The sequence below is a fragment of the Xenopus laevis genome, chromosome 1L (genome assembly GCF_017654675.1).
Source record: "Xenopus laevis strain J_2021 chromosome 1L, Xenopus_laevis_v10.1, whole genome shotgun sequence".
Lineage (NCBI taxonomy): Eukaryota > Metazoa > Chordata > Amphibia > Anura > Pipidae > Xenopus > Xenopus laevis.
Genome location: NC_054371.1, coordinates 124,057,790 through 124,125,599, shown reverse-complemented (window position 1 = coordinate 124,125,599; position 67,810 = coordinate 124,057,790). Strand labels below are relative to the sequence as shown.

At 38.4% G+C, this 67,810-nt stretch overlaps 2 protein-coding genes across 2 annotated transcripts; one reads left to right on the top strand and one right to left on the bottom strand.

Moving 5' to 3' along the window:
- The first annotated feature begins 9,594 nt into the window (after positions 1-9,594).
- igfbpl1.L (insulin like growth factor binding protein-like 1 L homeolog) lies at positions 9,595-27,637 on the top strand. Its single transcript, XM_018257038.2, has 5 exons — positions 9,595-10,379; positions 22,419-22,528; positions 22,882-22,998; positions 24,221-24,380; positions 25,517-27,637. Exons 1-4 carry the CDS (start codon positions 9,929-9,931, stop codon positions 24,374-24,376), a joined length of 834 nt encoding a protein of 277 aa, XP_018112527.1. The 5' UTR covers positions 9,595-9,928; the 3' UTR covers positions 24,377-24,380; positions 25,517-27,637.
- Positions 27,638-30,686: 3,049 nt separating this feature from the next.
- On the bottom strand, positions 30,687-37,086 carry aldh1b1.L (aldehyde dehydrogenase 1 family member B1 L homeolog). The gene is made up of 2 exons (XM_018257027.2): positions 36,962-37,086; positions 30,687-32,919 (listed from the first exon to the last, which is right to left on the bottom strand). The coding sequence occupies exon 2, from the start codon at positions 32,910-32,912 to the stop codon at positions 31,359-31,361; it is 1,554 nt and encodes a 517-aa protein (XP_018112516.1). The 5' UTR covers positions 32,913-32,919; positions 36,962-37,086; the 3' UTR covers positions 30,687-31,358.
- Positions 37,087-67,810: the final 30,724 nt, after the last annotated feature.

Genomic DNA, 67,810 nt, shown 5'->3' with positions numbered 1-67,810 from the left:
CAACATCACCAGAGTAACACCAATCAAACATGTCTGCATCATATAAACTCTTCTGCCAATAGAATCATAGGAAATGATACCAGTCAATCTCTTTGCTTCATAGAAATGTACAGTTTAATGTAGCCAATCCCAATGAAACCAAAAAGTGTACAGGCTGACGAATCCTTGGACTGTGATGCCACTGCCAATAATACGCCTCTGAGCTGAAACTGCTGCTGTTGCACCAGATAGAAACAGAAGCCAAACATTCTGTCAGCAATAGCTACAGATCTGTCTCCTGTCAGCAAAGAATGATGGGTAAAAAAAAAACATTATTATGGGATATTTCCTGCCCCTTGAGAATTTTCTGGCAGAAAAAATACTTTTACGCCACTTCATATGTGGCGGTAAAAGTTTGCGAATATTCTGGCGTTAATTTTGTCTTTAGCACATTTCGCTGTTTAGTAAACCATGCGTTAATGTGTACGTAGCGTTATTTTCAGCAAATGCGATAACTGGCGAACAATTATTCTTGCGCAAGAAAATTCGCAAATTTATATTTACCGCAGGTTAGTAAACTGGCGATAACATATTTGGCGAAAATTCTGTCTATATATTGTGCGAATATTTTTAACGCACTTTAGTAAACGGACCCCTCAGGGTGGATATGGGGCTTTAAATTGTCCATTTGGATTGCAGGTAGTAACAGGCAGGCACTGCTCAGGGAGTGCTACATGCTATTTGCTAGCATCTAATATAGGCAAAGCTTTTCTCATTTTTTTTATTATCATTCTGGAAGATAAACTGAGAATCTCTATCATACAATATATACAATGTACAAGTCAGTAACTACAGACATTAATTTGAAACATCACCAGAAAATGAAATAGAGGATATTGTATAACTAGACATGGAGGTACCTCTGAAGCCTTCTAAAATTTCTAAAACACTTCTAAAATTTGTGTGAATGCGTCCTATACGATATGTACTGCTGGCTGTAACCTGTTAGTAATAAATCCTATTCAGAACTACTAGGATGACTTTCCTTCCTCTAACATCTCCACCCACCGATAAAATCTCTCTTTTTGCCTCTCGGTATCCGCTGCATGATTTACAATATCCTCTAATCTTTGCAGAACTGCACCCAATTGTCCCTCCTGGGTCGGCTTCCTTTGTAATGGGACCCATGATCCATGTGATAGTGTACGTCACCCACAAGATTTATTTTTGGTTGTCTTGGTCACCCGAGATTTTTTTTCCGTGTCATAGGTCATCCGAGATTTCTACTGGGAAAAAAATTTGCAGGGGGGGGGGTCCGAGCCCCCTTATTTACACCACTGCATATTTTCTCAATATATTCCCAGATGTCTGCTTTACAGCTTTCTCTCTGAACTTTCTCTTATACGGGAACCATTTCCCCATATATGGTGAAAATCTTACAGGTAAAAAATAAATCCAGTTATTAACTGAGTGCACTGTATGAATTAGGCCAGTGCTGTCCAACTTCTGTGGTACCGAGGGCCGAAATTTTTCCGGCCTACATAGTGGAGGGCCGATAATGGAAGCCAGTGTTTACCACTCCATGTTTTTAAACCACACCCACTTTAAATCACACCCATGTTACCACAAGACCATGTCCACATTAATTGTGGTAGCACACCAAAAAACCAAATGGTTGGTTCTCACTGCAGGGCTATCACTTCACTCATATGTGAAAAAAGTTGTCATATTAAGACATACCTTTAATTCAGTATTCCTCCTCATCCCCTGTGGATAACACAGCACCCCCAGCACACGATTAAACACCTTAGGGCAAACAAATACCAGGCGTAGGTTCCACAGGCAGAGTAGGGCACACACAGGCAGAGCAGGAAACACACAGGCAGAGCAGGAAACACACAGGCAGAGCAGGGCACACACAGGCAGAGGAGGGCACACGACACACACAGGCAGAGTATGGTACACACAGGCAGAGCAGGGCACAAATGGGCAGAGTATGTCCCACACAGGCAGAGTATGGCACACACAGGCAGAGTAGGGCACACGCAGGCAGATTAGGACACACGGCACACATAGGCAGAGTATGGCACACACAGACAGAGCAGGCCACACACAGACAGAGCAGGGCACATACAGGCAGAGTATATCACACACAGGGAGCATAGGGCAGGCAGAACAGAGCAGAAGACAAGGAAACCCACCAGGACCACTCTTAAGATGTACTACATACAGTGATACAGTGCTGGTGCCCTATTAGCATTTTGAATAAGGTGTGAACAGTTTCAGTCTGGGTCTCCGGTGTAAACAGTACAGGGCTTTAGGGTGTGAACAATAGAGGTGTCTCAAGTGTGAACAATGCAGGGGGATCACAGGTGTGAACAATACAGGGGATTATCTGAATTTGTGGTTTAACCAATGCGAGGCCAGTTAATCTCTGTAGTGATGCCATTTAAAGTTTACATATGGTAAGCAAACACAGCAGGTAGGTGGGGGCCACACAAGGGGGGATTGCGGGCCGCACATTGAACAGCCATAAATTAGGCCATTGATGAAGCACATGTTCCATAGTCCCCTGTGGTTAAAGGAAAACTTTACCCCCAAAATGAATATTTAAGCAATATATAGTTTATATCAAATTAAGTGGCATATTAAAGAATTTTACCAAACTGAAATTTATATTTAAGTAAATATTGTCCCTTTTACATCTCTTACCTTCAGCCACCATTTTGTGATGGTCTGTGTGCTGCCTCAGAGATCACCTGACCAGAAATACTGCAACTCTAACTGTAACAGGAAGAAGTGTGGAAGCAAAAGACAGAACTCTTTTAATTGTCTTATGTGACCTAACATGTATGGTTTGTTTGGTTTGTGTGCACCATGAATTCTACAATCCTAGGGGGCGGCCCTTATTATTTAAAATGGTAATTTTCTATTCGTGATTACACAATGGAACATACTACTAAAAAAAGTATATTATTATGAAAATTGTTTATTTACATGAAGCAGGGTTTTACATATAAGTTGTTTTATGCAATATTTTTTATAGAGAACTACATTGTACGGGGGGGTATAGTTTTCCTTTAATAAATAGTCAAGCAATTTCAAATTGTAACATATTTGCCCCTAAGTCATAGAAATGTGCAGGTGCTGCTGTAACTGTTTGGTGTGCGCAGAGAATTGCCCATTTATCTGTATATGAGATGGTGGCATGAAGTTAGAGGTGTTTTGACCACCACTCTTTTCTATCTTAGAAAATACCTCTAGTTCCATTATCTTAAATACCAATAAGTAAAATAAACAGGAGTTTAGCATTTCAGTGGTATTTGCCAAAAAATGAAACTGGAAAGGTTTTAGCCTCCCATGATTCAACAAACACCAGAATTGTTTTGCATTCTCAAGTTGGGATGGAAAGCCAAAAGATAAAGCAAAATCTATTGCTCATTATGGATTCTTGTAAATAAATCCTAAAGAATGTCTGCAGTTGGGATTTTTGCAAAGTGTTTTTTGTTTTTTTTATATTTGACCTTATTTATCAAGGCAAAATTATGTCATTTCAGCAGAATGTAGTTTACTGCTTTGGGCAGTTAAACACTGTTCAGTCTTTTGGGCTGTTAATCATTTATTGCAGATGCAAACAAACTGCAAGTAGGGGGTTAAGGATTCAGACACTGGAGGGTGTAAACAAGAATGTTTATAACATGATGTCCATATTAACAGTTGCATATGACTAAGGGGCACAAAGGTTGTACATATACTGACAAAATCCATGCATTTGGCAGTGGGCACAATGATGCTGGATAATGGAAATCTGTTCATAAAGGTAATTGTTCCTATACACATTCTTTTACACTTCTGCTTTGCTGAATAATGTTCAATAATGCAAAGAAGCTTAATTTGCATGCCACTACTATACTTGTCTTGCACCCAATGAATAGCCCACTAACAATTTCTGGTGCAGCAAACATCAGAGAAATGACAGGATTTGACACGAGAAAAGCTCAACTTACATGCAATTTTTCAATGTAGTTGTAAATAGGCACCTGCATTTGGAAATTGCAAGGAAGTCGTGGCCCATACATATTTGCAGTAGATAATAACGTAATATGTGTGTAAAGATACATGGCAAATGTTGTGCATTGCATTTGATATGATTACGATGTTATATATATTGTCAAAAGTCTATATTAGGTCTTTGAAACCATTTCACTTGTGAAGATGAGTTTCCCATATCAAGCTTTGCACCAGTTATATATAAGAACTCACACATTTCAGGGGTTATTTATCATGTTGGTGAGCTTTGTAAGGTTTTATATACCTCAAATAAACTCACAACGTGGATGTTTTCTAATTTATGAAAAAAACTCAAATGTAAAATGCTCAAATTAGTGAATTCAGGCTTAAAAACCGAAATACACAAGTTAAATGAGCTTTCCAAGGAAAAAAAATAGAATCGCTGAAATGAATACAGTTTTGGAGTGAAACCCACCAGAAAAACCCCAAAATATCATGAAGGCTACAAACATCTTCAAATGGTTCAAGGGACCTCTGCAGTTGACTTCTACGTGACCTCGACAGGTTTTAGCTGGAGTATTTTTAGATTCAAGCTATTTCCAGCTTCAGGGTATAAGAAATCTCGCAAAATTCCTCACCTTTTTGTACCTGTATTGATTGTGATGTTTTTTACTCCATATATTCTATGTATGTAATTCATGTGATGTAGTTGTATAATCACATTTACTTTACAGTGCTACGCAATATGTTGGCGCTATATAAATACATGTTAATAATAATAATAATAAAATTCAAGTTTTTTTTTTTTTTTTTTTAAACCTGAAAATTTTTAGGGTTTTTAACCCCAAAAATTTGAGCTTTGACTGAAAACTACCCTCGAACTTTTTGAACAAAACGCAACTGAATACAACTCGTATGTACCGAACATGGTTAATCTTAATTCTGAAAACATTATATTAATGATCTGCCCAGATGCCAGTTATCCACCTTTCGCTGGAGGAATTCTTTTTGAAATCTATGATTTACATTAAAGGGATCCTGTCATCGGAAAACATGTTTTTTTCAAAACGCATCAGTTAATAGTGCTACTCCATCAGAATTCTGCACTGAAATCCATTTCTCAAAAGAGCAAACAGATTTTTTTATATTCAATTTTAAAATCTGACATGGGGCTAGACATATTGTCAATTTCCCAGCTGCCCCTGGTCATGTGACTTGTGCCTGCACTTTAGGAGAGAAATACTTTCTGGCAGGCTGCTGTTTTTCCTTCTCAATGTAACTGAATGTGTCTCAGTGGGACATGGGTTTTTACTATTGAGTGTTGTTCTTAGATCTACCAGGCAGCTGTTATCTTGTGTTAGGGAGCTGCTATCTGGTTACCTTCCCATTGTTCTTTTGTTTGGCTGCTGGGGGGGGAAAAGGGAGGGGGGTGATATCACTCCAACTTGCAGTACAGCAGTAAAGAATGATTGAAGTTTATCAGAGCACAAGTCACATGACTTGGGGCAGCTGGGAAATTGACAAGATGTCTAGCCCCATGTCAGATTGCAAAATTGAATATATAAAAATCTGTTTGCTCTTTTGAGAAATGGATTTCAGTGCAGAATTCTGCTGGAGCAGCACTATTAACTGATTCATTTTGGGAAAAAAATGTTTTCCCATGACAGTATCCCTTTAATCATGTTACCCCTAGGGGTTCAGTGCAGAATGATGGCAGAATTTCTTACCTAACCCCAGCTTTATGGAATAATATTTACTGTTTATATAAAATATTTATAATGCTTCACAGAGGAAAAAAAATATGGAAATAGGATTAGTCTGACATTTGTGTCTGAGACCGAGCTGATAAAAGGCTGAATTCTACAGGAGCCATTAATTATGTACTGACAGAAGGTTGCTGGCCTATGTCGTTTTCCTGTGGTGAGAGCCCATGTAGAAGGTTCTAATCATTCTTTATTTATGACTGCCTGTCCCTGAACATTCCGTGTTTCATTTACAGCCATAGACATATATTCCATATAAGATACATGTGAATAGCAAGTCAATCACTTCTGTTTCCTCTTTCTAAAAGCTTTTAAGTGCTTGATCAAATCTATTCATCATGCTGAAATAATAGAAGCTTTCCATTTAGGTTTCAATAAAATGGTGCAATCAGTTCCAGAATTTTTAAATAATAAATGCAAATTCATATACCATTAGCCTGTACAAAACATACATGGCTGTCTTTCTAGAGTTTATAACTGACAAATTACAATCCCAATGCAGTTGAAGAGCCCAAGGATAAAATAGATATTTTCCTTTTATCTCAGGGGCAAAGTTGTGGATAGAAGAGCTGGGCCACCTGTGAGTGACTGGCAGGTGGAAGCCAAAATGCATGGTAACTTGGTGACACCATGTTTGGTTTTAGAAGAGCCAGAATACGGGAAATGTGATCAGAACGATGTCTAATAAGTAACTTGAAACAGCTGGTGCTAGTGAGACAGAAGACAAATGAGAAAAAAGATGTCTGTATAACAAACTAGAGGTAGGGGGTTAGAACTCAGATGTTGGCAGCTTCGGACTGGGCCAGCCCTTGTGGGCCCCGCTGACCCAGACCCGGCGCTCCTGACCTCCCCTACCCAGTCCGATCGGGCTTTACCTCTGGCAAACAGTAACTGCAGATGCGCTCTCTCTCTCTCTCTCTCTCTCTCTCTCTCTCTCTCTCTCTCTCTCTCTCTCTCTCTCTCTCTCTCTCTCTCTCTCTCTCTCTCTCTCTATACTGGAAACGCTGCTGCTTTTGAACCAGGGATTCTCACTTGGAGTAGATAGGGGTAGCAGGTATGCGCCGGCAGGGGGGTGAGAGGGATAGAGGGAGTACTGCGACTGGGGCAGCAGGGGGACCTGCCACTGGGGGGTGGATTGGCAGGGGGCCCTGCTGCTGGGGGGCGGGGCCCTGATGTGTCAGCCCAGGTGGGCCCTGACCCCCCCAGTCCGACCCTGGACATTGGCCAATAATCCAGCAGTAGCTGGCAGGAAAGTTCTGGCGTATACGTATAGGGCCTTGATGATAATATTACCTGGCCTTAATGAGATTAGGGGTGGAGACAAGGGAAATAGCAGTAGTCTATATATACAGTCCGAAGTGTGAGCTCTAAATGATTCCAGTGGCTCAGCAAGAAATTAGTAAGTAAATTACATAACATGCAGGACAGGGTTTGAGTCCCAGATAGTCCAGACAATGGGAATGAGACCAGTCAGTTGATTAATAGTTGGAGGCCATTTTTATTTTGAATTACATTCTGGCCAATGTTTCACCCCCTCAGTGTTTCACCCCCTACTCTATGTCCATCAAACACCATAATAGAAAATTCCTAAAAAATGTAATGTTGTTTGTTTTGGCTCCAGTCCTCTTACATATACATTGGAGTTTTCTGTTTACTACAGTACACACAACGAGAGTTTATTCAGCGTCTTGTACAGATATGGGAAACCCATTATCCTTAAATCTACAAAAAAGTAATGCAATTATCCTTATTGTCCCATTAAAACAAATAATTTTAAATTTTTTGATTGATTTGCATTATCTCTTTACTAAAAGACTATACTTTGTTCTTGGTGTTCAGTAGGCTAGTATACATCTAGCACAGTGGTGCAGTGGTTGATATTGTTGCCTTGCAGAGCTGGGGTCCTGGGTTTGAATCCAGCATCTGCAAGAAGTTTGTGTATTCTCCTCATATTTGCATGGGTTTCCTCCCACATTCTAAAAAGATACAGGCAGGTTAACTGACTCTATATAAAACTGACCATAGTTTGTGAGACAGGGACCGTAGAAGCTCCACTGGGGCAGGGACTGATGTAAATGGCTTTGAGATATTTTGGCACTAAATAAAATAAATAAAAGATAATAATAATTATAGACAAAAAAACTTTGGGTTCAATAACCTTAATATCTGGTCCACATTATAGATAGAGCCCTAATAAGAAACATATTGGATCCTAGATATTCTAACTAAAAGATCCATGACCTGTACAGGTATGGGACCTGTTATTCAAAATGCTCTAGACGTGAAGTTCTCAATATATATTTCTGTAATTTGGATCTCCATACCTTCTCTACTAAAAGATTATTGAAACATGAAATAAACCTAATAGGATTGTTTTTCCCCCAGTAAAGATTGATTATATGTTGAGATGGGATCAATTACAAAGGCAGACAATATTTTTTTTTTTTTTCCAAAGTGTTTTTATTAAATTTTCAAAGCATGTCATACATATTTTGGACATTTAACACATCCAAGCATGGATGTACAATAAGTTTTGGTGTCAAAAGGACATGCATATAAAGAGGAAAAAGAAAGAGAAAACAATAAAAGAAGGAAAAGGAAATGAATTCAAAGTTAACATAACAATATATTCCTATGCATAATAGGCAGACAATATTTAAAAAAAAAAAAAAATTATTTGATTTAAATTGAGTCTATGGAAGATGGCCTTTGGAACTTTTCTAGGTTCAAATCCCATACCTGTATCTCTACTGCCTGCCATTAGTTCTCCTACTGGGCAATATTCCCCCCCAAAAAAACCTTCAATAATACAGAAACTTTATATTTCACAAATAAAGATTAAACACAATATGAAATAGCCTTCTTAGCATTAGGGTACTACTTGATCAAAATCTTTACTTCTGTCTACTATCACATTCCATGCTTTCTTTTCCTGTTCAGTATGAAGGATGAAACAAAGAATCTTTTTGGGTGTTACTTATGCAATGATATAAAAAAATTGCAGAAAATGAAACATATATAGGATCTGTTTCATTTTGGCAAAAAAAATGTATAAATGGCCGATGAGTTATAGACAGTGTTAACAACTAATGGAAACCATAGCCTCTATAACTGCCTCAATACTGCACTGAGTCTTTGTGCACTTCTGTTGGTTTGCATTGCTTCCATTGGAACAGTTGCAAAACAACAAGTAACACAATTGTTTCCAAAAAATGTCCTTGACTATCTGAGCTAGTTGAATTCCATGCTTTTGTATACGATGCAAATTCTCAGGCAGGCGTTTCATTGTTACGAAGCTTCTGTCATGTATGAAAAGTCACCAGGAATGATGAATACATTGGAAGCTTAGCACAATCTAATGCCATAACTTCACATTCTCTTGCATCCTTACTATTAATCTGCACTGCTGAGGTGGTTAAGGCAAGATCTCAGTGCAAATGTTTTAAGTGCTGCTGTACATATTTACATTACATTTAATTATACTTCAAGCTAAATTAAAAAAAAAGGAAATTGTGTTGACATAGCAACTATTTCTTCCTTTCTTGGAAAATACACATATAAATAATAAGAATTAGTAGCTTCTAAATAGACTTTGTGTTCTAATTGATTGTGTGCATACAGAACAGGGCTTAAGTTTTGTTTGGGCATTTCACTTTGTGAGCGCTTTTGTCTGTGCTGAGCTTTCCTCCATTCAAGCCTGTCTCCTGGGGAGTGTTTTCACACACAAAGAGATCCAAGGGAAAGCCTGATATTCACTCTGTTCCAAGACCAGTAAGATAGCATTACTGACAAGCTTCCTTAATAAAGAGGTTTTTTTTCTCCTTTAACATCCTCTGATGAAATTTGGCAGGCATCTCTTAATGGTAGATTCTGTTAGAATGTTCTGAATTTTTTTTGTTTTAAATTTCACAAACTGCACAAATTCAAATTAGAGAGGGTTCTTTTCATACCCTGAAAACCAGGGAGGCTGCAGGCACCAGCTAAATGGAAGATGTTGAGAGCCTTCAAAGAACTTTGGCACTTTGCTGTTGGGAGGTGGGGTCATGATGCTCCAGCTGTCCATGTCTTTACTGTCAGAGAGCATTAACACCCACAGTGTGTCTGGGTAACAAGTCAGAGTCGGTTGTTGCTAAACAGTAACTGAGCAGAGACTTCACAAGGAAAGGGATAGGAAAATGCAGCAGTTTGTGGCTTTGCTACCTTTGTTTTTATGTTTGCAGAAGACTCCTGAAGTTGGTGCTTATGCTTCTCTTTCTGCCTGTGGACATTGCAATGAAGAATTTTGTGACTCCGTCACTTGTGCTGCCCCAGAGTTACTCACCAAGGATGACTGTGGGTGCTGTGACAGATGTCTTAGTGTGGAAGGAGAAGTGTGTGGGGGACGGGATGAAAGAAGGGCTCGCTGTGCACCTGGTATGGTATGTGTAAGCAGACCCAGCTTTGGCACAGGGGCATCTTCATTCTCTGATGGTACAGGATTCTGCTTGTGTGAAGAGGATGGTGCAGTGTGTGGCTCTGATGGGAAGACCTACTCCAGTGCATGTGTTCTGCGTTTGCAAAGCTGGAAGTCCCAACATGAAGGCAAGGGTTCCATCCACAAGACCCATGATGGGGAATGCAAGTTTGGTAAGTGGTATTATTTTTACATTTTGCTTTCTCCCATGCTTTTCTTCAGTCTGTTAAAGGAGAATTTTCATTGAGATAAATATTCACCCAAACTGTAGTAAAGGGAATGTCCACCCAAAGAAAACTTTATTTTTCATAATGAAAATGCCAATCTAGCCAAGTTTTAGTATACATTAATAAAAAATAAATTGCAGATGGTTTAGACTCCTGAATGTGACAGAAGCCAGCTGAATAACAGACCTGAAGAATGGACTCTATGGGAGACCGCCTTTCTGTAATTTGGAGCTTTCTGGATAACGGGTTTCCAGATAATGGTTTTATAGCTCTTGGAATTTTATATAATACAGATGGTTCCTCTTTAATTATTATTTAATTCTCGCAGTTCCCTAACCCTCAATTGCTTCTATAGCATGGGCCTGTGGCTACCATGGTAGATGGGAGTCTCAGTATGTTCTATCTAATTCCCAAAAGTGAAGACTAGCAGAACCCTTTGTCAAATGTTATGAGTAAATGTTGTGAGAAAGTCATCCCTCAGGCTCTGACCTTGTGGCCTCCCCAGACTGCACAGTTGTAAGCTTAAAGGATAGAATTTCAAACAATAGATATTTGGTTTGGTGAAGGCTATTCTAAATTGATAGCACCCTGATTAATATTTATTTGACAGATGTATGGAAAACTGGAAATACTGTACATCTTCTAAGCACAAAAATCAAGTGTTCCAGAAAGACCAAAATGTTTTACACGTTTAGGTAAAACTGCAAAACATTTTTTTACAAACATCCATATAGGCCTGCAGCAAATCGTATTCTAATGTACAAATTGCTTTACACAATTAGGTAGGGACGTCGGTGTATGCTTCTTGTTTTTATACTTTTGAATGATTTCTGCAATGTTTTATCCATCTATACACAGTACATTGCTACTTAAATCTATATACAGTGCTTCTTCTTTGGAAATTCCAAGGTTCTACTCTTTCTCGAGAACAGTAGTTGTGTTTTAAATATTTGCAACCCATAGCTAATTGCTTCCCATTGCCATGAAAAAAGTATCACAGATTAATGCCCAGAATCAAGTACGTCAATATTTTTGGAAGAGAAACTTTTAGCACTTCCCATTAATGGAAAGCTGGGGACCCCCGTATTCACGTTGATTTTCATGTGGACTGTTGTTATCATAAAAATGTATTAGCTGTAACTGACGTTTAATAAATCTGTTTCACAAATAAACTTTATTATTTTTTTCCTTATAGTTCTATATATATTTAAAGATTGATCTGTGAGTTCCTCAACCTAGCATTATTCTAATAGCTATAGCACACTCATGCTGTTAGCCACTGACAGATTTCCTCTGCTCTAACTGGATGATTACTGCATGAGTCAGCAATTTGCAGTTCACTACTGTCTTTAGCCTGGTTTAGTTGTTTGCAATAGAGAAACATTGTTAGAATAAGGAATCTTACTCATAATGCATTTACTGTATATCATAAGTGATGAATAGTACGGTAACTTTGTGAAATAGAATTATTTAGAAGCCAATAAAGTTTTCACTCATGTAGATATCAATGACAAGTCCCCCTTTATCATTAAAAGGGTGGTTCACCTTTAAGTTAACTTTTAGTATGTCATAGAATGGCAAATTCTAAGTAACTTTTCAATTGGTGGTCATTATTTTTTTTTAGTTTTTTTTAATTATTTGCCCTTTTCTTCTGACTCTTTTTCAGCTTTCTAATGGGGGGGTCACTGACCCCATCTATAAAAACAAGACATGGTTGCTAGGGTAATTTGGACACTAGCAACCAGATTGCTAAAATTGCAAACCGGAGAGCTGCTGAATAAAAAGCTAAATAACTCAAAAATATATAGAAATAATAAAGAATGAAAACCAATTGCAAATTGTTTCACAATATCATCATCGACATCCATCCATACATACTTAACTGGCATAAAAACACTGGCAGCTTTTCTGTTTTTCAGGGTGATAGGCTGCAAAAGAGTGTAACTTTATTTAAGGGAACCTGGCTTCCCCCTACATTTCCTAACAAATGGCAGATAAACTATACACTGGGAAAAAGAATTGTGTAGGGGTAATAATACCAAGAAGCACAGAAAATCTGCTGCTCAAGTGTCCTTTAATCACCACACGACATGTTTCGAGCTTCAAGGCTCTTTTTCAAGTGTAACCTATACACTGGGCTCATGTGTAGGGCAATATAACAACTTTATTTTATTAATTAAGGTTCCCTGGGCATGTGTAGTGTAATGTATTTGCTGCAACATATACGTCCATTGTACTTTAACTTCCCGCCATATGTAAATCAGCCAACACTAGCGCAACTTCGCTTTGCTTGGTGCAGTAATGCTAGCGCAACTTCACCAGCGTTCGACACCCTGGACGCAACTTCGGATTTTAGGGAATTAGCATTGTCTGGGCGAATTAACGCCTGGCGAAGTGTTGCGATGTGAGCGAATCGGATACTTTATTTCATTAAGATCTATTGATAAGATATGAACAGTGTAGAAATGTGGCCATACATGGACCAATCTATTTTATTTACATATTTTTTTCTATCTATTCTATCTAGGATTTTGTTACAAGTTCTAAAGAGTTGATAAGCTGTCAAAGATCCTGTATTTTGCCATAACATTTCTAATAAACAAAAAACATTTCTAATAAAAAAAATACACATGGCATGAAAAGTGTAGTAGCCACAGAAGTTGCTGGTTTATAGTGAGGATGGAATCCATTCCAGCCTTGCAAGATTTACAACCATGAAGTAAAGCATCAACTGTTGCAATGAAGCAAACTCATTTGACATAGTTACTCCAATGCAAAACCTTTACATTTCTTGTTTGCCACGGTCTAGCTGTGTTTGTTACTAAACTACAGCTCCCATCTACCTTGGACAAACTAAGGATGGATAAAGTTAATTGGTATAATGGTTTAACTAAAGCTTTTATAGATGCTTATTGGTTTCTCTGGATTACAAAATCTCCATTTGTCTAAATGTAGACTTCACTGTGCCAGAAAAAATTGTGTCATTAATGTGTCTAACATCAATAAAGTCATGTTTGCGTACGTACGCTCATCAGCATATCTAGGGCAATAATGGCAAGCATGGCTTAATTTATTCTAATTTAAAGTGTTTAATAATGTCCCTTTGGTGATGTGAGCAGATACAAGTTAGCACATGGTTAATTAGTTTGCCATCTGCCATGTTATTAGTGTTTGCAATAACAATGACCTCCTCACCTCCCACTCCCATGTGATTTAGGTTTAAAGGGGTCCTCTACCCAAAAGCTATTACTCCATTAGCTAAAGAAAATGTAATTCTAAGCCATTTTCCAATATATATTTATTGCACATTTTCAAGTTATTTGTCGATGTTATGTACATTTACTAATAACTCAAAATACACTAAAATGTATACTGGAAAGTTGCTTAGAATGATATTTTCTTCAGTATTTAAAAAATATTTCTTGCTTTAATAAGCAAATCCATCTCAAGACTGATTTTGTACTATTTATTTTATTTTTATTTACGTCATTTACAGATATTGGCCAGGTAAAAACACTTAATTATGTCTGTCATTAACAGACATAGAAGGCCAACATATAAACATTTTACAATTTCTATGCTCCGGTTACTTCAGTTAAGGACATACAATTGAGGGCACAAAGCTCACTTACAAACGCAGCATACAGTATAGTGCAACAATAATGAATTGTTTTTCTAATGTCATTACTGCCATGCATCTGGCAAAATTGCAGCTAACATTTTCAGAGTGGGGATGCCCTCACTTCTGTTGTGCCAATGTACATGGCATTAATAATGACACTAGTGCGTGTGCGATTTACTCCGGCAGTAGTGGCTATTGATGGCATTGGTCATAGTAGAACTCTGGAATCACCAAAGTTCCCTAGCATGAATGTGTGGACTTGTGTACAATTCATCAGAGCAGGCTGAGCAGAAATATTGGTGCTTACTATAAATATTCACAAGGGCAGGGAGTGAGTATGGGTGCAAATAACTTGTGAATTTTTGAATACTGACAACGTGAGTTAAATTTTGCATCCATTTTAATCTTTTACACTCAAGGTTGCGTTTGTAAATAAGCCCTCACATTTACGAAGCAAGTGCGCACAATTTTTTCAACTTTTATTCTTACAATAAGCATGTACTTGGTTACGTTTGGAAGTACCCACTTTGAGATTTTATATTATGGGTTTTATGCATTCATAGATCAAAATGCCCCTACATAATGGCTTCATTATTCAGTATACAGCCATCTTCATCCCTTCCTTGCATTTCTCACACTTTATTCATAAAGCTGACTCAGCTCATTAAGGGATTAAGAAAGCCTATGGTTCAGCCCATAGTGCTCGGCATACAAACATCTTCTATTATTCAGGAGATCATCCACTTTTATCCAGCAAGGGGCTATGTCTTTCATGGGCAGTTCAGCCTGAATTAGAATCTGCTTTTCTGCAAACACACTTTGCACCTGCCCTTGCACTTGTACCCATTGTGCTTTCCTCTTATTAGTTTTACCAGAATAAATTATAGGATAATGTAGATATAAAATAAAAATCTGTCGGGTGGTATTGCAACACAAATAAGATCTTGAAATAAAAAGCATTGAGTTATTTCTGAGTCTGCTAACCAATAGCAGCCAATACTATGTTTGATACAGATGACCAGCTACACACTGATTGCTTGCTATGAGTTGCTAGAACATTGCTGCAGGTACATTAACAATAGACAGAACAGACCAAACAATTAATAGGGGGTCTGTGCGTATAGAGGTCCTAGTGAGGGTCATATGCAGTTCTAGTATACATCTGTGAAACTGACCATGTTCTCTAACTTCTGGGAGAGGGGACCCTAGACTATTTTGCTATGAGGATTAATAATCTCTCATTAGTACCATGCCTGCTTGTGCATTTCTTCCCCAAATAATTAAAAAAAATAATAATAATAGATATGACTGAAAATGTTGCTGCCTTTCGTTATACTGTATTACTCTGTATACTATATTATACTATTTTATGATTTGACTAGGTGTTCATATGATGTATTGCCAAGTTTGTCTGGCATATGTTTTATTCATTTTAAGATGAGAGCAAAACAAAAACAGTTGTCACTTTCTACCACACTGATCTGACACATCCAAACCAGACAGTTTTTCTATAGTTTGCCATTGATTGACCCAGAGTAATCATAAAATCAATAATAAAAGTGACCATGGTCTAAATATGACGGATTTCCTATAGTATATTATTGGCAGGTTTTATTTATATTACCAGTTTTACAAATCTGAGCACTAGAAACAGCAATGACAACATTTCTTTCAAAAGACCTCAGTGTTAGTGTTTTGGAGTATGATTTTTATTTTTGTATAAAGCAGGAAGTCGGAAGCTGACAGTGCAAGGTGACCCAAACTCGCTCGACCCGTGAGTATCATGCTGGCCCGCACATCACTAGCGCCCTGTTGGCTTGGTCTGGCCCCGCTTCTGATCAGTGTAGGAAGAGGGGCCCCCCACCCCGTTGTTTCTGAATCAGTGCCACCCAGTCTTGCCTTCCATTCTGAATCAGTGCCACCAGTCCTTCCTTACAGTCAGAGTCAGTGCCACCCAGTCTTGCCTTCCGTTCTGAATCAGTGCCACCCAGTCCTGCCTTCCGTTCTGAATCAGTGCCACCCAGTCCTGCCTTCGTTTTGGAATCAGTACCAACCAGTTCTGCCTTCATTTTTCTGAATCAGTGCCACCCAGTTCTACCTTCTGTTCTGAATCAGTGCCACCCAGTTCTGCCTTCATTTTTCTGAATCAGTGCCAATCAGTTCTACCTTTTGTTCTGAATCAGTGCCACCCAGTTCTGCCTTCAGTTTTGATTCAGCCATGCTGAGCCAATTGATGCAGGATGCTCAGAGAACCCTGGAGCCACAGCTGGGTAGGAGATTTTGGAAGATCTAGGGTTCCCTTAGCACCCTGCATCAATCGCCATAGCACAGTTGCACCTGAAGTAATTTGTCTCATTCATTGTGGGAAAAAAAATATGGTGAATGTGCCCTATGCTGTGAAAATACCCATCAGATTCTTTTAGGAATCATTAGGACTTTTTTTGCATCTAGCTAGGACCAGCTGGCTTTTCTGAATCATAACTAAGCAATTTCTAGACGTCTGTGATGTTCATGCCTCGAAAAGAAAGGGTTCATAAGAATCCAGAAAAAGTTAATGAACTGTACTTTATGAAGGTAGTGTCCCCTGATCATATTCCTTGAATACAATGCAAAGGAATTCTATTAAGTTTTGCACTTAGACACCATTTTTTATTTTGTGTGTTTTTTTCTTAATTTATTTCAAATGTTTGTTTTGGAGCTCAGTTTATGGGCAGCACAGTGGCGCAATGGTTAACACTCCTGCAGTGCTGGGGTCCTAGGTTCATTTTCATGACAATATCTGAAAGGAATTTGCTCTCCTTGTGTCTGTGTGAGTTTGCTCTCTGGGTCCTTTCACACTCCAAAAACATTCCTGATTAAAAAAACAATTATTAGGGACATGGAGTGTAAGCTTCAATGGGGCAGGGTATGATGTATAATCTTTGTTAAAACAAATAGGCACAATATAAATAAACAAGTCTTATATTTCATGTGAGAGAACTCAAACATAATAATAAATAATGCCTAATGTTATCAGTTTAATGCCCATCTCTTTTAGTTTTTGTTTATATTTTTATATTAGATTGGCCAGAAAAGGCAGCGATTATCCTCTCTCCTTAAAAGTGTTTTTTTAACTAACTTTTTTGTATGATGTAGAGTGATATTGTGAGACAATTTGCAATTGGTTTTCATTTTTTATTATTTGTGGTTTTTGAGTTATTTATCTTTTTATCAGCAGCTCTCCAGTTTGTAATTTTAGCAATGTGGTTGATAGGGTCCAAATTACCCTAGCAACCATTCTTTGTTTTGAATGAGAAACTGAGGTAAGAATAGGAGAGGGCCTGAATAGAAAGATGAATAAAGTAGCAACAACAATACATTAGTAGCCTTACAGAGCATTTGTTTTTTAAATGGGGTCAGTGACCCCATTTGAAAGCTGGAAAGAGTCAGAAGAAGGCAAATAATTCAAAAATGCCAATTAAAAAAGAAGTAGACATTCTATGAGATACTAAAAGTTAACTTAAAGATGAACTACCCCTTTAATCTAGATGCCCCTTTAAACCTCATGTAACCATAGGTTATGTGCCAGCATGGTTTTATGTGCAATAGATCTTGCCAGACTAACTTAATTTCTTTTTATGAGAAGTTGAGCAGGCACCTCGATTCTGGGATGGCAGTGGATGTGATTTACTTAGACTTTGCTAAAGCATTTGATACAGTGCCACACAAAAGGTTACTGGTTAAATGAAGGAATGTTGGCCTGGAACATAGTATTTGTACCTGGATAGAGAACTGGCTAAAAGATAGACTACAAAGAGTGGTGGTAAATGGAACATTTTCTAATTAGACCAGTGTTGTTAGTGGAGTACCGCAGGGCTCTGTACTTGGCCCTTTGATTTTCAACTTGTTTATTAATGACCTGGAGGTGGGCATTGAAACTACTGTTTCTATTTTTGCAGATGATACTAAATTGTGCAGAACTATAGGTTCCATGCAGGATGCTGCCACTTTGCAAAGTGATTTGTCTAAACTGGAAAACTGGGCAGCAAACTGGAAAATGAGGTTCAATGTTGATAAATGCAAGGTTATGCACTTTGGCAAAAATAATATAAATGCAAGTTGGGCATTTCCTTAACTGAGAAGGGTCTAGGGATCTTTGTAGATAACAAGTTGTCTAATTCTGCGCAGTGTCATTCTGTGGCCACTAAAGCAAATAAAGTTCTGTCTTGCATAAAAAGGACATTAACTCAAAAACATAATTATGCCTCTTTATAGGTCCCTGGTGAGGCCTCATCTGGAGTATGCAGTGCAGTTTTGGACTCCAGTCTTTAAGAGGGATATAAATGAGCAGGAGAGAGTGCAGAGACTAAGTCCAACTAAACTGGTTAGAGGGATGGAAGACTTAAATTATGAGGGTAGACTGTCAAGGTTGGGGTTGTTTTCTCTGGAAAAAAGACGATTGCGAGGGGATATGATTACACTTTACAAGTACATTAGAGGACATTATAGACAAATAGCAGGGGACCTTTTTACCCATAAAGTGGATCACTGTACCAGAGGCCACCCCTTTAGACTAGAAGAAAAGAACTTTCATTTGAAGCAACGTAGAGGGTTCTTCACAGTCAGGACAGTGAGGTTGTGGAATGCACTGCCGGGTGATGTTGTGATGGCTGATTCAGTTAATGCCTTTAAGAATGGTTTGGATGATTTCTTGGACAGACATAATATCAAAGGCTATTCTGATACTAAACTCTATAGTTAGTATAGGTATGAGTATATATATAATTTATGTGAAAGTAGGGAGGGGTGTGTGTATGGTGCTGGGTTTTCATTTGGAGGGTTGAACTTGATGGACTTTGGGGCAAATTCACTAAGATTCGTAGTTGCGCCAGCACTTCGTCGCACTTCGCCAGGCGTAGTTTCGACAGCGCTCCGCAAATTCACTAAAATCCGAAGTTGCGCTCAGGGGTAGCGTAAGGTTGCGAAGTTGCACTAGCGTTGATTCGCTAAGCAAAGCGAAGTTACGCTAGCGATGGTTAATTTGCATACGGCGCCAAATTCAAATTTCAATGGAGGAATACGTACAATCACTACAAATGCCTGGGAAACCTTCAAAACATCAAATAAAATGTTTTTGCCCTACACATGTGCCCACTGTATAGTTAAGTTGCCATGAGTTAGGAAATGTAGGTGGGAAGGAGGGGAGCCCCAAAAAATTTTTCGATCTTTTTCAGCCTATCACCCATAATATAGAAAAAACGTGTTTTTTGGGACTTAGAAAAAATTTGAACTTTTTTTGAAGCAATCCCTACTCTATTGCGCTTCGCCTGGTCTGAGGTGGCGAAGGAAGTCTAGCGTAAAAGGTAGCGGTCAGTACAATGCGCGTGTTAGTGAATTTGCGTAGTTATGTCTGTTGCGCAAATTCGCCAGGCGTAAGGGTGCGAAGTAACACTATCGAATTAACGCCAGCACGTTCGTTAGTGAATTTGCAAAGTAACGAAAATGACCAACGCTAGCGAATTGACGCTAGCGTTAGGCGCTTCAGCGCATAGTTAATTTGCCCCTTTGTCTTTTTTCAAATGGGATAAGTTAATTTCAGGATCCTTCATGGGTAGTCCAAAGCATATTCAGCAAGCACGAAACTGATTTCAGTATCACCACCTCCCAGGAGAAGCTCTCTCTTTGTACAGGGGTTTCAACTGAGGCCCTGTATGTTCTACCAATAGCATTTGTTCTCTTAGGAAACAAATCCTACTCATTTCTGGTTTGAGCTGTGGATATTTACCATCATGAACATTTTGCTCCTACAGCTATTCAAATGCTATACCAGTTATTACCCTCATTTGTTGATGATACCTTGTTCAGGCCGTTAACCCCTCAACCATGAGATGTAAAGAACACAACAGCTATATATAAAATAATATTATAAAACAGTCTAACCCCCAATCTCCTGTTAACTACACAATGTAAACTCACATGTTTATAAATAACATATTCTGTTCTCTGCTCCTTTGTTGTAAGGGCTGGTAACTTCCATTTATTCATATATTACCACTGACTATGGCAGCAGTTTGTTTAAAACTGCAGACTTCTGCATTCATTTATATTATCTCATTTAAATTAGAACAGGGTTGGCATATATGCTCTGTACCAATTTAATAACATTTGAAAGCACTTTGCATTGATACTTCACTATTTAGCTGTTTGTAGGGAGCTTAGATTTACCGGCAGAAGAAACCACGTTAAAACCATCAAAGAGACAACAATGGGTACAGAAGGCACTTGGCAGGTATTAATGCTGGGCCCAAAGGGAACAATTTGAGGATTTTCTGTGAGCCACATTCTCTCTCAACACAGTCAATTAGGCACTTACAGTTTCAGATAGACTTGTTTTAATGGTAAATTTACAGAGAGCGTGTCTTAGAGCAGATGGCACTTCTTTGGCTTTGATGCAATTTGGAGACTTGATGTGACCACTGGCAGCTGCCAAAGTGTCTGCAGGGGTCTGAGCTCCCGCGTGGGATGTTCATTATTCACTGACAGAATAAACCTTTCATTCAGACTTCATTTTCTAATGTAATGGATGGACACAGTGGGTCACCAGTGTGTACATTATAATGATCTTTCCCAGTGCTTTGTTTAAAAAAGAAAATTACCTTTCTGTCAGTGAGTGCATCCATTTTGTTCTAATCAAGAAACCTCTTTCAAAACTATTACCGTGAAAACAAAACTTGTTAAACAGTTTGCTCACTAGTCTGTTTTTAGTTTAACAGTCTTTATTGAGTGTTCTCAAAAGGTTAGTATGCATTGCTTAAAGCATTTTATTTCTTTTAACTAAATTCTACAGTCACATATGAAGACAATCTTGTTTTTTTCACAGAACAGCACTTGCATAACACCTGAACTGAGAACTAGCACTTATATGGCAGGGTCACCTACTGTAACCTAATAACCTACTATTTGTGTCTGTACGTTACCCTCCAATTTAGATTGTAAGCTCTATGGGGCAGGGGCCTCTGCCTTCTTGTCTCCTTGATACTAAGCTCTTAATTATTATAGTAACTGTGTTGTATTGTATTTTGTACTTATTTGTATATCGTATTGTTATGGCCTAAAGTAGCGCTATTTAAATATAATTATAAATAACATCCCATGCCTGTATTTAGATGGATTGCACAAAAAGGTATTAGCATTTTCTGCTCAAAAGAGATTCCATTTTAAACACTGTTTTCCTAAATCAATTCTTTTGCCAAAAACCTTAGGGTTCATTTACACTTTGCACCCTGCCTTCAATGATGGGTTTGGCAGTGCTGGTAGGGGGATAATGATAAGTTAACTTGTACAACCAGATTGTACAAGGCACAAAGAGCAGCCAGACCTTCGGCAGAAGTGATTTTTGCATGATCACTAAGGGGGTCATAGTAAATGATCCCTTATGTCTTTATTTTTTTGCGCTTCTCTACTGGAATTATTATGGGTTCCATCTTCTGTAGGTATTCTGGCAATTTTACCATTATCAAAGATGCCATTGTCTTCCAGGTTGGCATGCTACTAATGTCCTTATCACCTTCCATAGGTCAACTTTCTTAATTTAATCCATAATGCCAGAAGGGACATGACTGAGGAGTTTGTAGATGCAGTCTGATTTCATTAGGTACATGGGCAGCAAATGGTGCCATAGCAGAGACAAATTAGCTTTTCCACAGAAATATGCTATAATATTATGCCATTTACCTATACTAAGCACAATTCTGTTGATGTTAAGATAAGTGTTACTGCATTTACAAGTTGTTGATGATGAGGTATCATAAGTATAACGTTGGTAACATATATATATATATATATATATATATGAATGAAGAAGCTCGCACTCTCAGGACTTATCACATCAAAAAAGTGTTTATTCAAAAACAAAATGACTAACGTTTCGGCTCGCACTCAAGCCTTTCTCAAACACTTTGAGAAAGGCTTGAGTGCGAGCCGAAACGTTAGTCGTTTTGTTTTTGAATAAACACTTTTTTGATGTGATAAGTCCTGAGAGTGCGAGCTTCTTCATTCATTTACTTAATTTTGCACCCAGGCAACTATGACCGTTTGACGTGTTGTGCCGGCTTTTGGACTACTTTATATATATATATATATATATATATATATATATATATATATATATATATATATATATATATATATATATATATATATATATATATATATATATGTCAAATATAATATAACACAATAAGATGAACCAAAAAAATGGATATCATATCTCACTAGCTAGCAGGTTAAGTAAGGTGCCCTGCATACTTTGTGCATTCAGTGGTGGTACTTGTAACCTAAATGTTTGCTTTATTTTTAATAATCTATATTGTCTATTCCCACAGCTCCTTTGATCATTGTTTCACCAAGGAAGATTCACAATGTCACTGGATCCCAAGTTTACTTATCATGTGAAGTTAAAGCAGTTCCAACCCCCATCATCACATGGAGAAAGGTACAGAATAGGAGACAATGGAATTTATATCTGTAATAATAGCTTTTTAGCAAATTCTTAGCTTTTAGTGTTTGAAAAGTTGGCCTATACATGGGAAGATCCACTTGTTTGTCCAGGTATGCAAAGCTTGGCCCAATATGGCTACCCAAGTAAAGGGTCGGATCAGTTCTGCACTGGGAACACATAGTCCCCTAGTCTTGTTTTGCCAAATGTGCTATTCTTAAAGCCCCAATATATTCATTTAGCAATAAACTCTGGTCAGTTTTACAATGTTGAAAATTGTCATTGTTTGTTTATGCAGCATTTCCATTATCTGTTATAGTTATAAATAATTCTGATTGCTTATTGCGTAGGTCACAGAGTCTCCAAAAGGAACAAAACTCTTTGAAGAGTTGCCAGGGGATAGAGTAAATGTTGCAGTCCAAGTCCGTGGTGGTCCCTCTCGCCATGAATGCACTGGCTGGGTTATGGTGAGTCTATGAGCACTAGAATTTTACATCTACTGAAATTTACTTTGTGGCAATACAACATTCAGCTTTGAAAGGTGAAAAACGCAAATACTCAAATTAATAGTGTTTTTGGTGGCAATAAAACTTGAATGTCTCAAATTGAGAGAGAGTGATGGAGTGAAACCCACCAAAAACACGCGAACATCATGAAGGCTTCAAATATCTTCAAATGGTTCAAGGGACCTCTGCCATTGACTTCTATGTGACCTCAACAGGTTTTAGATGGTTTATTTCCGGATTCAAGCTATTTCCGGGTTCGAGGTATAATAAATCTTGAAAAACACAGTTTTTTTTTTAGAAAAAACTCGAAAAAGTTGAGTTTTTTAACCCGAAAAAACGATTTTTGACTAAAAAATACCCTCAAAAACTCAGCTTGAGTTTTTGATCAACCCCTTATTGATTTTCTAGCAACAATAGATACACTTGAAATTTGTTGTATAAATATAGAAGAGATTGTGTGCTCCGCTGAAAATAGTTTTGGAAATAAACCACTATGGTAGAGTAAGTGACTCAAATTGCATTGTCTTAAATTCACCATACAACTTCACATAGTATTTATATGTATCACTCCAGATAGCTAATTCTTGTTTTAAGTAAATTCTGGAATATTTAGTAGGATAAGTGTGATAGCTGATAATGACAATGTTTACCCAGATACTGTAACCCAGTGTCGGACTGGCCCACAGGGATACCAGGAAAACTCACGGTGGGTCCAAGTGTCTATGGGCCCTCATGCTGCTAAACATTTGGCCTATTTCATGTCAATTCCCTATTTCTATGACAATAAATAGATGGAATAAAAGATTAAACTGTGTAAAGAAAAGAGACTAGGAGACTAGAGGTTGAGTGAGGAAGAGAGGAAGAATAATAATACTGAGAGCGGGCCCCTGGTCTAAGGTGTTTTGGTGGGCCCCTGGTGTCCCAGTCCAACACTGCTGTAACCCATAGCAACCAATAAGATGCTTGATTTCAAACAGGTAAATAGTTGCAGCTTCAATTGTTATAATTTATTTTATTCTTTCAGCATGCTGTAAGGCATGGGCTCAGTGCATTTAAACAACATTAGTAAGGCTAATTCTATTAAATCGTATCTTATTTGTCTCAGAATATCTACTTCCCATAATGGTGAAAATTATTTATCCTGGTAAACCGAAATTTATTGTGATCATGTATTATTCTTCAGCTCAGTCCACTGACGAAGGAAGATGAAGGTACATACCAATGTCATGCAACCAATATGGTCGGAGAAACCTGGGCTGATGGAACTATAAAAGTCACAGGGCATAATGCGCGTAGGATCAAGAGACGAAACCATGGTGGTTCTACAAGTAAGGTGTAATGAGGTAATAACAAAATATTCACCAAAGACTTGTTATGAGTGTTAACCATTTTATTATTTTAAACTTTTATGTATTGCTATATGGGTTCCAATTTGACATTTTTAGATTTTAGAACTGGCAAAACATCACTGCATGCCAAGTAATTGGTTTGAACAAGTAACTTACCCTTTGATCAGTGACCCGTAGCATAACACGTGCAGGTTAATTTTAAAATTAACCCCCCCCCTCAATTTTTTAGGAGCAAATATGCAACACCTATTGATGTGGGAATATTATCCCATTTGTCTTGTAACTCTTTGATTTAGAGTTTTATTCTATTAGTTAATAAAGGGGCGGTTCACCTTTAAGTTCATTTTTAGTATATTATAGAATGGCTTATTCTAAGCAACTTTTCAATTTATTCATTTCTCCTAGTACCATGTGCAATATGCACTGTGGTGGAAAACACCGTATTTGGCACTAAATAGGCACAGAATTGTACCTATTAAAATGTAATAGACAATGATTGCACTTGTGTCTGTCTGTGTTCATTAATACTGACATTACTAGCACAGTTCTCAGTTTGCAGATTCCTCCTAATTTGGTCCATTAAATACAAGGCTCAGTGCACTCCTGTGCAAGGGAACTCTGTGCCTAAAACTGGCCACAGACGCAAAGATCTGATCGTACGAATCAATGTACGATCGAACTTTCCCATCTTCAGACCTGCCACTAAACATTCAGATCAAAGTCTTACCATTCCGACCAAATAAATTAGTTAAAGAACAGATCAGCGGATGTTCTACCCCTGACAGCAATCGTACGATAGACAAAGCTAGTGACAGTCTCCCACTGAAAATCGTACAATCGGCAATACATGCAGAGATATTACCCGCAGCTGACCAAACGACTGATCTCCGCCGGACGAAAAATGTCGGGACTCTGAACACACATTCTGAAAATCGTACGAATCCTCGATTCAGAAATCTTTGCGTCTATGGCCAGCTTAACACTTGTCTGGAATAATGCACTAGTAAAGCATCGGGTGGTGAAATAGCATTGTTTAAACTTTTGTGTGTTTTACTGATACAAATGTTCCTTACATTAGATGAAAAACCATTGTCTTACCTAACTCCATGGTTTTCTGTTCTTACATTCAGGTCCAGAGAAAGAAACCCTGGTGGATCTCCTGCTTTTTTAATGCTGTATAAGAAGACTTACAAAATAGTTTTATACCGTTATGATGTTTTTTGTACAAACAGATGTAAAATGACAAAATCATTGACTTCAGAAGCTCCAGATCTAACATTGTAGGTTTACTTTAAAGGAGTACTTCATCTTTCAATTCAATTTTAGTATGATGTAGACACTGACATTTGCAATTGGTAATCTTTTTGTGGTTATTAAATCTTTAGCTTTTTGTTTAGTAACTCTCCAATTTGGAATTTCAGCAGCTATATGGTTGCTATGGTCAACTTTACCTTAGCAGCCAGGCAGTGGTTTGCAGAAGGACTGAAATGTGAATAATATAAGCAATAAAAAATTACAATAACATTGTAGAGCAATAGGTTTTTGTCTAACAAGGTTTCTGCTTCCATTTGGAAACTGGAAAGAAGCAGAAAAAGTAGGCCAATAATTCAAAAACTATAAAAATGAAGACCAATTGAAAAGACCAGTAACAATGAAAGTGCAGATATTATATACATTTAAGGGTGACTAATCTCCCCAAAAAGCCTTCCCGTCGGCTAGAATGTAAATTGCCAGTGGGATGGCACTCTGAGCGCTTCGTTTTCCAAAGTCGCCCGAAGTTTACTCATATGGCAACTTGGTAACGTCGGAAAACAATGCGTTCCGAGTGCCATCCCGTCTGTGATTTAGATTCTAACTGGCGGGAAGGCTTTTTGGGGAGATTAGTCACCCGAAGAAGAGGCGATTTGTTGCCGGGCGACTAAATCTCCCCAAATCTTCACTTGTGTCTCCTAAATGTTCTACCTGTCCATCCAGGAACTACAAATAAACAGCTGATTGGCCCAAAATGTCCTATTTTATATTAGAGAGACTTTCAATCTATAGTCGAGATCCCTCAACTGTCTCCTATTTATCTTCCAGTGTAAGAACTAAACCCATTGGGGGTCATTTATCAACGCTGGGCAAATTTGCCCATGGGCAGTAACCCGTGGCAACCAATCAAATTGCTGCATTCATTGTTCTACTTGCTGCTGGCTTCAAAAAGCTTATCACTGATTGGTTGCTATAGGTAACTGCCCATGGGCAAATTTGCCCAGTGTTGATAAATGAGCCCCATTGTATTCTACAGAACTTATCTGATATCAGCTGTTTAAACATGAAAATTTTTGTCCTATTCAGCTTGAATGGCTGCCCTTAAATGCATATAAAACAATTTCCTTTTTTGGTGTTACTGTTCCTTCAAGAATAAACATTCAATAACATATTAAAAAAAGTACCTTAAGGTGAATTATACCTTTAATGCCACAAATTATTTGTCTGAACACCAGTCCTAGTTGGCATATTAAAGTATATGCTGAACTGAGCTCATATCTGGGACAGATCTTCCTATGACTGTCAACTATATGCCTTGCAAGTAAAAATCACATAAAATCCAGGCTTCACATTCACTATGCCAATTCGAAATTGAGTGAGTTTTACATTTCCAATTTTGCCTTGTATTTCTACCAGTCCCCCAAAACTAATTTGGTGTGTAAAAAGAAATGTATTTGCTGACTGTTTTTTTTATAGAAATATTGGACCAATTTTTTAAAGTGCTGCCAAATGCAGAATCTAAGGCCTCCTTACCATTGTTAAACACATGAAAAACTACTTTATAGACCAGCACTATTGTTGTTCAGAATGCCAGTCTGTTAATCGATTGTTGCAGGATTTGCAATCTTTGCATTCAAAATTTCAAGTACATACTATTAGTAAAATGAAGGGCTTTTATAATACCTTTTATATTAATGTTATTATTTTATATCTGCTTTGTTTTACTGTGAATGCGCAACTTGATTTATAAAATTGAATAGGTACAGACATTTGCTCAGTGTTATTTCTATGAAGCATGCTACATAGTCATATCTGTAATAGACATTGAGATACAGTATAAGTTAATATAACTGTTTTCTTGTCTGTAAAACATCAGAAAAGGGGAACTGATTTGTATATGATAATTATCTTTGCCATTAATAGTAAAATGTATGCATTTTCTTTGCTTTAACTTAGCATTTCCTTTTAAATCATCATTTTGAATTAAATACTTATCTAAATATTGTGTGGCTTGAATACTTTATATATAAACTGATAGGGGGAAATTTATTAAAGGGTGAAGTGGCTAAAGCTTGCGAAAATTAGCCTTTGCCGATTTACTAAGGATCCCTGGCGTAAATTAGCTAGCAAAGGAGATAGACTCTAGCGCTACCTCGCACTCTAACGCCAGGCGAATTTTCGCACTGGCGAATGGACGTAACTACGCTAATTCACTAAGATGCCGATTTTCCTGAACGTTACCTCTTGCGCCAGAGTCAGACCAGGTGAATTGCAATAGAGTAGATATGACTTGGTCCAAAAAAGTTGAACATTTTTCTAAAAAAAAAAACGTCCCAAAAAACGCTGGCGTCTTTTCTTAGAAGGTGATAGGCTGAAAAAGATCATACATTTTTTATGGGGTACTCTCCTTCCCTCCTACAGTTGCTAACATATGGCACATAAACTATACACTGGGCACATGTGTAGGACAATATAGCAACTCTATTTTATTAAGGTTCCCTGGCCTTGTGTAGTGTAATGTATTTGCTGCAACATATACGTCCATTGTACTTTAACTGCACGCCGTATGCTAATTAGTCAACGCTAGCACAACTTCACTTTGCTTGCCAAATTATTGCTAGCATAACTTCGAACTGATGATTGTATTATCGCTAGTGCAACTTCGCAAGCGTTCGGTAACCTGTGCGCAACTTCGGATCTTTGTGAATTAGCGAATTTATGCCTGGCGAAGTGTTGCGATGTGTGCAAAGCCAGCACTGGCGGATTTTCGGAGGTAAGTAAATTTGCCCCATGGGGGAAATTCACTAAAGGTGACGTTAGTGAAAATTCGCCAGTGTGACGTCATTTCGGGACTTTGCCGATTTACTAACGGGCCCAGGCATAACTTCGCTAGAGAAGGAGATAGACTCTAGTGATACTTCATACTCTTACGCCAGGCGAAGTTTTGCTCTGTCGAAAGAGCGTTACTTCGCAAATTCACTAAGATGCACCTTTTACTCAATGTTACCTGTTCCGCCAGACTTGCCTTCGCCAGCTCAGACCAGGCTAGCGCAACTTCGCTTCGCTTGCCGCAGTAACACTAGTGCAACTCTGACAGAGTTCAGTGCCCTGGACGCAACTGCGGATTTTAGTGAATTAGTGTTGTCCTGGCGAATCTACAGCTAGCGAAGTGTTGCGATGTGAGCGAAGCCGGCGCTTGCGAATTTCCACAGGTTAATGAATTTGCCCCTATGAGCAGAAGACTTTTTGGGGCAAATTCACTAACCTGCGGCAATTCGCCAGCGACAGCTTCGCTCACATCGCCACACTTCGCCAGGTGAAAATTCACCAAAACAATGCTAATTCACTAAAATGCGAAGTTGCATCCAGGTCACCGAACGATGGCGAAAGTTAATTGGCAAGCAAAGCGAAGTTGCGCTAGCGTTGGCTAATTTGCATACAGCGGGAAGTTAAATTTCTATGGACATATATGTTGCAGCAAATACATTACACTACACAAGCCCAGGGAACCTTAATACAATAAAATAAAGCTGTTATATTGCCCTACACATGAGCCCACTCTAAAGTTTATGTGCCATATGTAAGGAAATGTAGGGGGGAAGCCAGGCCTGGCGTTAGAGTGCGAAGTAGCGCTAGAGTCTATCTCCTTCGCTAGCAAATTTACTCCATCGCCCGTTAGTAAATCGGCAAAGTCCCGAAATGATGTCACGCTGGCGAATTTTCGCCAGCGTTAGTCACTTCGCCCTTTAGTAAATTTGCCCCTTTGAGTCGGCTCAGCTCTACTCCCCTAATGATATTTTTAATTTAGTGGGTTCTCGATTCCTAACTCTTATTCTGTGCCAATTAAAGGTTATGTTTTAACATTTTCTTATATGGGAAGTATCACTGACTAACAATGTGGGGGAGTGCAAGTTTATGGGTCAAATCTTTTTTTCCTTTTGGTGTGCTTGAATACTTTAAAATCTGAAAAAAATATCCAAAGGCAATAAAAAGGTTTAATATATAAGTACTGACTTACATTTTTCAGAGCCAGTGGTCCCGCCCCAACGCTGATAGACCTAACCCGTCCCTACCGCCATAGGCCCAGCCTGCCCCCAACTCTCATTGGCCCAGCCTGCCTCCAACCCTGATAGGCCCTGCCTGCCCCCAATCTGACCAAACCCGCTCCCAACCTATCAGTCCAGCCTGCACCAATTCGATTGGCCCAGTCCTCTCTCTCTCAATCCTGTACCTGTATGTCCCTGTTCCCCCCTCTCCTTTCTCTGTATGACCCTATTTACTCCCCTCTCTCTCTTTTACTCTGTGTACCCCTATTTTCTCAATCTCTTTTACCCCATGTGCCCCTATTTCCTCCCTTTCTCTCTCTCTATTACTCTGTTTCCCCTATTTCTTGTCTCTCTCTCTTGCCCCTGTGTGTCAATATTTCCTCCATCTCTCTCTTATCCTGTGCAACCCTATTTCTTCCTATTTTCTTCTCTCTCACCCTGTGTGCCCCTATTTCCTCCCTCTCTTTCACTTATCCTGTGTGTCCTTATTTCCTCCCTCTCTCTCTCATTTACCTGTGTGACCATATTTCCTCCCTCTCTCTCTCTCTCTCTCTCACCTTTACCTGTGTGACCCTATTTCCTCCCTCTCTCTTGTCCCTTTGTGCCTCTATTTCCTCCCTCTCTCTTACCCTGTGTGCCCCTTTCCTTTCTATCTCATGGCTGTATGTCCTTATTTTCCTATATACTTAGTGTGTCAGTAGCTAACACTGGGCCCTGCCAACATGGTCCTAATAGGGCCCCACATTTGATAGGACTGGAGCTGACTACTAATGGAATTGAGAGTAAGAGTGCTATATAGGGGTTATCATATACATCTTTATAGAAAAAAAAAGATTCCACATTTTATCCAAAAGTCACCAAAGCAGGTCAGTTTAACACTAGACACCCCTCTGATTTGCCCAAACCTCACCCACTTTATGGTTATTTCTACCAATTTTGGGGTTAGTGATTCAATACTAATCCATCTAAATTGAGGTCATTGTAATGGGATTTAGACCGTGAACAAGTAAAAGTCCTTTAGAGAAAGAATGTTTGCAGTGATGGCAAACAACATTTTTAGCAATCAGTATATTTATTGTAGTCCCTGTCCTAACATACTTTTTTCATACACATAGTTTTTCCTAAAATTACACACAATATGAGTATAATCTGTCTTGTTTGTGAATTTGCAATGACAAGGAACAGCGAGAAAGAAATAGCACAAGTCACTTTCTTGGTAATGAACTGTGGGTACAGTGCCCTTTATTTGTAACTACTACTGATCATGTGTGACCTAATGGAAGTGTGTCATAAACATTTAATTTCACATGCTTAATTATACATTTTATTAGTATCTTATCACTTACTGGACTATTTACAAGTGGCATTTACAAGTGGTATTAAGCATTATAGGGAACCCTCCCTATAGCCTTTGCTTTAGGCTGGGAACTGATGGAAGTTGTAATTCAAGGGCCACAGTTCTAGCACTATGAAATTGGTTAAACTTCATATTATGATGTATTCATTTCATTTTATTTTGTTGAACTACATGCTTTCTTTTTTCTATGAAACCCCCCAGCTTGCTTGGAACTTGAGAACGATATTGGGTTTTTTTAATGTGGAGGTTTTTTTTTTGTGACTAAGCTGAAACTAATGAAAAGGAATACACATGGATGCTCAGTGTGTAGTTTCCTCTCTAGGAATTCTTATGAGGCATTTTCATTGTGACTGTTTTCACTTCTGTGTATGCCTGCAGCCCATCTTCACCAAGTTCCCTTCCATTCCCAGATTCTTTAAAACCTCCAAATGGTGCCTGACAAGTCACAATGTTGTAAGTATTAACCCATACTGTCCCAGCTCGCAGGGCCTGAGTAAGATGCATTGCTTTGTTTAAGTCTCTTGTAAATATGCCAGCCGCTAGCCCATACCTTGTATTATTAGCTCTTTCAATAACCTCCTCTATTGTTTTAAATTTAAACACTGGCTGCACTGGGCCAAATATTTCTTCCCTCGCAATTTTCATGTTGTCCTTCACATTTGCAAAAACAGTGGGATTAATGAAGAAGCCTTTATCCCCACAGCGATCGCCACCACACATAAGTTTAGCACCTTCTGTTTTACCGCTTTTAATATAGGCAAGGATCTTGTCAAATTGTTCCTTGTTTATCTGAGGGCCATGCTGTGTGTCCAGGTCAAAGGGATTGCCCACTTTTCTTAATTTTGCTTTCTCCACGATTCTTTCAAGAAATTCACGGTAGATCGTTTCCTCCACAAAAGTCCTGGAACCTGCAGCACAACACTGTCCCATGTTAAAAAACAAAGCCTCGTGACATTGTTCCACGGCTTGTTCTAGGTCTGCATCTGCCATGACAATACATGGACTTTTACCACCAAGTTCAAGGGTCACTCTTTTCAGGTTAGTTGAACCCGCTGCTTTCTGGATCATTCTTCCTACTTCAGTAGAGCCAGTGAAAGCAATTTTGTCAACATCCATATGTTCTGCTATAGCTGCCCCAGCTGTAGGCCCATAACCTGTTAATATATTGACAACACCTGGAGGATATCCAGCTTCTTTTATCAAAGATGCAATGTACAATGCAGAGAGTGGTGTCTGCTCAGCAACCTTCATAATGACTGTATTTCCAGTGGCAAGTGCTGGGCCCAGCTTCCACCCCTGCATTACCAATGGGAAATTCCATGGAATAATCTGACCACAGACTCCAACAGGCTCATGTCTTGTATAGCAGAAGTAATTACCATCTATCGGTATAGTTTTCCCATGGACTTTGTCTGCAAAGCCTGCATAATATCTATATACCTTTATGACTGTACTTAGATCCATTGCAAAACTTTGAGCAAAGGGCTTGCCGGTATCCATGGTTTCCAAAGATGCTAGATAGATTTGATCTCTTTCAATAAGATCTGCAAGGCGGTGAAGCAATTGTCCACGTTGTGATGCATCAATACTTCGCCATGGGGATCCCAGATTAAAGGCTTCTCTTGCAGCTTTAACTGCAACATCAACATCAGCCTTGTCAGCCTCAGCTACATGCGCAATCACCTCTCCAGTACATGGGTCCACTGTTGGAAATGTTCTGCCACTGATTGCATCATGCCATTCGTTGTTTATAAACAGCTTGGTGTAAAAGACTTCAGGATTTAATAAAGGCTTAGGGATCACTGCAGTGTAAAATCGTGCCCCCATTTGCCATATGGTGCCCATACAGTGACGAGCTATAAATCGTTGCATGGCTTTGCTAAAAAAACCAAAATGAAAACAAGGTCAGGCAGAAATTCTGATTACAAATATTCAGTGTTCTATCACATGCTTTTTTTTCTTCAAAATGTTATATCTAGTTGTATGAACCAGACAAAACACCTGTTCCCAATCACCCCTGCCTCCTACAGAATATAAACTAAGCAGTTCCATATCTTATTTACAATTTTGATCGGAAGATTTTATGCAGTTCATACTCTCTATTAAGACCAGATGGTGTAAGTGTACCTAACGTACGTATCCACATGGCTTCCCTTTTGAGCAATTCTTTAAGTCTGTCCCCCCGTCTATGCAATATTGGGACCCCATCAACCACTTGAAATTTTAATTGCTGGGCTCCATGTCCTTTCTCAATAAAATGACAGGCCACAGCCTGTTCTATCTTTTTGGTTTTAATAGCGGACTTATGTACTTACGGACTTACGAATGCGATCTTTAATCATGCGGGACGTCTGTCCTACATATTTGCAAGCCACACGGGCATTTTATTACATACACTACAAATGTGGAAGGTGAAGTGTCTCTTGATTTTTATGGGAATACCTTTATGTGGGTGTTAAATCACCTCACCACGCTGGCAATTAGAGCAACAGTTGCACGCTAGGTAAGGGAAAGTCCCATTTTTAATTGGTCTTAGTAACTGCTGTGGATCCTTACTGCCCCTATATCTGATCTAACTAAACAGGAGCCCACTGTCTTATTCTTTTTAAATGCATGGGAAGCCATGTGGATACGTACGTTAGGTACACTTACACCATCTGGTCTTAATAGGGAGTATGAACTGCATAAAATCTTCCGATGACTTTGGTTCAAATGTATAGTTTATTTTTATAGAGTTGTTTTTATCTTATATACACCTTCTGTTTCAGATATTTGGATTGGTCCCGGTGACTTAACAGGATGGACTTGTTTAATACAATGTCATATACTGATGTTGCAACATTGGATACTATTTTGTCATTTTAAGGAAATGTAGCTGTGTTTTTGTATATTAATTGGCCATTAGATGGCACTGTTACAAAAGATATAAATTGTGTTCACCAACACGAGTTCAGTAGCTTAAGGAAAGGCAATTGTGTACCTGAAACGTCGCTATTGTATTTCTGTTTAAAGAATAAGATTGTTTGCAATAAAAGCCTTTTAAGATACTACGAACGTGTGGTGTTGTCTGCTTGCTGAGATATACAGTAGATATCCTCTCACCAACCCATAGACTGTATAGGTTGGCAAAAAAGGGGACATTTTCATACAAATAAACGTATGATTTCAGCAAAGGGTCGCCACTTGGCCAGTTTTTTCACAGCCTAACTAGTAAAAACTATGCTTGATACCAATGTTGATCATAGGAAAGAGAAAGAAAATTATATTGTAGATGGCATTAATTCTAAGACTAAATGAATATCCTTATTCAAACAAAGCGTCTAAGGCTCATGGGGGAAATGTAATAAAGTGTGCAGTGTTTGCTTCTGGACTTATCACCTATAGCAACCAATCAGTGGTAAGGTTTTACTGGTCACCTGCAAACACCTTATTGATTGTTACGGGTTACTGAACATGGGCAAACTTTGTGTCTTTTATTACATATGAAGGATTTATTACATATTCGGGATAGGGAGAAGAATACGTTGCATCCGCAATAAATGAGTAAGGGGTTTCCCTGCTAGAAGCAACCCATGCTGTGCCAGTGTTTTCTTGCTTTTCCCTATCATATCTGGGCATGCTATATTTGGATTTTAAACAGGCTTAATAAATTTCTACTTTTATGATGGACTAAATCTGGCTTCCATTGGTGCTACGTACTTTCTACAAAACATGCACTTGCCCAGAAAAAAAACAAGAAGATCGCTGCACCACTATTTAACTCACCATTTCCCAACATCACTAGTACTGACTTTGCTGCACTTGCACATGTGAAGTACAGTAAACACAAGCCCAGGATTAAGTAAGGGATGACTGGCAGCTAAGTGAAATAGCAGTAAGGTACTCTGTTTCTTCCCTGGGCTAGTGCATTTTTATCGGGGAAAAAGAACTGGCCTGGTGAATTTAATGGACCTCAATTATGAAACATTTAAAATAAAGTAATTGTGTCTTGTTAGCCATGTAAGATTTTTGATAAATAATACATTGTATTACATGTCAGTAGCTCATCTACGTGTTCTGGTAATCATGTCCCCACAGCTGCCAAACAATGATTGATAAAACTGTTACAGTAAATACAAATAGCAGTACTGTCAGCCCTAAAAATTAATTTCAGAGCATTCTGTAGGCCCCCAAGTATTTGCTTAGATATCTGCAAATGCCAGTATAGCTGTACACTCACCTCCCCTGACATTAGCACTGGACAATATGTCCCCCCTCCAGATCAGTTCAAAATCCAGCCCATTGGCTCTTGCCTCCCAACAACATCCAGCCTATAAGCGCCCAGGAACTGTGTCCCATTATTTATTGTAAAAACAAGAAAAAGCTGGCAACTCAAAAAATATTCAGAAAAAGTAAAAATGTATTTAGTTCATAATGTTAAAAAAGTACAAACCCAGCAGACTTTTGCCTTAAGCGTTTTTTACCTCTTTGACACTTATTCATAGGCAATGGGGATGCCCAATCACCCAAGTGATTTACAAGACTATATATATATATATATATATATATATATATATATATATATATATATATATATATATATATATATATATTTATTTATCTTGTTGTATGTTGCACATTTACATACCTCCCAACATTTTTGAAACAGATAGAGGGACAAAGGATTTGAGCTGAAAAGCAGGAAGTAGTGTTCTGGCTATTATGTTAGAGATCCAGTCACTCCAGCCTTTATATATTACATTATTTGCCCAACTAACTGTATTATAAACATTTTTTTTATTTTGCACAGCCTATCTATTTTCCCAGTTTTTATTTTTACACTGAACAATTCCTTTAAAGGTGAACCACTCCTTCAATTCTTCAACTCAGTAATTAAATAAGGAGATCTCTGAAAAGATTTGTGTAATAATTCTCTGATATCCAAGTTCCAAAACCTGTTGTTCATGTTACATGCATATTTAAAAATCATAATCCATCAAGCAGGTCCTCCATGAATCATACCCCAAAAGGATGTATGAGCAAAGCATTCCCACTACATTTTACAATACATTGTTGTATTAATCCTCTGAAATCTTGATCTTGCTAATAAACTGTTCAAAAATCTTCCTGGCTGCCCTGCCAAATAATAGGTTGTTTATACAGCGTAAGTACGATTTGAAATGTTTCTTCATATCTGCAGAGATATAAATGTCCTCTCACCAACCCATAGACTGTATAGGTTGGCGAAAAAGGGGACATTTTCATACAAATAAACGTATGATTTCAGCAAAGGGTTCGCCACTTGGCCAGTTTTTTCACAGCCTAACTAGTAAAAACTATGCTTGATACCAATGTTTATCATATGAAAGAGAAAGAAAATTATATTGTAGATGGCATTAATTCTAAGACTAAATGAATATCCTTATTTAAACAAAGCGTCTAAGGCTCATGGGGGAAATGTAATAAAGTGTGCAGTGTTTACTTCTGGACTTATCACCTATAGCAACCAATCAGTGGTAAGGTTTTACTGGTCACCTGCAAACACCTTATTGGTTGTTACGGGTTACTGAACATGGGCAAACTTTGTGCCTTTTATTACATATCGAGGATTTATTACATATTCGGGATAGAGAGAAGAATAGTTCCATTAATAAATCAATTTATATATAGAAAAAAATCCTGATATATGTTATAAAAAAAATATGTTAAGGAAGTAAAAATCCCAGAAGCAAACACATCAGACATGCCCTCATTCGCACAACGCCCCCCCCCCCCAACATTAACTAAAGGAAGGCTTCCTCAGACTACATTATCGGTGACACTTTCTAATGAGCCATTGTTTGGTGCTGAGCGAGACGTAACTGTGAATGTGTCTGGGACAAGCTGTTTCTGCTCTAATGAATTAAAATAGAAGAAGAGGATGTAGCATAGCAAACGCTTACCCCAGTTGATGGCTACTGATGTATTCAGCTACTCGTCTGACACCACAGTGCTGGCCTCCTCAGCTCACTTGTTTTCCTCTTCATAAACATTTCGCAGGGAGGAGATTTCCCCCATTCGCTCCACCCATTCTCCCTGTAATAGAGCCTTCATCTGCTTGTACCTCTTCATGTTATTCTTGATTAAGTGGGAAAATATATTAAGAGATAACAATTTACAGACATAAATGCAAATCGTAGGCACATATTATACAGAATGTTTGTCCATATATTGCAGTACATTTAGACTAATGGCACACCAGGCTGTTTCTTCATTTGCATAGAAACTTGTTCGGCAAATAAGCTGCCAACTCAGACTGAAGGATCCAAATCAGTAGCTATAATCTGTCTGTGTATGGCCACCTTAAGGGGGAGAGGTAGCATCACCCCTGCTCCTAACTACTTATGTGCATATATCAATGCTATTTTGTAGGCCGACATTGTACAAAACCATACTTTTTTTGCCTTGTTCATTTTGAGAATATATTAAGAAATCAATTCATATAACTTTCAGAGCGTGATACAGTATACTTGTAAGGGGAATATGGGGATATGGGGAATATGTGGGTACAACTGGATGATAATAGTGGCAGTTTTGGGCATTGGTCCTCGTATGCCCTAGAGACAATCAGGGCAAACTTCTTAAACATGCAGTAACTGAGTGGTAATAGGGTCAGACAGGGTACCATTACTAGGGCATCATCCAGCACTGTTCTCTCCCCGCCTAGACAATGTTCTTTTATGTCTAGTGCACAACTGTAGAATTAAGCTGTAGCAAGCACATCTTTAGCTGAAAGATTATATGGCTGAAATACAATAAAAACCTGCCTAGTTCTTATGCAGCAATTCATTGTGTGCACATTGGCATTTGCAGTTGATTTTCTGAGATACAATATGAAATTATATAAAATGATTTATTCAGGAACTTTTTATGAAGGGGTGTGTTCTTTTATGCTGTCCATAAATACTATATTTGAATCCATTATTTTACACCACGTTAGACCTCTCACAAGTCATTAATGTCAATGGTAAAAATGTAAACAACAGGTTTATTTTCTGGCCCTAAACAGAACTGAAATATCTTAGGGACATTATCCTATATTCAGGACTTCCCACATATTAGGAACTATCTCAAAAATACCCCCAACTCCACATTCCATTCTAGCAATCTACAACTGAGACACACCTTTAAGGCACAATTATCATTACTTCAACCCGCAATTCATACCATACCCCTAGAAGTTACTCTACACTCATCCGATACCCCTAAACTGATCTCAAGGATATACCAGACTTTAAAGTCAGTCCCCCAGCCTTTTGTCCTCATGATGGATAAATGGCTCTAGGATATACCAGACATGGCGTGGGAGGACTAGAAGGACGCAACAGTTACTTCTTAATTTCTTAATTTCCACTAAGGATAGACTCATTCAATACAAAATCCTCAACCAGATCTATACCAACCCATCAGACTTTTTAAAATAGGTAGAAAAATGGATGACTCCTGATGTGTGATCGCCAGCGGGATGGCATACAAATAGCTTCGGATTTCTGAAGTCACCCAAAGTTGCATCACAAGGAAACTTCAGGCGACTTCAGAAGTCCTACGTGATTCGTATGCCATCCCACCAGCAATTTGTATTCTTGCCGGCGGGAAGGCATTTGGGGAGATTAGTTGGCCGCAGTAGAGAAGATTTGTCTACTAATTGTTTACTTAATCCCTGACAATTTATGGGCAACATGAAATAAAGTCTAAAACTGCTTGGAGTCCAGTAGCATAAGTTAATTTTCCTGGGTCCCCCTGCAAAAAAATATTTTGGGGACCCTCTACATGACATTGCCATGACCCCCTTCCTCCCAAGTCCACGAGCGAATGGATCTGACAGCATGGCTGAAGGCAGGAGGAAGGGATGGGGATTCACTCTGGGTTATCTGGGCCCCTCTGTAAACCCACCTCCCTAGTTGAGCTGGTCATTATCACCCTATGTCAGTTCACATCTCTGTGAAAAAGGAAAAGTACATGATTCCCCTCCTGGAAGCATTGTGTTTAGTGAAATCTGCTGTGCAGCTGAGTACACAGTGGAAAATAGAAGGTGGTTATAAATAAAGCACCCAACAATTAAACAGCTGCATATTTCAATTACATCATTATTGTTATGTGTGCACTGGAAAGTATTCATACACTGCTGTGTTCAAGTTGTTGAGAGCTAATGGAAAGACATTTACAAACACCATTAATAGAGCTTCCATCAACAGATTCCCTGCTCAGTATCAAACAGTAAATAGGAAGTAAGCTCTTTGCAAGTTAAATGACCCATGGTACTGTTTATGGGCCCAGTAGGTGCTTATGAGAGTGGTAAATGCAAGCAGGTGATCCATTAAGTTGCAGCTACAACCTAATCAGAACCTTCTCTGAAGTCAGGGGACATTGCTTCCTATAGGGAAGTGAAATGAAGCACATCACCATATTTCGGTTCTTGACTTTTAAAACTTTTATTACAGTAGAAATGTGGCATAAGCTTTCAGGGAAAACCGCTTCCTCAGGAGCAATCTTTCAAACAAGGAAGTGGGAGTCCCGAAAAGCTTGTGCCACATTTCTGCTGTAATAAATGTTTTAAAAGGCAGGAGCCAAAGTATGGTGTTGTATTTTGTTTCCCTTCCCTAAAGAAATCGTCTTGATTGGCTTGGAAGAGGCCTAGGATTGAAGGCACCCTATGATTATTAAGTGGTGTGCCAAAGATAAAATAATTTTTGGACATTGCTTCCTATCCATGTTGTGTGTATGACTGCCCAACTTGCCGTCCATTATAAACTCTAATGTGGCACAGGAAACATATAGTATACTGTATGTCTCCCATCACACCTATGGGAATATTCATAAATATATGCACAGTATGATGAATTTTTGTAACCCAACCAAACAGCTGATATCTTTAGTACAGATTCTTAGGATTTGGAATTTTCCAGATAAACGGGGGAATGTAATAAAAATCGCTAACGGAAAAACTATTCGCAATGCGAAAAGTTATGCCTTTGCGCGAACAAATTTTGCTTTGTGCGAATTTAATATAGCTTTTGCGAGCCCGGAAACTGTTAAGCGACCGCTTCCGACAGTGAAAGACCGTTTGCGAATTTTATAGTTTGCACCAATGCGCAGTCAATGTAATAAAACTTCTTACTGAAAAAGTCATTATGTTTGCTCCAAAAGATTACGACACCTTCAAGCACTTCTTATGAGTGCGCAATTAAAATTCGCAATGCGCAATTAAAATTCGCAATGCAATAACAGTTAAAGGAACAATATCACATTGCGAGATGTGGATTTTTAGTCTTATTGGTGCGAATTGCTTTGCTCTTTGCGACTTTTATTACATTCCCCTGAAAGGGTCTTTCCATAATTTGGATCTCCACAACTTAAGTCCATTAAAAAATCTTTCTAACAGTAATCCCAATCCTAAATTAAACCCAACAGGATTCTTCTACTTCCAATAAGGATTTATTATATCTTAGTACAAGGTACTCTTTTATTATTACAGAGAAAAAGGAAAAAAAAATTAAATTATTTGATTAAAATGGAGTCGACAAGAGACGGCGTTTCTGTAATTCAAAGTTTTCTGGATGATAAAACTGAATGATAACGTGATACAATACATTTATGTACCAAGCAAAGTGTGGAAGAGGCAGTTTCACCATGTGTTCCCCCATAATGCAGTGCTTTTTTTGTAGTGCTTTTTTCTGCAGAAGCATGCAGAGTTGCATCTGTTGCAATTCTTGGTTGCCAGAGGGGGTTTGTTAACGTTTTTGCAGAGCTCACACTTGCTCAATGTTAAAAATCCGTTATCATGCCATGCTCTAGGGCAGTGATGCCCAACCAGTGGCTTGGGAGCAAACATTGCACACCAACCCCTTGGATGTTGTTCCCAGTGACCTCAAAGCACTGGCTTATTTTTGAATTCAGGCTTGAAAGCAACTTTCTTGCATAAAAAAGGTGCACTGCCAAACTGAGGTTCCTGCAGGTTGACAGTCCACATAGGTGCTACCAAATGACCAATCACAGCACTTATTTGGCACCACCATGCTTATGGGTTCCCCAACTCATTTTATATCTGAATGTTGCTCATAGGTAAAAATGGTTGGGCACCCTTGCTCTAGGGCTAAGTCAGCAATCTGTTGATACAACCTTCCTTGGGTTTCCAAATGTCAGGTATTGGAGAAGAAGAATAGGAATGGGCCAGTATTTGTGCATACCCCTTACTGACATGCGCCAAGAGCTGTGCAGTTGCAGTTCTGTGATGGCAAGTTTCAATGTAATCTATTCTTGGAGGCATAACGATTTAAATACATTATAAGACTAACATGAAGTATGCTGTCAGAGCAGCAGAGGGCACTGTTGATTTGCTATTAAATTGACCATGATTTGAATCCTGTACAGTCAAAAATTCCATTAGTGTTTTAGATAGCAGAGATTTATGTTTAATCCTGAGGCTTAGCTATCTCTGGAGGGTATGAACACTATAAAATGATATATATATTATAATGCTGGCCTAGGGGTTAATGAAGCACATAGAAATGGCATAGATCGGACAAACTATTGTCTACACACTATGAAACTGTAATCCTAATCAAATGTATATACATTACATATGAGTATTTCATTTATGCTGGCAATTATTTTTTTTTTAACAGTACGTTTTTATTTAGAGTACATGGACACATTTTATCAGCGGTATTCCCTTACACAAGAATTTCTTGGTAATACATTCAGATTGGTCTGTGGTAACATAGAAGACGTACATTCCAGCTTATGGTTGAGTGTTTACAATGGATTTTTTTATGCTCACAATTCTTATTAACAAATGATTATGTTATATGATACTACAGTGATATGTAAAGTATATAGATTGATGGAATGATCTTATAATTTAGCAGAGATCACCTTGGGAAAATCAACAAATCGACTCATTTCCTAGCAGTTATATATTGAGTTCACATCCTGCACGACTGTTTACTGATAGTAAGGTGTGTGTACCATTTTCTGCGTGGGGTGTAATAATACAGGGCGCTACATAATTCTTTTCAGTAACCAGTCTTATGTATGGCGCTTGCATATGCCACCCCATACATCTCATGGGAACCTATCACCAGTTAAAACATTTGGGTAACTTGGACACATTCTTCACTTTCATCCTTTGATATGAACAAACCCTGGGAAACAAAACACATGACGCTTTTTTTTTTTGGTTGCATGAGAAAGGCTCATTCACACTGGTGACTTTCTGGCAGTTACATGTTGCAACAACAAACAACTGTAATGAAAATTAGGCTTTTTTGTCTAAATCATTCCGATAGCACCTGTTACAATTTAAAACATGAAAAAATGCTAAATACTAACACCTGTTTTCTAAGTGATATTGATAATAGTGCACAAAAATGTTGCAACGTGCTGAAACCCTGCTTCATTTGCTGTCTCTTAGTGGGAAAGACCATGTGGTGGATAATTAAATTAACTTTAAATTACAGAGGCATGAAAAGTCTATAGTTAGACGCTTATGTTATTTTAAATGCAGAAAATAAATCCCACAATTGTTAAACGACTTATAGTCACAGTTAACATACATCAACTATAACTTTGTGCAAAATAGCTGCACAAATGGGTGCAGGGGACAGAAATTTAAACTTAGCCAGGCTTTGTTTGTCGGGGGCCTACAGAAATAATTTATTAATGCTATTAAGGTCACTCTTAAGATGTATACCAGGGAAGTGAAAATGATGCCTAGAATAATGCTACCTTTAATGTGGCTTTCCTGAATTGTAGTACTTCATGAAATGTATTGGGTACAATTAATAGAGCCCCCCATATGGTCATTTGCATTGTGTATTGAGAATCTTGTTGACGCATTTATAGCTGTTACCATACCAAACTAGAGAGAAGCAACCAGAACAGGGGAGTTTTATAATTTTATATTAAAGGTGAACTCCAGCTTCCAAACCAAAATTTGATAAAGAGAACCACATAACACCGAAACACCTAATATACCCTTCACAGTTACCCGTTTCTTCAAAAAGTATGAATAAATGTCATTTTCTATGCTGAAATCCAGCTGGTTAACAGTTCTTCTCTTTCTACATCATTTGAAATCCTGGCAGGGAAGGAGGGACTAAACACTGATGTTACAAATTGTAACAACTTTTCCACAGCTTACAGACAGCATGCAGGAAATACATAACCCACAATGCATTGCACTGTGATGTTCTGTTCCTTGTGGGGTTTGGAGAATGCAGGCTGAGGACAGCTGGCTGTTGATACAAAGTAAAAGTAGTCAGCCAGCTCAGCAAAGTAGTTAGACAGATCAGCAGGAGAGCAGGGGGCTAGGCTTAGGGAACAGTTCCAAACCATTACAATGAAATGTCTGCATATTTTTTAATTGATGTATATTGCAAAGTTGCTTGAAATGATGTTTACTTTTCAAAAAGCTTAAGTTATGTTTGTGTGGAGTTCCCCTTTAAAATGACATTATTCACAATGGAGTGTGCTATTTTTTCATGTTTTTATCATAGATACTGATGTTTATCCCAAGGGAAATTGAAAGCAGTTCTTGGGATTTCCCTTGAACAATGCAGAGCTGTGAGTTTGGATTATCACCTACTGTTATTACTAAATTGGGATGGGGGGGAGCAAATGAACATTATATAATGGAGAGACTGCAAGTTTTGTATGGAATTGTCTTGATTCGTCACCTGGAGACTTTGTTTTTGATTGCCCTGCCCAATTGTGGACTAACAGTTGTAACTTACAGGTTGTGCCCCCTTGTGTATCTTTTAATATTTTCATATATTTATACTGTTGTAACAAACTAAGGTGACATCTATGCAAATGATCAATCACAAAGAAGTGCTTAAACCAAGAAAGGCTTTTGGGCCCCTTTTTCTGTGATGTCACCAGTTTTGAAGCGATGGACATATGGCAAACAAGGATGTTCCACCGTAATGCCTTACTTATCTAGCTAGAGTAAATAGGTTTGGTGGAAACTGAATTATTTCATGTATTGTGTTCAGGGAAGGAAACCTGTTTCATATTTCGAAAATGTACATATATATATATATATATATATATATATATATATATATATATATATATATATATATATATATATATATATATTCAATTGGGTCTATCTTCCATTATAAATATAGATTTATATCAAAATGTCTTTACTGTAAAGTGCTGATAACAGGGTTGAGAGAGGAACCATAATTCAAATGCAGTTTGTGCTTTACTGAAAGCAGTTCAAGTCAATTTTGATTTCTTACTTCCACTTATTCTGCTTTTTAATTTAGATAAAGGAATATTGGTGTTTGTAGCTCAGAGCTTTATTTAAGAAACAGCAATAACTACAGTTGGAGAAGTGATTGGGTGAAGTCTTGGATTGCCCAAGGGAAAGCATTCCATATGGAAAAACAAGCTCCTTGACACATGAGGCAGTAACATGCACAGAGGTTGAGCTGATGACATTTCAAGAACCCAAATTTGCATTTTAAACAGAAATTTCAGCTTACTGCTGTGGGATAGTGAAATGTGAAAGCTTGAGCTGAAGACTGGGATTGGCCAATCCTCTAGCATGGAAAGAGGATCTCTGAGCATTTAGATATTTAGCAGCATTGGATAATCATCCTCTTCCTCCTTTGCTATTAAGCCATCTGTAGAAATGGAAAACTATATTCATTCCAATTTATATAAAATGGCAAGTTGATTTTACCATCAAAAAATATTCAAGTAACCTTAATCACATATTCACAACAGTAGTATTCGCTACAGATTGTAGAGGAATTTCCTTTCAGATCATAAAGCACTTGCTAATTCTTACACCTTGATCAGCAATAAGGAATTGTCACACTTTACTTCATGGCTGCCACTGACCAAAACACCAAAAGCACAACATGAAGGCTTATCAATGGCCATTTCAATTACATGTTCTACTAACTAGTCCTTTCACACTGCCTCTCACAATACAAGGTATAGCTATTAGTATCAACTGACTTGTTATTCAACTCATCTAATGATGCATTTACAATGTTATAATACTCAAGAAGAGATGAAATTAACATGTATAATATATCTTTGCATGTAGTCCTTATCAATGTCATGCTTGGAAATGTCACTTGTCACCCTGAGGTTATAAGAAATCACCTCTGAGTTCTATGACCTTTAGAAAAGCATTTGGCCTGCAATCATATGTCATCAACATCATGCATTTATATAGCACAAGCAAATTATATAGCCTACTATGGAACTCCTTGGTCTCTAAAGTTATCCTCACCATTTCATCAGCTGCAACAGTGGGTACCCTATAAAAATATATACATATATATGCAGTTGATTATTCAAGTATTTAGACTTTGGTCTTTAGATGGCTAAATCGTCTAAAGCTATCCTAAACCTTCATTCATTTTTTATTGGTTTACAATTTTGCTAAAAGTAATTTTTCTTTTAGTTCTGCTAATCCTTTAGTAGACAATATATTTATATTAATGTTGCATTATATTCCACTTTATGCCAGAGCTAAATGCTTCTTCTAAGAGGATATTCTTTAACATTATATAACTCTCAGAATCAACAGACTCTAGAGATCTGATTTGTTATGGATTCTCTAGTTTGTTTTCTTTCTGAATTGAATCTCAAGTAGCTGAGATAACCAAGGGCAGATTCTTTGTTTACTTGAAAGTGGTCTTTTCTCTATACCTTGTTATAAGCAAAATAGTTAGAACCCTTTCTCCTTTTGTCACCCCAAGCCTTCCTGTAGAAGTGTTATGCATTGTATATTATATCAGTGTTGAGAACCTATATCTATTTATAACAGTAATAAAGCATTGTGGTAGGCTTTATTAAAGACTAGAATTCCATTTTTGTTATGTTTTTGGGTCAGGATGTCACATTTGACACTGCAATTTCCAGTTATCAGTGAAATCCAATTAGCTAGTGTAAAAACACAAATGTTTGGGAACACAACAATGGCATTTGTCGAGGAATACCAGGCTTTATCATTTGTGTTTTTAACACAAATGCCAACAAAGGGCATGAAAGCATCTGCAATTTTTGAAGCTTACTTTGGCTGTGAACTTTATTTTACTACTATTGCACTAGCTTTAAAGGATAACCCAGGTCTTACCAACATCATGGAAATAGTAGATAGTAGTAATTGATATTATATATATTTTTTATTCAGAGCAATTATCATTAAGCAAACTGAATTGGGATCAAACAAATCCAACTGATTCTAGTTGGTTTTGGAAATCACAATACATTATAGAGAAACAAAACAACTGAGCTTTTACAGTTGAGACACACATCTATGGTAACCGAGGGCCTTTTCCTGCTACACCAACTGGGTTTATCTGATTAATTCTTATTATGTCACTAAGTGCACACATAGCACATGCTTTTGAGCAGGGTCCTTGCAGAACTAATGGTAGCAAAGGGTCTCTAAGCTGATTTATAAACCTCACACAAGCTTTGAGAGAAAATCTTGGCCACAAGTAGTTCTCAAACAGGAGTTATAAATGTACTAATGAAGAAAATTGGTCAAAGGAAAATGAAAGTCAGAATTAGTCAATGTAGATGATGAGGATGATAGAACTGTATTTTCCTTTGGGTATTACCAGCCCAGAGCTGGAACAAGGGGAAGCCAGAAGATGCTAGGCATAGGCACATACCTTTTAAGCCTGCCTACACTTCATTCCAGCACTTCTGTCAGTCTGACAAACAGGGGAGATGGGTGGGGGAAGCAAGCCCAAGTTGTCCAACAAAGAGGCAAGAGAAGTGAACAGGGGTGGATTTAGCACTGCACTGGCCAGCCCTTAGCACACTGAGATATCTCAGTATGCCATGATTTCATACTACCCACTGGAATTCCTACATTTTGTAGAGCTACTGCATGATGCAAGTTTCCCAGTGGAGCATAGAACTGCCCTTTCTATTTCTCTTTCCCCAACTCTGTCTACATTATGGTCCAAACATCTCATCAGTCCTCCTAGCTCAGGCCCTCGGCATCCACCCCTTCCTGTTTTCAAGTCTAAACTGACAGAACTATGGAATCCAATCCCTTTTATAGACTTGTAAATATCCATAACATCCCCGAGTCAATAGAAACCCCTCCCTTAGAAAAGGGCACACCTAGAGGGAATACATCTAGGATTTAACTTTTTATATCCCCCATATTAGCAATGTCAGGACTTACTGAAACGTTTTCTTTCAGGAGCCATGTATATGTGTAAAACCATGTTGGACTCCAGGAATGAAACAATAGCAAGATGAGCAAACCTGTAGTTTTTTACATCATGTAAAACTTTAGAGAAATGCAAACAATGTCCCAAAGATGCATTAGAGTGAATTGGAAGTTGCTCTAACTAGGTTGTTAACCTATTAAGGACCCTTCCCTTGCTGCAGGGGTTGGGGAGTTGGCACCACTTCCTTGAGGATTAGGAGGGGGCTGCCCTGATGGATTCTCTGATGGCTGAGATTGAACACTATAACCAACTTGTCATCTGACTGGCATGTGAATAATGGCCATACCACTGAACCTTGTCTGCCTTGGTGTGCTTGGAAACAAATGCTGGGCCTCCACCGCTTGCTGCAACACTATGGATTGTCCACTTGTTGATGCAAAATAATCTGGCACAGTCCTGCTGGCGCCAGGTGACCAGATGCCTACTGCAGTTTCACAGTGCCCATTTTGTGTAGCTGCAAGTATATACAGCTATTCTCTCCTTCAGCAAGCAAGTGATATAACACAGCACGAGGAGAGAAGATCAAATAACAAACATTCTGCATCCATGTCCTTTTGTTTGTTTGCGCTATTGTCGTGTCTTTTTTTTTCTTCCAAAAATATTATTGATAATGTGGTTTTTGTTAGCTTTGTAATAAAACAAACACTGCTAAATACAAACAAGTAAATCCTGTTTTCATAAAACATAATACAAAGGCACACAGGGCACCTGCAATTTTTAGTAGCACAAAAAGCAGAGGCAAAATGCCTGAAATCATTAACATTGTGCGCTATGGCAGTGGGCTGAAATTGTTTGCGCAAGTGCTCGCCATGTTTCCAAGCAACAATCGCCTTTTGAGTGCTCGCACAAGCACTTTCAGCCAATTGCAATAGAAGTCAATGGGGCGATTTAAGGCTCAAAAGTATCAGAACAAAAAAGTTCAAACAAAACGACAAAATGCAATCACCGACTCGCATACTTTCTAGAGCTGGAACTTTTCAGTGTAATGTTTGTCTTTCATTAAATAGGGAGATTAAGAGCATCTACTCCTGTTTAACTAATGCTTTATAATCAGATTGTCTATATACATTGCATGCCATTTAATCATAGCTGAGGATTAAGTGGCAATACATATAACCCTTGTATGACATCGCTGTTGAGGAATGAATTACATTTTCAAAATGACCGATGACACTATAAAAAAAATGTTGTCATTCAGTTATAAATCAAGTTTTTACACTTTTCTACGCTATTTCTCTGTGACAACATGTAGAGAAATGGCAGTTACTAAACACATGGCCTGTAACATGTCCCCAGAAAACATAGCACTGTAAAGGTAGTGAAATGAACTTTACATGACAAATGACTAAGTGCTGGTGAGCAGAAGTCTCACTGGTGAATTCTCTTGCATCCTAAGTGTTAATTCAGCTTTAAATGAAATTTTAGTATGTTATAGAATGACCTATTTATAACTATTTTGCAATTATTCTTCTTTTTTTATTTCTGTTTTTTAAATTATTTCCCTTCCTCTTCTACCTTTTTTCAGCTTTCAAATGGGGGTCATTGATTCCGAAAAATGATTGTTCTGTGAGGCTATAATTTTATTGTTATATTTTATTCCATTCGATTCAGTCCCATTCCTATGCATATTCATTAATAAGGCCCTAGCGACCAGGTACTGAAATACTAAACTGGAGAACTGCTAGACAGAAAGCTAAATAACTTTAAAAAACACAGAAAAATAAAAATGGAGACCAACTGCAAATTATCTCAGAATATCCCTGTCAACATCATACTAAAAGTAAATCTAATGTTGAACTACCCCTGTAAGTTATGGTCAACTCTTTAGAAAAGTACAGTGTGCAATGGAAGAAATTTATGGAGCATTTAGATCACCTTTGAAAGGGCCATATTGCCTTTAATGTAACCCCTGTAATAGTATAAGGACATTAGAATTCATCTCAGATCTTCATAACCATAACACAGCACATACATGGGCTTAATGATATTTTTACCATAGCAACTAGACTAGTGGTTTAAATGACTGGAAGATGAATAAGAGAGAGCCTGAATAGAAATATAAGTAATAAAAAGTAGCAATAACAATAAAATTGTAGCCTCACACAGCAATAGTTTTTAACAGCTGAAAAGAAGAAGAAACACAAGACAAATAATGTAAAAAAAAATTATAAAAAAGAAGAGCCATTAAAAAATTGCTAAGAATGGATTAAGAGAGTGGGAGGCATGGGAGTGTGTCAGCGTAATTAAAGGCCATAAAGTTACTTACCTGGATCGCAATTGGCCGCCATCTCAATCCGTGTCATCTGATTGCAAGTTGGTAAAGGTAAATGGGTTTTATTGGAGGTATGCCCCTGGCTTTGGGGTAAGCAGGCAGGGGCTTAAAGCTTTTTTATGTTTTAAGGTGGCTCTCTGTGGAGACCTGGGGCTGGCTGGGACGTCTATGTGCTGAGCAGTTATTAGCAATGGTTATTGTTCTGACTGATATCATAGTTAAACTATAAAACAATAGTTGCTGCAATTCTCCACCATGTCGTGTCTTGTGTTTCTTTATCTTTATGTTTTGTTGGTAATGAAGACATGCTGTCTGCAGCTCCCATGGGTCATTTTGTAACATACTAAAATGTAAAATGTTTACATGGTTTCTGACATATTAGCTGATTTAGAAAGTTTTTTTGGGGTAGGATTTAAGATGGCCATTAGCCGTTCATGCAAAGATCTGCAAACTCCACCTTGAGGTCCACCTTGAGGTTGGCAATATTGGGCTGATTTAACCATTTGGCCATCATTTAATCATTTGGAGCTAGGCAGGCCATCGGGACGATGATCACATCAATGCACATATGCGGACCTCATCTGTTGGCTGGCATCATAAATGGGACAATAAGCTGCTTTCTTGGTCCTGAATGGATAGGGTAAGGTGGCAGTGGTTAATTTGTGAACCTCTACCTGGCTATTGAATCCCATACCCCAGCATTATTTACATACATCTGCAAATGGTACACCACTGTTCATGGGGTGAGGGGAGGGAAGATCAAATGGATCCCCACCACACCAGACATGGGTGAAGGATAGGGGTAAATGTGGCATAACACCCATTTTTCAATGAGATCTGCATTTTGTTATTTATCACTAGCAGCTACATTCCATTTCCAGCTGAAGGACCTTATTAGAAAAGGGACCTTGAAAGATCTAATTAGAAGAGACATATCTGCCCCACAAAATCTCACCATACAACAGCACATGCTTTTTGGCAACTTCCATGCTTTAAAGTAAAATCTGATTAGATAATGTTGGATAGTTACTTGTTTTTATGTGTCTACATCCAGCAGCCAATGAAAAAACTATGTCTTTTTGGATGAAAGTGCAGCAGTGTTACCCAGGGCCATATATACAGTATATAGGCACCTACGGGCCTTTGCCTAGGGTGACAGTTTTTTGGGAAGGCCCTCTGGTACCTATATAATTGAATACATTTCTAAAAGAAAAAAGAACCCTCCCCCCAGGACTAGGGATGTCGCGGACTGTTCGCCTGCGAACTAATTCGCGCGAACATCGACTGTTCGCGTCCGCCGAATGTTCGCGAACGTCGCGCGACGTTCGCCAATTTGGGTTCGCCTTAGCTGGCGCTTATTTTTGACCTCTCACCCCAGACCAGCAGATACATGGCAGCCAATCAGGAAGCTCTCCCTCCTGGACCACCCCCACACCCCCTGGACCACTCCCCTTCCATATATAAACTGAAGCCCTGCAGCGTTTTTTCATTCTGCCTGTGTGTGCTTAGAAGAGCTAGTGTAGGGAGAGAGCTGTTGGGTGATTTGAGGGACAGTTGATAGTAACTTTGCTGGCTAGTAATCTACTTGATACTGCTCTGTATTGTAGGGACAGAACTCTGCAGGGATTTGAGGGACATTTTAGGTTAGGTAGCTTTGCTGGCTAGTAATCTACCTTCTACTGCAGTGCTCTGTATGTAGCTGCTGTGGGCACTGCTTCTGATCTCTCATCTGCTGACTGCTGCCTGTAACCCAATAGTCCTTGTTAGGACTGCTTTTATTTTCTTTTTTGTTTTTTTTACCTTGCTACTGTAAGAGCCCAGTGCTATTAGTCTAGCTGTGTTGGGGAGTGGGACTGGTGTGCTGCTCCTCCTAGTAGTTCACCACTACCAGCACCAACCAGAGTCAAAATTGTTACAAAGTATCTTATTTGCACCTGTTAGCTGTTCTGAGCTCTCTGCCAAAAGCTAATTAAGTTAGAAACTGTTTTTTTTCTGGCTGTTCAGTTCAGAGAAAAGAGGGACTGGTGTGCTGCTCCTCCTAGTAGTTCACCACTACCAGCACCAACCAGAGTCAAAATTGTTACAAAGTATCTTATTTGCACCTGTTAGCTGTTCTGAGCTCTCTGCCAAAAGCTAATTAAGTTAGAAACTGTTTTTTTTCTGGCTGTTCAGTTCAGAGAAAAGAGGGACTGGTGTGCTGCTCCTCCTAGTAGTTCACCACCACCAGCACCAACCAGAGTCAAAATTGTTACAAAGTATCTTATTTGCACCTGTTAGCTGTTCTGAGCTCTCTGCCAAAAGCTAATTAAGTTAGAAACAGTTTTTTTTCTGGCTGTTCAGTGCAGAGAAAAGAGGGACTTTCCAGTACAAAAGAGGGACAGGGGGTTGAGTGGTCAAAAGAGGGACAGTTGGGAGGTATGCAAGTGCCACCTAGCTGTGTGAGCTTTTTCACATTCTGTCTAAATAACAATAATAATTCCGTGTCCGTAAACATCACCTGAGTGATTTTTTTACAGCAGCAATAATATATACCGTATCCACTACTGTATACGTTGCCCTTGCAGGCATTGTTTGCCCAGTCTTTAACCAAGTGCCACCTAGCTGTGTGAGCTTTTTCACATTCCGTGTCCAGAAACATCACCTGAGTGACGTAGTGTGATTTCTGCCCTTTACAGCACAAAACGCAGCGCTGTGTCAACAATGTATTTTTCAGATAAATTTTTGCCCTTGATCCCCCTCTGGCATGCCACTGTCCAGGTCGTTGCACCCTTTAAACAACTTTAAAATCATTTTTCTGGCCAGAAATGTCTTTTCTAGCTTTTAAAATTCGCCTTCCCATTGAAGTCTATGGGGTTTGCCACGTTCGCGAACCGTTCGCATTTTTGACGCAAGTTCGCGAACATTTTTTCCGCCGTTCGCTACATCCCTACCCAGGACACTTACTGCATAAATCCACGGCAGAGCTGTGTGGTGAAAGTTGAAAGTGACGTCATACATAACAACCAGTACCGGTACAAAATGGGTTATTTCCTAGGGTGGCGCCAGACATAAATATAGCCATGGTACTTCTTTCATACAGTTGTATTGTGTTGGATGAGAAATATCGCATGTACTCTCTATATGTATATGTTATTATTTACTAACAAAACATATAAAAATATAGGAAATACAAAAGTGCTGTCCCAGCTTGCTCCACTGTGTAAGCATTTCTAAAAATGGTTTGTATTTGGAACACTGTAGCTTGTTAACAGACATGTCACTACTGGACTTGCACAAGGCACTTCTGAATTGGCCCTACAGTATTTCAGTCGTTCCTATCATTAGCTCAGATTACAAAACACTGCCACTAAATTGAGTAAAAAAATAATGATCACACACATGAGTGACTTTAATACAAACTATTATTTAGGGAACAGTCCCTGTCTAGCTACTCTTCCAGCCCTTATTATATGTTGCTAATTTGGTAATAGTAAGTCAAGTGAGATGATGTTTGAAGTAGTGCACATAACCAGATAGCCTGAGGTTTAAACCAGTCTCCTCTTATTTCTGTAAAGAAGCCCACAGGGTTCTGCATTTGCCAAAATCCATTACAGAAAACAGCAAATAAGTAACTGTTGTTCAATGATTTAATAGTACACTGATTCATAATGGCAGCGGGGAACGTCTGCTTTAGCCTAATTCTGTTAAGGCTGATATTAATTAATGAGAAATATCTCCAAGGGAATAGAATTTAAGATTGTACTTGATTGACCCTCTGCAGTCAATGACTTTCTCCTGCATGGATGTGCTCTAATTACAGGACAGTTATTTGTTGTGTGCGTTGTTTGGAGTATTTATTTTTTGAAAGGCAAACATTACTCAGAGTGATAAAGCACACACTCTTAATTAATGCAGTCTTTTATTCTTTTTTTTAAACCTCAAGAGAATTTCCAACCCAGACATAAGTATTCCCCAGTACACAAGTCCCCTTTTTATGTATTTGTTTCCTAATTCAGGAATAGTGATTAGCATTAATTAAACCTCTCTAAAATGGAAATGGTTCTCTTTCCCTAAAATAACACCCTTAACATCCCAGAAGTATCTACCATAGTTAACAATTCTACTATCACTCAATCTCCCCAGGTCCAGTGACTTGTGGTTATCCTAGATTCTGCCCTGTCTTTCACTCCTCATATCCAGTCACTTATTAAATCATGTCACTTCTACCTAAGGAACATATCCAAAATGCGTTCATTTATCACAGAAGATGCTACCAAAATTCTTATTCACTCTCTCATCATATAACGTCTAGACTACTGTAACTCTCTATTAATTGGCCTCCCCCACCAGAGACTGTCACCTCTCCAGTCCATAATGAACACTGTCACCAGGTTTATACACCTCAGCAACTGCTCCTCCTCTGTCATGCCACTCTGCCAATCCCTGCACTGGCTTTCACTACCTTTCAGAATAACATTCAAACTAATGACCTTGACATTCAAAGCACTTCATAACTCTGCCCCACCCTACATCTCTCAACACATCTCTATATACTCACCCAATCGCTTACTAAGCTCCTCTACTGACCTGCTCCTCACCTCTTCTCTCATTACCTCCTCACATGCTCGCATTCAAGACTTTGCAAGGGCTGCATCCCTCCTCTGAAATTCTCTCCCATGGTCTGTCCGACTTTCGCCCAACCTTTCTGCTTTCAAAAGCTCTCTTAAAACACGTATTTACAGAAGTCTACCCTCACTGTTTAGCTTCCAAATGCAATACACATATGGTACTACATCTCTCACCTGCTTATTTCTGATCTTGCCCACTCCCACACCTTGTGTCTCATTCCCCTCCCCCTTTTTTCATAGGGCCTTCCTCACATTTTGTACCAGTGCTGGTTGTTATGCATGTATGTTATATCTATGTAATTCATGTGATTTCTTTGTATAAGCACATTTATTTTATATGTTGGCACTCTAATAATACATGTTATTAATAATAATAATAATAATAATTACTGGTAGGCTAAGGTCTACTTTATTACATGCAGTGGTACAGTCATTCCTGATACTGCATTTTGGAAAGCTGTCAGGGCCAGATTTCAACCCAAAGTCCCCGTTTGTAACCCCTATCCCCCACCGCTCATGCACCAGCTGTCCAGTTCTCTCATGCAGTCCCCAGTTCCCAGCAGGCCTTTGTGGTCTGCCCACAAATTCAGGCCTGAAAGTTGCATTATATGCAGAGGCATAACTACAGAGGAAGCAGACCCTGCAGCTGCAGGGGGCCTTAATTCATATACATTTTCAATAAATATTGGTAAAACAGGTCAACCTGTAGACATTTTGTGGACCTAAAAAAATATTTTCTGTTGGGCCTAGTAATATATAGTTACGCGACTGATTATAAAAAAAATATTATGCAATACAAATACATCTGTAGAGCCCATGTAGGCATTATAAAAGAAGGCCTGGAGTTGGACAGCCCTGCGATGGGTGCCAGTTTCTTTACTGAGTTAGCCCCTACCACAGATGCAGAACGGTAAGCACCTTACCCCCCGACACTGAATTGTACACTCTCATGCACAACTTGAATCTGCCATTTAACAGTTCTGCAGGTGGGTGGCCTATACAGTAGGTGTCCTCTAAGTTTGGCACCTTTTTATTGTCTGTGGCCTCCCTCTCCTGCTCCGCTCTTAAAATTTTAGCACCTGAGTGGGTCGAGGCAGCACCACATGGATAGTGCAGAGAGCACCATTGCACTTTTGAAACTAGCAGAGCTAATTTTCTGTTTTTAAAAATAGTTACCAGAGGCGGCTGTTTGCCTCCCCTGGTAACTTGTCACTCACTGCCAACTGAGGCAAAGGTTCTCCCCTTGCCTCATGGCAGAAGAAGTCCTGGCCTGTAGTGATAATGTTAGAAGCAGAACAAATGATGCAACTGTTATTTATCAGCAGAGTTTTGTCTGGGTTTTATCACTCTGTCTCTGTCTGGATTTTGTCACTCTGAAATCCGGCCAAACAGGTTTAAAATGAACAGCACATTTAAAACTAGACTTGTCTTGATCAAAAGCAGGTAGCAACCATAGTGACCATCAAATAGGGGCAACTGCAGGCAGGGCGCTGCATCAATGACACCAGTTGAGAAACTTGCCTCACTATTTACCAGGGATGGCAAAAATGCAGCTTCTGGTAACTTTAAGAGCCAAATTTGCCTTTTTGGCACAAGACGGGGGGTGTTGACAGGTCTGTATTGCTATGTTTATGGGCTGCAATTTTGCAGTCCTTATTGCTCAGCACCTATATTAAATTATGACATAATATCTCAACTATCCATATTTATATACAAAATTAGCTTTAAAACTATAGTATCATTTCTGCATTAGTATGAATAACAAATTTTTTGCTTTATAGTTTCTGCTTACCAGGACCAGATATACGTAGCGGACACCCCTAGGCCCATTGTCGTTCGTAGCCCCTTTTATTTACTAACATTTTCATCATCGGGACCGAAGCAATGGAAATTGGTGCACAGGAAATTTTAAAAATGTAAAAAACTTAAAAAACTATTGTATCTCCTGTGCAAAAAGTTTGGGGAATGCCGCACAGGAAATTTAAAAAAACTATTGTGTCTCATGTGCATCCCCAGTGTTTCTGAACCAATGTGGATGTGGTTGGGCAGCATGCTGCCCCCTAAAATCCTGCCGCCCTAGGCCTTGGCCTTGGTGGCCTTTCCACTAACCCGGGCCTGCTGCTTACCCCTGTAATAAGAACATGTATGTGGTTAATGTATGTGTGTGCTCACTGCTAACAACTCCAAAATTATTATTTTCTTAGGTGGTAATACCTTTGGACAAAGAGAACACCCCTAGACCTGAGCATATTATGAGCAAATAGACCGCCCCAAAATCTTCTCCATTGAAACCTTGTAAATTAATGGCATATGCTTTTCTCAGTGTATAATTTACTGAATCCATGGACTAAACAAGAAAGAACACTGGGGCTCATTTATTAAAAATCTGCCTTGGTGCAAAAACCCATAGAAATCGATTTAACTGAAGGAATAGAGGGTTGATTTCTACCCATCTCTAAATAAGCCGCTATGCAGTCTGTACAACAATTTTGTTCTATGGGGTGATTAATAATTCAGCAACACATTATTGGTAATTTAGCTTTTTTTCCCCTTGTACCAGTCTTCAATATACTGCAATTTTCCAAATCTGCTTGAATAGATTTGAGTACAACTGAATTGAATTGACCTGCAGAGAAAAGGTCCCTGTTTAATTTAACTTTGGCAGATTGCTGTAGCTTACGAATTCCTTGTAATTTAAAGTCATCAGGGGAGAATAGGTACTGCATTCGTTAGCTTCTTTCAAGTATTGTTCATATTTTAATGAATTTCTCTCTCTCCCTGGTATTCTCCACCACTGAGCTTTGTGTAATCAAAGGATATTGTTGTCCTATTTTTTCCGATTCCCTCCAATGACTTCTGTTTTTTTTCCTGCTAAGCGAAATGCATTGAATTGTGCTATAACGTTCCGTGGTTCCTTTAATATTTCCATCCTCTGAGCTGCTTTGCCAGATGGTGTTTGCTCATAACGATGAAAAATAAATAAACTCTCCCATTTTTTTTAGTTACATGTAGCATATGCAGTATTTTCTCCAAAGACTGATTTCTTTCTTGTGAATAAGAATGGCTAAATAGAATGAATACTAAACAGGGTCTTTAATAAAAAAAAAAAATCCCTTTTTATTTAATTTGAGATCAGTATTAATTTAAACACAAGCCCATTATTTCCAGTGTAAATGATTGATGTGAAACATAAGATCGTTTCAGAGGAATTAGTTGCATTATTTGCTTGATTGTAACAATGATAATATAGAGCTATTGGTAACTATGGAGGGCTTTAACCTATTAACCACCAGGCTTGTGCCAAGAATACATACATTATGAATGTAATACCAGGGAAAAGGCCTGTGCAATGTGTAAAAATGGCATTAGCTGTTTGCTAATGAGCAGATGTGCATAGCTGGAAAGAAATTAAATCTTGGGCACCAGAGGTTCTTTCTATAATTGCAAGCAATTTATTCAGCTTCAGCTTAAAGCTATACATACTGTATATATCTAAAGAATACACGAGAGAAGAAAGCAATTACTGTAGACACATATGTCAATTGAGATTGGTGACTTACACCAGATATCATTTGCCAGTTGTGTTGGATTATGATAGCATGCTCCCTATTCAGGAAAAAAAGTGCCATTAGGGTTACTATTAGAATATGGAGTTATTTTAACGTTTATATATATTACCAGACATGCACCAGGCTGATTCTTATACCCATAGAAATATATTTCTAAAAGCAGAAGATGGATGATAGAATAGCAGATTTGTGCAGAGGAAATGAAATGTTATTGTGGAAACCAGGGGTTCTCTTCATAACAGCAAGCAATTTATTTAGTACAGGTATGGGCCCTGTTATCCAGAATGCTCGGGATCTGGGGTTTTCTGGATAAGGGATCTTTCTATAATTTGGATCTTCATATCTTCAAGTCCACTAGATAACCATGTAAACATTTTTTAACCGTTTTGGTTAAAATTTCCTCCCACTGGCAGTAACAAGGGCCTAAGGGCCTAACCTCCACAGGGTCAGGATCTGATTTCCAGGACATTATGAACAATCTCTTTAAAACACTAGATAGCATGTTGATCCTTTATTAATTCAATATGAGGTTGCAGTTTTTCCATTTGTATAAATGGTTGGTTGGACATATCCCTTTCTTGTTTAAATATGGAGAGATCGAGTTTTATCTCGTCTGACTTTGTGCTGATTAAGGCAGCGAATGAGTCTTTATATGCCCTAATCTCTTGCAGAATGTCTTGTAGGGTAGTTTTGGGTCTACTGACTGTGAGGAGTGCGAGGGAGGAGCACTTTTCAGGGAGCCAGTGCCATTTTGTTTCTCTTCGCGGGCAAACTTTTCCAACCTGGGAGCTGCCAGGGAAGACCGTTTTTGAGCTTTGTTCTGCCCTCTGAGGTAGTGGTTGCCAGGGCAGGTCTTCTGGAGCCATTTTTGTAGGTCAGAAATAGTCAATGTTTAGGATAAATGCCCAGGGAGAAGAGCTCTTTATCATATGTCTGCTCACATGAAGCTTCAGGCCTCGCCCCCTGGCATATTACTTTCTTAATTGAGATAAGATAGGATATAACTGTAAGAAAGAGATGAGTATACCTTTGTGGATGACACAATAGCCCCTAAATTATTATTATTATTACCATAACACAATTTTAAAACACCAATTTATTCCACAGCGATATAGAATAGAAGAGGGTATTTAAGTTATTTAGTTTTGTATTCAGCAGTTCTCCAGCTTGCAATTTCAGCAATCTGGTTCCTAGAGTCCAAATTACTCTAGCAACATGCATTGATTTGAACAAGAGACTGGTAATAATTAATTAATAAGATAGGGCCTGAATAGAAAGATGAGTAATAAACAGTAGCAATAACAATTTATTGTAGACTTACAGATCATTTGTTTTTTAGATGGGGTCAGTGACCCCCATTTAAACAGTGGAATGAGTCAGATAAGATGGCAAAAACAAGAAAAAAATGGTTCTGAAAACTTGCTTGACGTAGTCATTATATGACATAAGTTAACTTAAAGGTGTTAACAGGCCTTCAGGGGTTGATAAATGGCAGGCCAGAAAAATGTAAATTAGTAGAAATACTGTGTCAACCTATTTAAAAAGAGATTACTTTGTGCAAACAGTTGTACCTTTACACAAATTTAATATTGCTTTTCTGATCCTGGAAAAGAATTTAGCACCCCATCCAACAGTGGAGGAAAGATTGCAATTTTTATCGCTTGCACCAGTGCTAGTATCCAGTATGTCATTCTAAAAATGTCCTTATTTTTGTATTACAAAATATGTAATACACCTAGCTTTAAAAGTGTGCTGTGGGCAAAAACAAATTGCAGTTTAATAAATTTCAAATGAATATTACATTGTGAAGTGCAATTGTTTATTCTAAGACAAAGCAAGTTTTGCAGGAAAATATTTTATCAGGAATATCACTATTGCCATTTTCCATTAGAAATGTCATACCCAATTACGTTCACATTTTCCTGTTATGGTTTATTGAAAGCTTAAATAATAGATACAAATATTTAACATCTCTGAAGATCACAGATTTTAACCTTCAAGATCTTATTACCTACTTAATAAGACCTTCAAGCTTTATTACTGGAAGGATTATTCAGTTTCTGCAATTACGTTTTAATGAATAAATTCATTACTTTTAAAAATAAAATTATCAATAGTACTATTTAATTTACTGAGATCCATCTTCCTTAAGTTGCAGACATATTTCTTTCGCATAGATATGTTTTAATGCCTTTTTGTTCCTGTTTACAGTAGAACCCCAATTTTAAGATTCCCTGGGAAAATGTATAATCCAGGGGGAAAAAAAGCAGGTTTCTGGAAAAAGTAAATTTTTGGGCATAACATATGGATTTTACTCTATTATAGTGATGTACCATTTTACAATGATCACAAGTGTCCTTTCCATATACACTAGTGCTGCAATGAGGAGGGTTCCGCTCTCTGAAGCTCAAGCTGGAAACACAAAGGCCAACTTTCAAAATAATTCACTTCCTAGTCGGATGAATATTATTCAAAGTGGTAACGTATGAATAGCTATATTTCATCACTGAAGGTGATCCACAGAATTTGCTGACCACACCCATTTGTGTGGCCACACCTCCATAATTACCATATTACAATATTTGCTATGGTAATACATGTGCTTAGGCAGACTGTCCCAGTGCTGCTAAACATAAGAAAATTTGCAACCATTTTTTTAATGTATTACTTGCATTTATATTAATAAATGATGCTTAAATTAAGTTTTGATTGCTGTGTATTATATACAGGGAGTCCTCGAGTTATATACAACTGACTTACATACAATTTACAGTATACTTACAAACAGAGGCTATTACAGTAAAGTACTGTGGTTTGCTTGGCCTTTAATAGCATTTGTCCTTTAATAAATCACTTGCCCCAATCATCTCTGGCTTGTGTTGTCTATTGCAGAGCACAGAAAGGTAAAAATAAATACTATGTTAAGACAGACATCTGTCTAAGTTGCATTTAATAAGTAAATGTGTATGTTTCAACTTACATACAAATTCAACTTAAGAACAAACCTAAAGTCCCTATCTCGTACGTAACCTGGGGACTGCCTGTATTACAAAGCTTTCCAAAGTGAAGAAGATGCTACAGGTATATCCTCTTTAAAAATACACAGGTATTGTAATTCTTAGGAGTTTCCATGGTACAAGATTGATATATCTGACATCACAAACACATAACTATATATTAAGTTGACTGGGATTATTATCGTTGAATACCTTAATATGACATTTTATTGTAGCGTATGATGTTGAGTTATGACTCGAGGCACTAATATCTAATTGCTTAACTACTTAACATTCCATAGCTCTATAAGTCTGAGCACAATGGGAAATTTTATTGTAATGAATTATTTTATACAGCAAAATAATGCCATTATTTACAGGTTTCAAATAAATTTGCTTATTTTCAGTATGTAACAGAGGAACTGGTAAAAATAGTCATTACTCCTGGCCAATTACAACCCACTGAATATATATATTTTGTATGTAAAAAAGATGATACCTGTATCATGATAAAATATGTAATTTGTATAATGCAAAACATAATAAATAGGTATGTTCTTTCATAAATTATACTGATTAATTTAGCCATGGGAAAATGCATAATTTATGCAGGTTGATGCCTCTGCAGGCTCTGTGTGCATACTGATTAGACATATTTTATCAGAGAAATACAGGAGAATTCTTTATTTTTTCTTTATTCTTTATGTCCCAAAGCACTTTATTTACCAAATGCTTAACGAAAGGACTGAAGGCTGTAAGATATGTGTGTCAAAAGGGCACAATCTTGTGTATATTTCACCAGTGTTAGACTGAAATGGAAACTCCAGGGAAAGTATGTGTTGCTGCAGCAAGTAAAGCTGTGTAATTGTGTACTGGCTTAGGAAAAGCTGTGTAATGGGTCCCTGGAGTAAATGGAAGAGAGCCTTCCATTTCTTGGTCCAGTAAGGGTTTTCAGCAGCCAAACTAGAGGCATTAAGGTAATTAGACTACAGGAGAGCTGTAGTTAAAAAGAGGTGTGAAACTACACCTCAGAGCTTCCCCCTAGAGACCTTCTTGAGTGTAGGAGGGTGAGGGGGTGTGAAAACCTCCTTGAGTGGAGGAAGGAGTCATGGCCATTCCCTATTTCTATGATCACAAAGAGGATAAATAGATGGAATAATAGATTATATTATGTAAAGAAAAGAGACCAGGAGAATAGAGGTTGAGTGAGGAGAGGAAGAATAATAGTACTAAGAGTGGGTCCCTGGTCTTAGGTTTTTGGGTGGGCCCCTGGTGTCCCGGTCTGGCACTGTATAAAACCACCAAGCAGGTTTCTAAGAGTGCCCCTTTTGAACTGGACACTAGACCAGCACTCCCTTAGTAAGCCATAGGAAAGACCTATCCCTGCAGCTTCTTTGTGGTTGTGGCTGTAGTCCAGTGGGAGTTCAAATCTGGCTGGGGACATGGGAGCAAGGTACTACAATGTTTTTGGTTTACCCGTGACCTCTTTTAAGTTTCCATTTCTCCAATGGTAACACATATTTATTTATTATTAACATGTATTTATATAGCGCCAACATATTGCGTAGCACTGTAAAGTAAATGTGATTATACAACTACATCACATGAATTACATACATAGAATATATGGAGTAACAAACATCACAATCAATACAGGTACAAAAAGGTGAGGCAGGCCCTATGGATAGGCATACAGTCTAAAGGGAAGGGAGTAATACACAAGGTGTGGGAGTGGGCAAGATCGAATTAAGTGGGTGAAAATATGGTATTGCGTTTGGTAGTTAAGCAGAGTGAGGGTAGGCTTCTCGAAAGAAGTACGTTTTCAGAGATTTCTTGAAAGCAGAAAGGTTGGTAGAAAGTCGGACAGACCGTGGGAGAGCGTTCCAGAGGAGGAGTGCAGCCCTTGCAAAGTCTTGAATGCGAGCATGTGAGGAGGTAATGAGAGAAGAGTTGAGTAGTAGGTCGGTAGAGGAGCGTAGTAAGCGAGTGGGTGAGTATATAGAGATGAGTTCAGAGATGTAGGGTGGGGCAGAGTTATGAAGTGCTTTGAAAGTCAGTGTCATTAATTTGAATTTGATTCTGAAAGGTAACGGAAGCCAGTGCAGGGATTGACAGAATGGCGAGGCAGAGGAGGAGCGGTTGCTGAGGTGTATGAGCCTCGCAGCAGTGTTCATTATGGACTGGAGAGGTGACAGTCTCTGGAGGGGGAGGCCAATTAAAAGAGAGTTACAATAGTCTAGACGCGATATGATGAGAGAGTGAATAAGAATTTTGGCAGCGTCTTGGGTGATAAATGATCGTATTTTGGATATGTTTCTTAGGTGGAAGTGACAAGATTTAATAAGTGACTGGATATGAGGAGTGAATGACAGGGCAGAATCTAGGATAACCCCAAGGCACCGGGCCTGGGGAGAAGGGGTGATAGTGGAATTTTTAACTATGATGGATACTTCGGGGATGCTACTGGTGTTAGTTGGAGGAAAGAGAACCATTTCAGTTTTAGAGAGGTTTAATTTAAGGTAGCGTTGTGACATCCAGGTAGAGATAGCGGACAGGCAGGAGGAGACGTGAGTTAGGAGTTCTGGGCTGAGATCAGGAGATGAGAGATAGATCTGAGTATCGTCAGCATAGAGGTGGTAGTGGAAACCATAAGAATTTATTAATTTGCCAAGGGAGGAAGTATAGAGGGAGAATAGTAATGGTCCCAGGACAGAGCCTTGGGGAACTCCAACAGAAAGAGGTAGGGGAGAAGATGATACTCCATTGTAGGAGACACTGAAGGAACGATTGGTGATGTAAGAAGAGAACCAGGACAGGGCTGTGTCACAAAGGCCAAGCGACTGGAGGGACTGGAGGAGGAGAGGGTGATCTACAGTGTCAAATGCGGCTGAGAGATCAAGCAGTATTAGTAGTGAGAAGTGATTGTTGGCTTTAGCGGTTAAAAGGTCATTAGTTAGTCGAGTCAGGGCAGTTTCTGTGGAGTGTTGTGGCTTAAAACCAGATTGTAGGGGGTCCAGCAGGTTATTGTCAGAGAGGAATGAGGTTAGTCGGTTGTAGACTAGGCGCTCAAGTAGTTTAGAGATGAAAGGTAGCAGAGAGATAGGTCGGAGGTTGTCAAGATTGGAGGGATCAAGAGAGGGTTTTTTCAGAATGGGGGTGACAAGAGCATGTTTTAGATGAGAAGGAAACAGTCCAGTTGAGAGCGAAAGATTAAATAGGTGAGTTAAGGCTTTGATTAGACAAGGATTGGTATTGCAGAGAAGTTTTGAGGGAATTGGATCAAGCGGGCAGGTGGTAAGGTGAGAAGAGGCCAGAAGCTTTGAGACTTCCTCATCAGTGACAGGGGTGAAGGAGCACAGGAGGGACTGGGGAGTGTGGAGGGAGGGTGGTGGAAGTCTAGGGGGGTTGAGTAGTGTAATGTCCCTTCTGATAGTGTCAATTTTGTTTTTGAAGTGCTCAGCAATATCTTGAGCAGAGACAGATGTGCATGGAGGGGGTGGAGAAGGGGAAAGGAGCGTATTAAAGGTGGAGAAAAGTTGTGCTGGTTTTTTAGAAAGGGAGTTAATGAGTGAAGTAAAGTATGTTTGTTTGGCTTGGAAGAGGCTGGTGTTAAAGGAGCGCAGGGCAGATTTGTAGCTCCAAAAGTCTGATTCTGAACGGGATTTGCGCCAGCGACGCTCAAGTGCACGTGAGTGTCTTTGGAGCGCTTTTGTATGAGCAGTATGCCAAGGTTGAAGTGGTTTGGGTCTAGAACGTTTAGTTTTTATAGGAGCAAGCTCATTATGGACCTCTCCTATGGTCCAATCCTCAGTACTGCAACCTATAGGAAAAAAACGTTACATTATATTTACCTTATCTTTATATAAACATGAAGTCCTCTATTAGTATTGGCCCCAGTTCCCAAACCATGCGCCTGAAGGACATCAACATAAAATAAAGCTATCACGCAAGCAAATCCAAAAAAAATGAGAAGCACAGGAAGGTTACTACTTGTCAAGTTCTTTTTGTAACTATAAACACTAGAAATTTGTATTTTTTACTTTTAGGCTTTGTAAAACCTATTTGGGGTAGAACAGGAAGCCAGAGTGCTATCTCTGATGGGAGAAAAATATTATTTATATCCTACTCTCTTTATATTCATTCCTATGGGATTTTTATAAGTGTAGTTATCAAATGATGAAGTCTAACTTTCACCTATTGATAAATACGACTCTAAAAATCCTTTAAGAATGAATAGAAAGTGGGTGATTTCTGTGGTGAGCTCTAATTTGAGCTAAGAGCCTCCTAAGAGGCCAATTTATTATTGCACAAACCTAAAAGCTTACAAAACTTTTTCTTAAGGGATACTGTCATGGGAAAAAAAAAGAAAACATGACCAGGGGCAGCTGGGAAATTGACAAAATGTCTAGCCCCATGTCAGATTTCAAAATTGAATATAAAAAAAATCTGTTTGCTCTTTTGAGAAATGGATTCCAGTGCAGAATTCTGCTGGAGCAGCTCTATTAACTGATTCATTTTGAAAAAATTTTTTTTCCCATGACAGTATCCCTTTATTAAAGAAACATATGTATTGTTTCTACTTTGGTGAGAAAATAGTATACATTTCTATCAAAATCATGATTTCTGGATCGTTCCAAACTTCTGCTCAATTGATGAGGTGTGAAAAAATATTTGTGCATAGATGGGATAGAAATTATTTCCGTGCATTTGTGTTACTGTAGATTCTTTGCATTTAACACATTGCATCTGATAATATAGAATAAACGGTAAACCGTATAAATCTAGAGGAGCAGCTTTTTTTAGCATTATTTTTTTGCTGGCCTTGGTGCAAATATTTTATATAATTTTATATATTTTGTATAAACTTGCCTATAAATACCTATCAATACATTCACATAGATAAAAAAAATATATCTACTCACATATCGATATTAGCTAACTGTAGAGCTTCATTCACAATTGCCTTAAATGGGTTGTTTGCTTTAACTTTACTTTTAGTGAACAACTTTTAACTTTTAGTATGATGTAGGTAGACAATTTGCAATTGGTTTTCATTTTATATTATTTGTGATTTTTGAGTTATTTATCTTTTATTCAGCAGCTCTCCAGTTTGCAATTTCAGTAATCTCGTTTCCAGGGTCCCAATTACCCTAGCAACCATGCATTCATTTGAACAGGAGACTGGAATATGAATGGGAGAAGGCATGCATAGATGAATAATAATATGTTCAAATAACAACAAATTTGTAGCCTTACAGAGCCTTTGTTTTTTAGATGGGGTCAGTGACCCCATTTTGAAAGCTGGATGAGTCAGAAAAAGAAGGCAAATAATTCAAAAGCTATATAAAGAAAAAAAATAAGGACAATTGAAAGGTTTCTTAGAATTACCCATAAAATAATAAAAGTTAACTTAAAGATGAACCCCCATGTAAGAAAACCATGTACACAGAATGTTGTGCATATTCTCAATTTATATTGCAACTAGATTAAAGGTGGCCATAGATGTTACAATTACGATCTTTCCTGGAAAAGATCTTTCCAGCAGACCGATATCCACATCTTCTGCCAATATCGGTCGGATCGTCTCCCACCATACATGCACCGAATATCATAAAAAAATTTGTTTCGTATAATGATGGGCGAATTTGCGCCGTTTCGCTTCGCGCAAAATTCGCGAAACGGCGAAAAATTCGCGATACGGCGCCCCTTTTCGACCCCGGCGCCCGTTTTTGGCGCCGGCGCCCGTTTTTGACGCCGGCGTCCATTTTTTCGAAAAAAAAATTTTTGACGCCAGCGAATTTTTGCCGCGAATTTTCGCGGGAGTTTCGCGAATTTATTCGCTGGCGGCGAATCGCGCAAATTCGCCGCGAATTCGCGCCTGGCGAATAAATTCGCCCATCACTAGTTTCGTACAATATTATCAGTGTGTATATGGCCACCTTAAGTTATAGCTATTAGGCAGTTAGAAAGTATAACCCATTATTCCAGCTCTGTGAATATTGCACATCTCTTTTTTTCCCATCCCAATTACTACTCACCTGATGGATGACTTGGTGGAAATCCAGATATTGTACTCATGCAGAATGCCCCCAAGGTAAAATCATCCTCATATTATCAGCCAGGAAATGTTATGCAAGAAGATTTATGTAGGAAAAGGCTCTTACATGCTACTAAATTAATAGCTTTTTCTGATGAGAATTTCAGCAATTTAGGAATAAAAATATATATTCACTATGAAATACAGTCAAATACGTAATAGCGCTCTGCACAGATATTCTGTATCTGTTATGAGAAATAAGAGTCAAAAGTTGAAAAAGAGCACAATAACAAGGTATTCATTTATAAAGGGACAGTTATAATTACCAACTGTTTGTTCAGCGATTGGTATAATACTATCTATATTAGCACTTATAGATCATGACCTGAAAGATCATCAGGTGACAATTCATCAACTGTGGCAAAATGTGATAGTACTAAGAAAAAAGAATTTGGAATTTTATAAACTTTATCATATGTAACAAAGTATTAGAGTCGAGTGTAAAGAGAGGGCATGCAGGTTTCTCATTGGAGGAAACTCTTGGTAAAAGTTTTATCTCACAATGTAGCTTTAAAGAATCCATGTATATGGTTGCTGTGCTACTGCTCCCAACATCACTGATTATTTATTTGCTATATATACAAAATAATTATTGACAAAAAAATATAAAAACAATTATTCACAGTGAAGAACCTGTAATTAAGGACAATGGCACACACTGCAGATCTCTTCCCTTTGATTTTAATAGGAAGAACCATGGATCAATATAAATCATATGCTGATGAGTTTTAGAGTGGTATTCACAGGCACCAAGTACCGATGGAGCTTCCCTTTCAAATGAATGGTAGGCGATGCATAGTAGAAAGTACGCTTTTTTTGATGAAAAAGACTGATACTAAGCCACTGTGTTTTAAAACAAACCCTGGGTCCTTTTTAATCTTTACAGGGATCATCACCCAATCCGGCACATAAAAAAGGGCAAAACCGATCTGATGAGTATCTACCTTGGGTGATGAGTATCACCAAATGGGTGTACTCCACCCTACAG

What these genes read in the sequence shown, in the direction of transcription:
- igfbpl1.L (XM_018257038.2), top strand. Translation starts at nt 9,929, where the DNA reads ATGCAGCAGTTTGTGGCTTTGCTACCTTTGTTTTTATGTTTGCAGAAG. An exon ending in TGATGGGGAATGCAAGTTTG is followed by an intron (nt 10,380 to 22,418) that starts GTAAGTGGTATT and finishes CTATTCCCACAG; the next exon opens with CTCCTTTGATCATTGTTTCA. An exon ending in AATGCACTGGCTGGGTTATG is followed by an intron (nt 22,999 to 24,220) that starts GTGAGTCTATGA and finishes ATTATTCTTCAG; the next exon opens with CTCAGTCCACTGACGAAGGA.
- aldh1b1.L (XM_018257027.2), bottom strand. Translation starts at nt 32,912, where the DNA reads ATGCAACGATTTATAGCTCGTCACTGTATGGGCACCATATGGCAAATG.